The sequence below is a fragment of the Pan paniscus genome, chromosome 23 (assembly GCF_029289425.2).
Source record: "Pan paniscus chromosome 23, NHGRI_mPanPan1-v2.0_pri, whole genome shotgun sequence".
Taxonomy (NCBI): Eukaryota; Metazoa; Chordata; class Mammalia; order Primates; family Hominidae; genus Pan; species Pan paniscus.
This window is the reverse complement of record NC_085927.1, coordinates 29,298,743-29,361,780: the sequence shown is the minus strand read 5'-3', so window position 1 is coordinate 29,361,780 and position 63,038 is coordinate 29,298,743. Positions and strand designations below refer to the sequence as shown.

The 63,038-nt window shown below is 54.0% G+C and overlaps 2 protein-coding genes across 4 annotated transcripts; both read right to left on the bottom strand.

The window, feature by feature from the left end:
- Positions 1–9,434: 9,434 nt before the first annotated feature.
- GP1BB (glycoprotein Ib platelet subunit beta) lies at positions 9,435–10,760 on the bottom strand. The gene is made up of 2 exons (XM_034949269.3): positions 10,627–10,760; positions 9,435–10,352 (listed from the first exon to the last, which is right to left on the bottom strand). Exons 1-2 carry the CDS (start codon positions 10,634–10,636, stop codon positions 9,742–9,744), a joined length of 621 nt encoding a protein of 206 aa, XP_034805160.1. The 5' UTR covers positions 10,637–10,760; the 3' UTR covers positions 9,435–9,741.
- Positions 10,761–10,886: 126 nt separating this feature from the next.
- SEPTIN5 (septin 5) lies at positions 10,887–19,711 on the bottom strand. Of its 3 annotated transcripts, XM_008966658.5 has the most exons (12): positions 19,573–19,711; positions 19,413–19,423; positions 14,509–14,605; positions 14,315–14,401; positions 13,969–14,092; positions 13,753–13,887; positions 13,541–13,658; positions 13,338–13,439; positions 12,471–12,567; positions 12,250–12,385; positions 11,867–11,969; positions 10,887–11,778 (listed from the first exon to the last, which is right to left on the bottom strand). In XM_008966658.5, the coding sequence occupies exons 1-12, from the start codon at positions 19,613–19,615 to the stop codon at positions 11,722–11,724; spliced, it is 1,110 nt and encodes a 369-aa protein (XP_008964906.1). In that variant the 5' UTR covers positions 19,616–19,711; the 3' UTR covers positions 10,887–11,721. The 3 variants fall into 3 exon arrangements, with proteins under 3 accessions (XP_008964906.1, XP_008964905.1, XP_008964907.1); XM_008966657.4 differs by lacking the exons at positions 19,413–19,423; positions 19,573–19,711 and adding an exon at positions 15,389–15,527; XM_008966659.4 differs by lacking the exons at positions 10,887–11,778; positions 19,413–19,423; positions 19,573–19,711 and adding an exon at positions 15,389–15,527 and having other exon boundaries at positions 11,895–11,969; positions 12,250–12,374.
- Between the last annotated feature and the right edge of the window lie 43,327 nt (positions 19,712–63,038).

Genomic DNA, 63,038 nt, shown 5'->3' with positions numbered 1-63,038 from the left:
CACATGGTGCAGCAGGCAGGGCCAAGCTGCTACGAGGGGCACACAGCAGGGAGGCGGGGCAAGAGGTGTGAGGACACACTCATGGGGGCATGGGACACAGATGGAGGTGTGACTGCACATCTCTGGCACATCCACACACACACACAGGGTGGGACTGGCACACTTAGAAGGTGGCCCGGCATGCCTGGGGCCACTCTGCAGGCTTGCCACCCGGAAGCTGAGTGGTTAGCCTTGAGGGTGACCCACTGTGGGGCGGTGATGTCTCCCAGGGAAGGAGACCCTCCGATGCTTGCTGTGCATGTACCTGTGTGAGCAGGTTCTTGCCTGCCCCAGGAGGCCCAGGAGGACACTGACAAGGGGTGGCCTTAGGGCCACTGCATGGGGAGTCAGAGGCAGAGCTGGTACCGCATGACACAGGGGAGTGCTTCAGGAGATGGGGCACACGGGAACAAGGGCTGGGGCTGGTGATGCCTTGGCTCTGCTTGGGGTCCTACCTGTTTTTGAGACTCAACCGGCCTTGTCCCAGAGGCCTGGGGACCCAGGCGGCCTCTGAGCACATCCAGACACCAGTGCAAAGGGAACAAGGCCATGCAGCCCCGAACCCTCACAGGCCTGCCATCACACCTGTGCACAGCAGGCTTGTGGCTCCACTGGTGTCAACAAAACTCCAGCCCGAGTCACCTGCTAGGGCCAATCCAGGTACAGCAGCCCACGCCTGAGAGAACATGGGGAGGACTGCAGGAAGATTCTGGGAGCACTCAGGGAGGATGTGGAGAGGATCCAGGAAAGACTGGGAGGACTCCAGGAGACAACCTGGGGAGGGTTCAGGGAGCATTTGGGAAGATTCAGGGAGGGCTCTGGGAGGATTCAGGGAGGACCCAGGGAGACTTATAACAGCAGGATTGAGTCTAGCCAGGACTTGGGAGGTCTGTGGAGTCTTCTGGCTGGCCTTAGCAGGAAACACCCTTCTGCCTGTGATCTGGGGATGCTCTCCGTGCTCCAGCTGGTCCTCCTGTTGACCTTGCCACAAGAGACTCAAGAGTGTGACCCTCTGGGACAACTCCTGTTAGCAGTGGCTCCTTGGCCAACAGAGAAGGGGCTGACTGATATCCCAGAGACATCCATGGCAGCACACGGCACCTGGCACCCCTGGGGAGAAAAGGCCAGATCACTGACCCCTAGACTATGGACCCTGAGCAGACACCTGTCAGAGACCTGCTGACCTGAGACACCCAGAGCAGGACTCTTCAGGCTCAGAACCCCAGACCAGGGACTCATAGACTAACATTCCATAGACCAGGGATTCCCATACCAGAGAGTCCCATGCCAAGGAACCCCGCCAAGGACCCCAGGGCAGGGGGTGGCCAAGAGAGGCATTTAGTGCCAAGAGAGGCCCTGAGCTCACACAAACAGGTCCATCCCCACTTTTGCCACAAAGAAAGTCAGTGGTCTCCCACTCCCCTCAGCATAGACGCCCGGAACCTGCTTGGTCTCAGAGTGACCAGGTCCTTGGCCTCACGTACTGCTCTGCGTACTGGTGCCTCTCTGGCCCTAGCCCCCAGGCTACCCTCCTGGAGGAAGCCAGTGCAGTTGGTGCCGCGCGAGCACCTTCAGTGGGCAATAAGGGCACGGGGTGGGCATGCTGGGACAGGCGGCTGTCAGGGGCTCCTACCCTCCCCAGCCCTGCTCAGACAGCAGCCCATTCCTCGGTATTTACAAAGATTGGCTGGAACTCTTCAATAGCATCTTTAAATAAACAAAGCACAGAGAAAAGCAACTCCCCAAATACAAAGCACATCAAAATAGATTTTGAAGCAGACACCCGGGCAGAGCTCAGCCCTGGATCTGCCCGTAGGCACCTCCTTGAAGCCCCACCCCAGCTTGGGATCCCCTGACTGGCAGGTATAGCTGCCACATGGTGCAATGCAGTTGGCAGAAGCCTTGGTCTGCTCTGTGGGCTGATGCTGCCCTGGGACCCTCACCCCTGGCTCACTGGACCCCCAGCCATAGACTGAGGCTTTCCTCCCAGGAGTGGGCACCCTAATTCTGTCAACATGGTCCAGCCAAATGGGGACCTGCTGGTGCCCACCTGGGGTCTGTGCCCCCACATCCCACGGGTCCATCAGGCAAAGTTCAATGGCTTCCCTTCCAGATCCTCCCATCTTTGAGGGTTCCTGTACCCCACCAGGAGTGCAGTGACCTTGCAGGGCTGGCCCTAAGGTCCTGCGTGGCTGGGACAAAGAGAGTGGAGAGAGTCACACCTGGGCGGCCTGGGAAGGGCAGGGCAGACTGGTCCCTGTGGTTGAGTGAGCCCTCGCCTTCCCGGCCCATTTCCAGTCTGTTAGGCCTGGAGTCCCTCAATTTGTCAGACATGCTTAAATACACCTAGGTGAGCCCCAGAGGACTTCGTACTAGGGGGAATCCCAGTGCGGGGAGGAGGGAGCTGGCCCTCTCAGGAGGGATGGAAGAGGAGTGAAGTGCCTCTGCCAGGTGGGGGTCTGGGGCCAAGGGATCTGCACCCCCCCAGCCCTTGACCCTGGCAGCCGGCAGGCTCCAGACAGGTCTGCACACTGGTATGAATGATTGAACGTGAATGGATGACGGGAGATGGGCTCCCCTGCACACCCCAGCACCCTACTCCCCTTGCGCTCTTCTCCCTAGGACATTCTGGAAAAGCCAGACCCTCCTACAGGCTGAGCTGAGCACACTTCCAGCTGCTGCACACTCTGAACCCTCCCCTGAGACATCGCTAGTGCTAGACTCAAGGGTTTGCTCTGAGGATGAAGGCGACAGTCCAGGTAACCAGGCCCAGGCCAGCCCAGGGACAGTCAGTGCCTGTCTCAGGCACAGAATTCCAACATCTCTGAAGGTCTTTCTAGACAAGAAGCAGCCCCCATCCCCAACCCCACGGCTCTTTGAGACAAGCTGGGGTGATGTCACGGTGGACATCTGTGTTTCCTTGTGTACAATGCCCTTATGCCCACCACGGGAACCCTGGGAATGTCTGTAGGATAGACCCTGGACAGGGGTTGCTGAGGCTGGCCGGGCTAGAACTAGGCTGCTGAGCACACCCCACAGCTCCAGGGAGCACTCCCCCAGGCCCTCTCAAGCCTCTCCCACTGGGTACTGACTCTGCACCTGCCCTGTGTGTATGTGTGTGGGGTGTGCTCACCTGCGGGGGATCCACCTGGCCCATCTCTCACCACCTTTTGTCCAGCTGGCCCTCAGTACCCTGGGGGGTGGTGGTGACAGGAAGACAGGATAGAAGGAGGCATTTCCTATGGGCAGAGAAGACCCCCAGGAGGGCTTCACTGGGTAGGACATGCTGACCCCTAGTTCCTGAGGGGCCAGCAACAGGGGGTCTCCTGATGAGGACACAGAGTTGCTCCCTGCAGACGTTTCCTGTCTGGAGAGAGAAAGTGAGGATGTGAGTGTGTACATCCAGTGTAGACAGTGCCCAGTCAGTTCGACTGTGCTGGGTGTGGGGGCCACTGGGGTTCCCCTCAGGGCTGTTTATTTTTATTTTATTTTTTTGAGACAGAGTTTAGCTCTGTCACCCAGGTTGGCGTGCAGTGGCGTGATCTGGGGTCACTGCAACCTCTGCCTCCTGGGCTCAAGCCATCCTCTCCCTGCAGCCTCCAGAGTAGCTGGGATTACAGGTGCCCAACACCACCACGCCCGGCTAATTTTTGTATTTTTAGTAGAGGCAGGGTTTCACCATGATGGCCAGGCTGGTCTTGAACTCCTGGCCTCAAGTGATATGCCTGCCTCAGCCTGAGGGCTGTTTAAAGAGGGACAGACACAGCCAAGGACAGGCCTGGTCCCCAAGACCAGTGGCCCTGAAGCCCTCCCTTCAGCCTGTGGAGGTAGTGCTTTGAGAGCCCCTGCTGATTTATGGTCCTCCTGGGGGCGGGCAGGCGGGGGACGGAGTTATGGCTGCAAAGGTCTCCCTCCCTCCTCTACCTCCCTGTTGGGGGTCAGCCGGGGTGGGGGTACGGTGGCTCTCAGCTGGTTTCCAGATGGGCTTTGTGGAAGGGGCGCCCAGAGCGGGGAGGCCAGACACCCAAGCAAGGGTCCTGGCCCGTGTCAACGGGGCCACCACAGTGCCACTGTCTCTGGTCTCTCCTCTAGACCTGGCTCCCATCTCTGTCTCGGTCCCCATCTCTGTCACATGCAGCCCCCCTTCCCCACCAGTTGGCAGGGTGGGTGGGGGTGGGACCTGGTGATTTATCACCTTCAGCCTGTCTTCCATCGGAAACACAGGGGGTGGGCGCAGACGCTGCGCTGAGCTATGGGCCCCCAGGGCCCCGCCACCCACCCCAATGTTGTTGCTCCGTCTGGGCAGGGGGTGCAGTCCCCCCCACGTGGCCAGGACTTCAGCTCCCCAGACCTTCCCAGGACCTCCTCCACGGGGCCCCATTAATGCCTCGGCTAGTGGGGGGTCAGCCCAGCTCTGAAGCTGAGGCTAGGGCCACCCCAGGCTGGAGGGGGCCCACGAAGGACCCCACAGGCAACTCTCTCCAGGCGGGGCCAGAGGTGACAGAGCCTCTTTTCCTGCATCATTGATGGCCCATGGACCCGGCATCCCTGGCAGAGGCCGTGGAGTCCAGGCCTTCAGGTCGCCCGCCCCTCCCCCGCGGCGGTGTGCACAGCCCGGGGCCCAATAAGTGTTTACCGAGCAAACACCAGCGGGAGGGGGACAGCGCACCTGGGTTGACCCCCACCCCACGCCCAGCGGAAGAAGTCCCTTATCTTCCCGGCTGACAGGCTGTCAGTGCACCAGGGCAGGGGCGGGGGCTACGCTCATCCCGCCCCGTCTGTCAGCCGCCACGCGGCGACACCCTCCCCGCCCTCACTAGGGGCAGCCTGCCCGTCCCACTCGGTGCAGCTCGCCGCCAGCCTGGACAACCCAGCGCCCCCGCTCCAGGCCTTCATTTCTCCGCGGACTCCAGCTGTCTGCACCCACAGTGCCCACCTCTTTCCGCGCTCTCCCCTTAGCCAGCATTTTCTGCAGACCGCGAGCGCCCTCTGGTGCCTGCCTAGGGTTGCTTGCCCATGGGGAGGACACGACTAGGCCCTCGCCCTGGGAGCTTCCTGGCCGGTCTGTGAAACCGGCGGGTGCGGCCTGAGCTGTGAGCCTCGCGGCCCAGCCCTCACTGACCACCACTGGCCATCACAGACTGGGTTGGAGAGGCTGCCGCTGACACGGCGTTTGTCTTGGCCTTTGTGGGACAAGACAGATGACCATCTTGCAGGGCCTCACTCACTTGCTCGCTCACTCACTAGCTGGCTGTGTATAGGCCCAAGCTGTGTATAGGCTTGAACCCCAGATGGGTCTTGGGGACACAGGCCTGGACACTGTCCTGCACTATGTGTCAGGCCAGGGCAGGCCTAGGAAGCTCTGTGAGAATGGGCTTGAGAGGGGCCTCTAAGATTGAGGAGTAGCCACAGCGGGAAGGGCGTGCCCCGTGGAGGGACTGGCGCGGGCAAAGGCATGGAGGTCCTGGCCCATGGGGGAGGGTGCACCAGGGCTGGGCCTTGACCTAAGGCTGAGATCCCAGGAGCCCAGGGAGGTGGGGTGGGCAATGGTGGTTGAGAGGGCCCTTGGGCTGCAGGGCAAGGAGCCCTGAATCAGCTAGCCTGGGACTGGAGGTGTGGGGTCCAGGCAGGGCTTGGAGACGGGACCCCCAACCTGTTCCTGCCTAGAAGGAAGAGTCTGAGGTCACAGAGGGGCCCAGCTCATCAGTGGGGAGGGGGCCCTGGGGCAGGTGTGTTGTCTGTGAAATGAAGGACAATGCTGGGGTCAAGGTGGTGCCCAGATCTGCAGGGAGGGTGTGCCTTTCTCCCGTCCCCACAGGGCCATTCAGGTATACTGAACTGGGACTACTCACTTCCCCACACCCCTTGGAGGCTGAGGCCCCAGGGTCAGTGTGTGTGGAGGGTCAGCTCAGAGTCAGGCATGGGGACTGGGGGCTCCCAGGCAGCCAAGGAAGGTCAGCCAGCGAGGGCAGCCCTGTGCCTTCCACAGTCAGTACCTTGGCACGAACCAGTCTAAACCACGGAGAGCCGGCAAGAGGAGGGATTGTGGAGGAATCATAGGGTTCGGCTGCCCTGCCGACCAGCAGGCAGGAAGTTCTTCCTTAGGTCTAACCACACAGTGATTCCAGTCGCTTTCCTCAACAGGAGGCCCTCTGCCTCTGCAGCTCCTGCCCTTCAGGGCCCCCCTGCCCCCTGAGCGACACACTGGCCCAGGAGACCTCAAGCCTTGCAGGCAGTGGGCTGCCCACTCCCCCTATCTCCTGCTGGGGCCTTTTCCCACAGACCAGAGGAGCGTCCTTCTCTTGGCTGGGGGCCACCTAAGACCCTGGGCCACTTTCTCCTGGGCTGTACATTTGCACCCCAAAGACCTCAGTGAGGCAGAGAAGGGATCCAAGAGGCCTGCCTCAGCCCTGTTTCCAGTTCACACAAAAAATGCTCTGGGGCCCAGCAGAGAGCCCCCTTCTGGGATCTGGTTTCTTAGAGAAAGTGGGGAGCACACCCCCTCCCCTGCCCTGATTGGACTGAGTTTAGAGTGTTGCACATGCACGGTGTTATGACGATGGTTACCTCTGACCTCCACTAGGACCTCTGGAGGTGCCAGGCCACTGCTGGGGAGGGCAAGCTGGGCAGTTCATTTGTATAAAGGGGGCCACTGTCCTCGATGTGGTGATAAGGCCGGATGGACAACCACAGTCGGCTGCAGCCCACAATGGGCCGGATGCCCTGCACCTGCTCACAAAGGCAGGGGTGGTTCCTGCCTCACGTCTGACCGGCAGCCTCGAGATAGCATCAGCCCCGCAGGAGGGCCATCTGTCTTGTCCCACAAAGGCCAGGACAAAGGCCATGTCAGTGGCAGCCTCCCCGACCCGGTCAGTGGTGGTCAGTGATGGCCACTGGGGGCTGAGGGCCTTCCTGGGCCGGGCAGCCAGGACCTGAGGCTCCTCATCTGGGGCCTCTCTGGGATGCATGGAGAATAGTTTCCATTGTTCATAAGGCCAGACAGGTGGGGGCCACATGGACGGTGGCAGAGGAACCCTGTCCCTGGCACCCCAGGCCAGCCCAAATAGTGAGGAAGGCGTCAGTCACCTCCGAAGTTGGGCACCATGTGCTGACCTGTTTGCTCAGCTCCAGAATCCGGGCAGGGCAGTGGGAGGCCAGAGACTGGAGAACTCTGAGAAGCCCCTTGCTGGTCTGGGCAGTCGGAGAGGCCTTCCTGAGGGAAGTGGTGGCCCGGTGGGGGACTTGCCAGAGGCACAGGAGATGAGCAAGGAGCAGTGGCATGGAGAGTACCTTGTGCCAGTCAGAAGGAACAGTATGCAGGCCCCGTGTGGTGCAGCCTGGGAGCCTGGGGAAGGCAGCAGCTGTGGGCAGGGACAGGAACGGCTCTTGGCTGGCAGGAGCAGGCTGCCAGCCCTGAGCCCTGGCAGAAGGGGTCTGGGGCCAGGGCCGCTGCTGTGGGATGGGGAGGAATGGCAGGAGGAGGGTTTGGGGGTGTTGGTGGAGCCTGTCGGGGGGGCAAGTTCACTCCAGAACACAATGATTCCAGAGACCCTGCAACCCGAGGTCCACTCATCGCTGTGGGGCCCTCCAAGAACCCCCACCGCACGTGACTCTGTCACATAGAGGCCACCTTCTCATTCGGATGGTCCAGGGATCCCGGATGGAGCAACAGACCCGAACCAGCCCTGGTCACCTGCCCCAACGCTCCCCTAGTGAACTGAATGCTGCCAACGCCGCAGTCCCTGCATCAGGAAACCCAACCCTTGAAATGCTCTTGGTGTCCTCATGGCCGGCACTGTCCACAAGAACCAGCCCCTGAACATGCTCAGAGGACGAGGCACACTGCTGGGACTGTCCTCACTGCCTACAGTGTTCTCACCACCCCCAAAGCATCTTCACTGCCCCCACAGCGTCCTCACTGTCTACCGTGTCCTCACTGCCCCCACAGCACCCTCACTGTCCGTGCAGCGCCCTCACTGCCCCCGCAGCATCCTCACTGTCCAATGTCCTCACTGTCCCCACAGCACCCTCACTGTCCACAGCGTACTCACCGTCCCCACAGCGCCCTCACCGCCCCCACAGCATCCTCAACATCCGCAGCGTCCTCACCGCACCCACAGCTTTCTCACCGCCCCCACAGCGTCCTTACCGGGTCCACCGCGTCCTCACCGTCCCCACCGTGTCCTCACCGTCCCCACCGTGTCCTCACCGTGTCCACAGCGCCCTCACCGCCCCCACAGCGTCCTCACCGTCCACAGCGTCCTCACCGTCCACAGCGTCCTCACCGCGTCCACAGCGTCCTCACCACGTCCACAGGGTCCTCACCGCCCCCACAGCGTCCTTAGTGTCCACAGCGTTCTTACCGCCCCCACAGCGTACTCATTGTCCCCAACGTCCTCATTGTTACCTCCAGCGTCGTCAGTGTCCACAGCGCCCTCACCGCCCCCACAGCGCCCTCACCGCCCCCACAGCGCCCTCACCGCCCCCACAGCGCCCTCACCGCCTCCACAGCGTCCTCACTGTCCACAGTGTCCCCATTGTCTCCACAGCCTCCTCACTGTCCACAGCATCCTCACCACCCCCACAGCGTCCTCGCCGCGTCCAGAGTCCTCACCGCCCCCACAGAGTCCTCACGGTCCACAGCGTCCTCACTGCCCCAACAGCGTCCTCACCGTCCACAGAGTCCTCACCACCCCCACAGAGTCCTCGCCATCCCCACAGCGTCCTCACGGTCCACAGCGTCCTCACTGTCCCCACAGCGTCCTCACTGTCCCCACAGCGTTCTCACCGTCCACAGCGTCCTCACCGCCCCCAATAGCGTCCTCACCATCCCCACAGCGCCCTCACCGCCCCCACAGAGTCCTCGCCATCCCCACAGCGTCCTCACGGTCCACAGCGCCCTCACCGCCCCCACAGCGTCCTCACCGCCCCTACAGCGCCCTCACCGTCCACAGCGTCCTCACTGCCCCCACAGTGTCCTCACTCCACAGTGTCCTCACCGCCCCCACAGCGTCCTCACTGTCCACAGCGTCATTGTCCCCACAGCGTCCTCAGTGTCCACAGCGTCCTCACTGCCCCCAGTGTCCTTACTGTCCCCACAGCATCCCCACAGCGTCCTCACTGTCCCCACAGCATCCTCACTGCTCCCACAGGGTCCTCAGTGTCCCCACAACGTCCTCACTGGCCCCCACGTTATCACTTAGCATCTCTCTCATGCCTTCCCATGTGGCCTTTTGGGAGTGTGTCTGGAAGGGGAGAGGTCACCCACTGACTCCTGTCTGCCCCTGAGGTTAGGGTGGGCATGTGAGGATGTGTTTGTGTCCCCTTGAACCGCCTCCTGGGGCCTTTTCCTGAGTTTGGCGAGGGGAATTTCCAGGTCAGTCGTGCAGAGAAGACCAGATCAGAAGGGTTTATTCAGCACCAGAGTTTGGAAGGGAGACGCAGCAGGGTCTGGACCGCATTGTGCCCCATGGTCCTCCCAAGCCTGGAAGTGCGGGTTCGCCTCCCTTGGGGTAGGGTGGGCAGGAGTTCTGTCCCACGTGGTCTGGGCCTGCAGGTGGGGTGGGTCTGAGAGATTGGGCAGCGGAGGAGGCGGAGACCGGTCCAGGTTGGCGCGAGGGCCCCTCGGGCAGGGTCCTGTCGAGTTTGCAGGCCCGCGTTGCCCAGCGCCGGTTCTCTTCTCAGGACGCACCGGTTCTCTTCTCAGGACTCGTCGGTTCCGGCTCGCTCGGCCACCAGCGGGTCGGTCAGCGACAGCCGGGCTGCGGCGCGAGCGCGGGCCCGGGCCCGCAGCCTCCGCAGGCGGCACAGCAGCAGCACCAGCAGCAACGCGTGCAGCAGCCCAAGGCCCAGCAGCGCAAGCTGCGCCGCCAGCGCCCCCCAGCAGAGCGGGCCGGGAGCGCAAGCGGCGCGCAGCTCGTCCTCGGCCAGATAGGGCAGCAGGCGGCCGCGCAGCGCTGGGGGCGCCACGCAACGCAGGTCGCGGTAGGGCGCACGCTCGGGGCGGCCGGCCAGCCAGGCGCGCAGCGGCACAAGGCGGCAGTCGCAGCGCCAGGGGTTGGCGCCCAGGTGTGCGGTGCGCAGCGCGGGCAGCGCGTCCAGCAGCCCCGGCGGCAGCGCCGTCAGGTTGTTGCCGGTCAGCACCAGCTCGGTTGTGTCGACAGGGAAGGCGGTCGGCAGCGAGGCCCAAGTCAGCCCGCGGCGCCCGCAGTCCACGAGCGTCCCCGCGCAGCTACAGGGCGCCGGGCAACCTGCGGCCGGGCGGCTCGGCGGGGCCAGCAGCAGGAGCAGTAAGCTCAGCGCCCCGCGCGGCCCTGCAAGGGAAGCGCCGCAGTGAGCCGAGCGGTCGGCGGGCACCTGGGCGACGTCTCTGAGTACCCAGAGCGCCGGCCCGGCTCCATCCAGCCCCTGATGCCCGGCGTCCCGGTAGCCCGCCAGCCTCTCCACCCTGACCACCCCGCACGCCGGCTGGAAGTCCCCTCTAAGTCTGACCCAAGTCTCTCCCGGCTGCAGCCAAAGAACCAGAGCTCCTCTCAACCCGGGTCGGCCTAGGGAGCAGCTGGGGGCCCTACCGGACTCCAGACTCACCGGAGCCCATGGCGAGAAGACGGCGGCCCGGCTTACTCTGGAGCGGGAGGCGTAGGCGGGAGAGCCGAGCGATAAGGCCGCCCCGCCCCTGCCACGCCCGCACCGACCACAGTGCTGCGGCCCGGCCAGAAATAGCCCAGAGGCCGCGAGGACGCGCGCTGCAGCGGCAGATAGCACACTATCGCCGGAGGCCGCAGGCCGCTCAGGCTTCCGCTCCCACCCGCTCTCAGGGGCACACGGAGCACTCGGACACCCGCTGCGACGTTCACCAACATTGTTCTCCTGTCACCAGGACAGGACGCGGCATTCACAATCGAACAAAACGGAGCATCGTGTGGCGGGAAGGGATCATGCGGGTGGGAAGATCGGGAGGCCGAGGCTCAGGATCCCGGCACACCACAGCGGTGCTGGGGAGAAGAGGCCTCGAGTGAGGGCAGGGGACCGCACCGAGAGTTGCCAGGAGGTGGCTCACCGCCCAGTGCCCCGGGGGCCCTCCAGGTCGGGCCGGGCTGTGGAGAAGGGGTGTGAGCGGTCACGGCCCCGCTCCTTGCAGCCTCTGGCCTCCTTATGTCTGGAGGGCTCCCATTTGATTCAGCCCAACCCTGCCCGCTAGGCGTCTGAGGATAAGAGAAGACTCGGCCCGCCTCGACAGAAAATAGGGCCTCAGCACTCGCTGGGTGACCCGCGGGAGCAGGCAAAGGAGGGCTCCCAAGTCCGTTCTGCAGCACTGGGGCAAGGAACAGACCCAGGATCCTGGGAATCCTCTTCTGCCTAGCTTTGCCTGCCTGCCAGAGCAGGGCCTGCGGTTTGGGTGCTGTGACCGTCCGGGGGCGGGGGAAAGGCAAGGGAGGCGGATCTCTGAAGTCCCGCCCAACTTCGCTCCTGATCCCCCAAGGTCAGAGAGGGCCAGCTGGGCGGGGGCTACGGTCCAGGCCCCTCGGAAGCAGACACAATGACCTGGGAGGGGGTGGTGCTGAGAATAAATTAGGGTCAGCTGGGGGCTGTGGCCCCGCGTCTCCGGGTCGGGAACAGTCCGGTCTGGGGTCCAGGGGTGCGAGGGCGTCCCGGAGACGGACGGTGTGTCCGCGGCGAGCGTCACTGGTCCTGCATCTGCTGCTTCATCCTCTGCAGCATCTCCTGCATGCGCCTCAGCTGCGGGCGGAGACAACCCGGCGGGTGAGCAGCACCGCGGGGGCGCATCCCTGACGCCCGCCTCCGCCGCCCCCGCCGCCCCACATACTTCCTCATCCTTCATCCTGATAAGCTTCTCAGTCTCGGCGTCCGGGGTGGGCAGCGGCAGGATCGGGATGGGGCTCTCCATGCGGCTGTCCTGGGTCAGTTTGCTGCGCGGGGCGGGGGGGAGGATGGGCGGGGCGGCGCCACCAGGAGGCTCAGCGTGGGCTGGCGATGCCTGGCCCATCCCCGCCACTGCTGAGGCCCTGCCCTCCGGAACCCTCACAGCCCTGGACTGGTTCTAGGGAGACCAGGCTCTGGGGGAGCGGGGGGGAGCTTAGGGAATGGTGCAAAGTTCAAGTCTGGGTGGGCTGACAGGACCGACCCTTAGTTATGGAGACGTGGGCGGGGCCGGAGGGGCGAGGTCTGGCTCGCGGCTGGGGCGCGCACCTGGTCATCTGCTGGATGCAGTGCGCGCGGTAGTTCTCGTAGTGCACGTCGCACGTCACGTCCTTGAGGTCGTGCATATGCGTGCGGATGAGCATGTTGCGCAGCTTCACGAAGTCGCAGTGCGCCTGGTTCTCCACTGCGGGGTGGGGGTGGGTAGTGGGCTGGCGCCGGCCCAGGACAGCCTTCCCCCACCAGACCTGGTACCCCAAGACTCTACTCACCCTCCACGATCCCCCAGGGGTACAGTCGGCCCCGGACCCGCTGCCCCTTGGCCTCCACCACCGTGTTGCTGCCTATAACGGCGAAGGGCGCGCTCTCCTGGGGGAAGGAGGGAGAAGGGCTCACACCCGGTGAGCGTAATTGCACGGTTACTGATGGGAAACGGGCATGTAACTCCCGGGTCACCCCTCCAGCATCACCATCAACGATCTCTCCTCAAAGAGATCCTGGCGTTGCCCCTTTCTGGCCTCTCTGCCCCTGGTTGGAGCCAGAGCCCATGCGGCTCACATTCCAGGGCCTTTCCAGGCTATGCCCAACCAGGCATGCTCCCTCCTCATCTCCTCCCTCATCAAGAACCACCCCCTCCAGCTGCCCCTTCCCTCCCCAGGGCTGAGCCTATGTCTCCCCATGCTGATGCCCCTGCCCTGGTGGCCACCTGCCTCTGGCGTGGTCTCCATCATCACTCTAGCTGCTGGGGCACCCAAAGCCACCAACCCTGGAGCTCAGAAATCTGGGAGCCAGGGTGTGCCACTGGGGCAGCCCTTTCCTCTGGTGACCCATGGGAAGAGGGTTGGGGTTGGGGGCCTGGCCCACTGCTGCACCTCTGGATCTGGGCAAGTGCTCCATACCTGCCCAGCACCACACGGGGCCCACATGACCCACCCCAGCCAGGCAAAGACATGGTGACCTTTACCTTCTAGCCCTGGATGAAGGGGGTACAGGTCCTCTACTCCTAGAACAAATGACTCTTGCCCCCAACTGGGCTGACCTGGCCCTCCTCCAGCAGGCTCAATGTGAAGGAGACAAAGCCCTCTGGTTCTGCCCCTCACCAGCTCCATCCCCCCTGCCCCACCAGTCTGCATGTTCACCTTCAGTTCCCGGTCCTGCTGCTTGAAGTCCTCATCCTCGTCCGAGTCACACTCAGGGAACTGGTATACATGGATCCCAAACTTGTCAATCTCCTCCCGGATCTGTGGTGGGGCAAGGACCATCAGATTTGAGGCCAGACAAGTCCCCCTGGTACTCTCAGCCCCAGGGCCCTGGCCAGGCCCCTGTGCGACGGCAGGCTCACCCGCTCCTTCAGCTTCCGGATCTCACTGGGGACAAGACAGTCAGCTTTGGCGATGAGAGGCACGATGTTGACCTTCTCATGCAATGCCTTCATGAAACCCACATCCACTGGCCGCAGCCTGCCAAGAGCAGCCAAGGGTGGGCATAGGCACAGCCAGGGGGCCATATTGTAGGGGGTGCACTCCCGAGCCTGGCCCCAGGACAGCCACACACCCATGCCCGAAGGGGGAGATGAAGTACAGGCAGCAGTGCACTCGGTTGTCTTGGATGTTCTTTCGGTTGAGGCCGCTCTCATCACGGAAGTACTGCTCAAACTGCTGGTCCACATAGTCGGTGATGGGCTTCCAGCTGTGGGCAGGAGGGAGGTGAGGCCAGGCCTGGAGTGCTGTGGCTGCCTAGGCAAGGCCTTTCTCAGCAGGCCGCACTCACCACTCGGTGTTGTTGACAGCGTCCCCGAATCCCGGCGTGTCCACGATGGTGAGCTTCAGCTTGACTCCCTTCTCCTCAATGTCCACCGTGTGTTTTAGAATCTCTACCGTCTGGCTGATGCGCTCTACGGGGAAGGGGCCACTGGAGGGGCCTCTCCAACCCTCAGCCCCTCACCCTTGGCAGCCAGGACCCTCGTCCTCATCCATCTTGGTGCCTTGGCCCTACCCCCAGGGGACCCACACCGCGAGAACAGAACAGTGGGAGCTGGACCTGAAAGGGAGTCCTTGGAGAGGTCCCATGGAAGGGGACCGGGGATCAGTGCCAGGGCCTCCTGGGGGCCACTCACCCTCAGCACTGAGCAGCTTCCGGTCCTTATACAAGTCTGTCAGGAAGAGGCTGTGGACCAGTGTGGACTTCCCCAGGCCTGACTCACCTGCACACAGGTACAGAGAAGGAGCTGGGTTAGGTCTGGGGCTCCAACGACAGAGCTTGGCTGGCCAGGGACCCCAGCCACTCCCCCGAGGAGCCTGGCCCACTCACCAGCCACCATGAGTGTGAAGTCAAAGCCTTTCTTCACCGACTTGCGGTGCACCTGGTTGGGCAGTGTGGCGAAGCCCACGTACTGCTTGTCAATGTCCTGGGGACAGGATGGAACAGGTTAGGGACACAAAGGTTTCTCCAGAAGCCCAATACCCTGTCTCTTACCAAATGCGGTATGAGGAGACAGCAGAGGGTACGGTTCCCAGGGTGGGGCATTTCGTTGGCAAAAATAAGGGGAGGGCCCGTGGGCAAAAGCCTGGAGATAAGAAGGCAGGCGAGGTGGCGGCAGGAGAAGACACCCCTGGCCCCAATCCCAGGGAGGGCTCTGCAGGGACCGACACTGTGTTTATCCCGTGGGGAGATGTCAGGCCGCAGCAGGCACAGGCGATGTCCTCCCTCCTCGGGCAGAGGGCAGCAGGATTGGGACCCCTGGGACACACTCAAGGCCCTCCATAAGCCGGAGAAGCTGGGGGCCTCAACACTCACCCCTCCGGAGAGTGCCAGGGGGCGGGAGGCCCCACCTGGCCCGGATCCAGCCGCGGGGGCGGCGGCAGCGGCGGTGGCGGAGCAGCGCCTATTTATAGACCGCGGCGCCGAGCCTCCCCCGCCCGCGCGCCCAGGCGCCCAGCCCCCGCAGACCCTTGGGGCCCCTGGAGGGGTCCCACGGCCACATTCTCCGCCGCGTTTTGAAGTCGCGTGAGGTGAGGCCTGGACAGGGCACGTCGCCCCACCGTGGGGCCGCGGACCTGCGAGGCCGCTGCGGAGGGAAGGGCTGAGCCTAGACGCTGGCGGGCCGTGACGCGCGGGGACGGGGACCCCATGCCGAGTCCCGGAGCCCGCGGGGTCACAGACCCACGTTCCGCCCTCTCCACACACGCACCTTGAGCCGCCTCTGGGCCTGGGTCCGCGGCGACAGCAGCTGCTCCACCAGGCGGTCCTGGGGCGCTGCCAGCGAGTCCATCGCGGCGACCCCCGCAGGCCCGCGGGCACGCTCGGACCCCAGGCCCGGTCAGGCCGCCAGAGCCCGGCGACAGCGAGGGACCTTGGCGCGGCTCTGCCTTAGGCTGCGTTCTCCACCCCGTTTTGCGGACGCGGGAAGTGAGGCCTGGACAGGGCACGTCGCCTACCCGGGGGATCGTCGACCCCCGAGGCCGACCGAGCCATCCCCCTGACTGGGCGAACTGGCCCCAAGCTGTGGCGGCGTCGCAGTCCGGGCAGGCCCCGCTCCCGCACCCGAGCCAGAGGCGGGGCGTCGCAGGCGCCCGCGGAGCGCGCGGCGGGGGGCGGCAGAGACGGCCCCGCCCGCCGTCGCCGGGAAACGGTCGCCTGGAAATTGGGCCGCGGGCGGAGCCACTCGAAAGCGGCTGCGGAGGGCAGGGCTAAGCCGAGGCGCGGACGGGCCATGGCTCGGGTGGACCGGGAGCCCTGCCGCGCCCCCGGGCCTCAGTCTGGGCTCCAGGACAGCAGGAGGGGACGACCGGGTCCTGCACGCGGGCCGGGGCGGGCCGGGAGTCGGTAGCCACCGCGCGTCCCGCCCCCAAGAGGTGCTGCGCGGCTTCCGCCCGCCAGAGGGCGCCGGAGGCCGCTCCCGGGACCCACGCGCAACAGCGCGGGTACCCGCCCAGTTCAGGGCCCGCCGTCTTCTCGCAGACTTGCCCGAAAACCTCCCGGCGACGTCTCGACGCCCCAAGTGCCCACAGACACGCCGCGCCCTGCACCCCTCCCCAGCCCTGCTTGGGGCTGACCTGCCCCGTGCGCGCGTGTTTGTGTGTGCGCGTCCGTGCGGGTGTGTGTGTGTAATGCCTGCGTGTGTGCGCGTGTATACATGCGTGTATGCGTGTGTGTGTACGTGTGTGCATGCATTGGGTATGTGCGTGTGCGCGGGTGTGTGCATGTGTGTTTGGTGGACTCTTTCCCGGTGCGGCGCCCCAAGACATTCGGGGGACCAGAGGAGGGCAGAGCCCACCTTTTCTGAAGTCCAGCCTGCCTGCCCCCTAGGAGGCTTAGGGTGGACAGAAGGGAAGGGAAGGGAAGGGAAGGGAAGGGAAGGGAAGGGTGCAGGCTGCCAGAGTACTGGAGGTCCCTGCAAAACTTGGAAGCCCCCGCCAGCCTGCTGAATAAACACCAGCCACCCATGCGCTGCCCTGCAGCCCTCAGGTGGCCCTGCCCTCAGAGACAGGGGTGGGGGTGGGATGGGACCCATCTCCCACGTGCTTCTGTGGACATTCCCTTGCCCTCTGAGCATCCTCACCAGCTCTGACCCACAGGATTGCAGGGACTGGGAGCTCCTGCCAGCCGGGCCTCCCTCCCATGTGGCTACTCCAGGGACTGCGGGGGTCTCCAGAGCTCCGCTCTGTGGGCCACCCACCTCCATGACCCCAGTAGAATCCCAACAGGCAAGCCCAGCGGAGCAGGACATGGGGCCTGGAAAGGTTCCAGGGTAGGACTGGTCAGGCCAAGCCCCTGCACATTAGAACATTAGAAGCTGGAGGCCCCAACCCCACCCCACCCGCCACCAGCCCTCCCTTAGGCTCTCCTGGCTGAGAGACCTCCTCCACTCCCTGTCCAAGCCCTGGTCCTGTTGTGGGGCCTGGACCACTGGCACCTGGGGAGGAGGGGCAGGCCCACAGCTGGGAACAGGAGAGCCTTTCATCCCAGGGAAAGGGGGCAGCTCCAGGCCCCCCAGCTCTACCAGTGCATCCCTCAGTCCTTGCTGCCAGAAAGCCTCCTCACTGGCCCCAGCCTTCAATGGCCCTGACCTGCAGGAAGCCTCTAGGCTGAGTTCCACCCAGTTTCCAACTGAGGGTCCACACCTCGAAGCCCAGCACCCACCCAGACAGGCTGGCATCTCAGGCCCAGGGCATCTCCAGGAAGACAGACAGCCCTGGGCCTAGGCCTCAGGCTAGGAGGTGTCTAACAGAGTGTGTGGCTCTCAGACTGCCTGCCTCAGTTTCCCCATTGGTAAGGCACAGCCTCTGGGGAGGCCCAGGTCAGGAGGGCAAGAATCTCACTCTCAGCATTCAACCCACCTGCCCTGCCACCCACTGGGGCCCAGTCAGGGCCTGTGGATTCCCTGGGGGAGCCTCAAGGAAGGGGCCCTACCTGCCACCCCCTTTCTCTGGTCCCCAAGTGACAAAAGATACTACCAGGGCTTCCTGAGCCATATGACACAGCTGCGCCCATCTCCACCCAATGCCTGAGCCTCTCAGGCACTTCCATTCTTAGAATCACCCGAGTCAGCTCTGGGAGCAGCAGCCAGGGCTAAGAGATCACTGGTGCTGCCTGTGAGGAGGTGGGGGCACAGAGCGTAGTGACGGAACTCCCCCAATGCCTCTACAGCCCCCTTTCAAAGAGCAAAAAGAATGCTTGGACAGGCTGAGGCTCAGCAACGGTGGTAGCAGGGAAGCTGCCATGTGCTTCCAGCTCCCCCAGACCCACTGGCCACCCAGACACCTGGCCTGGCTCCTGCTCTGGGGCTCCCTTCCTTGGCCACACAGTGCCTTCTTCCTCTGGGCTTGGAGGCCTGGGAGGACTGGGATGGGGTGAGGTGGACTCCCGGTTGACCTCAGACGATGGGCAACTCAGCAGGAGGGGGTCCCCACCCTGCAGTAATGGGCAAGAGAACCTGGCTGCACCCAACAGCAGTGGCTGGAGCCCAGGGTCTCAGAGTGCCCTTGGGTCAAGCTGGGGACACCTGCAGGCACAGGAGAAGCCTCAGGGGCCTGGCCTCCTGGCTCTCCCAGCCTCAGTTCCTTCCATTTCCCTCAAACAGTAGCCTGACGCATGTGTCCCTGCATCTCAGGCTTTGTCTGACCTGCTGTGATGGGGAGGCAGCTCCCAGCCTGGCTCCCCAAGGGGCCCCTCCCAGAGAGCCTCATCCACCTCTGGGTGGGGTGTGTCCCTTCCAGGAGAATGGCACTGGTCAGCCAGAGACTCCCCCAGCTCCTGGCCCCCCTGCCCAGCCCTCCTGCCCTGCCTGCTGCACCCTGGGCCAGGACTCTGGAGTTCCACTCAGCATCCATGGCTCCTGAGAAACTCCATCCCTGATGGGGGCTGCCAGTGCCACCCTGGTGCCAGAATTGGGCTCTTCTTTTTTCCTCCAAAGATGGCTGAGCTCAAGCCAGAGAGGACACCAGCAGGCTTTCCCCAGCCCCCCCCCCAGCCCACCTGGTTGTCAGCCCCCGCCCCACTCCAGGGGCCTCACAGCATTGTTTAACCCTGAGCTCGGCTGGGTTTCACCCAGGTGCCTAGACCAGCCTGCTGCCCAGTCTTGCTTTCCTGGAGGGTGGGGCCAACCCTTTTGAGAAGCCACAAGCCTATTTGTACCCACAGGGTCCCAGGACCCATCTGGGCACCCAGAATGACTCAGACCAGACCCTGGGGGTTCCCAATCTGGGGAAGAGTCCCTGTTGCAGACCCAAACACTCGAATTTGTGTGTGGGGAGGGAAAGGGGCATGAAGGTGCAGGGGAGGTGGGGGGTGACCACAGGCCCTCTGCTGTAGGGCTGTTCAGGGACTGTGCTGGCTGATGGAGCCTGACTCCCCTCCCCCAGCCTGGCCTGCCACGACCATGGCCTCACCCAGGACCCCCAGCTCATGGCCTACAGGCCAGGTCAGCAGGAGATGCTGGCGCTGGCCCTGTGGGAGGGGGACACTCTGCCCATCCCCCCATCCTGGGGAGGGGCGCAGGGTCCCTGCTGTGCGGGTCAGGGGACCAGGGCCCCCACTCCTCTCCTCTGAAGCCCCAGGCGCGGCGGCACTGCCCGGCTGACAATCGGTGATCGCGACAGGGCTGGGTGAGGGCCGGCGGGGGCGGGGTCGCGCCTGGGCGCCCGCGGCGCTAGTGTCACAATGGGTGACAGCCGGCCGGGTCTCCCGGCGGGGGAGCGGCGCTGCGCACGTACCTGCTTGTCCTCTGCGGGGTCGGGGTCGGGGTCGAGTCCGGGTCCGGTTCCGAGCGGGTCCGGGCCGGCGGGCGGGGGAGAGACGGAGAGACACGGTGAGAGGCGCGCGGGCGGCGGGGACAAAGGCGCGCGCGGGCACGCGGGCGGGCGCCGGGCTCACCTGGGGTCGCCAGCTTGCTCTTGTACCGCAGGCCTGTGCTCATGGTGGCCGCCGGCGGGGGACGTGCGGGGCGGGCTCGCGGGCGGGGCGCGACGACAAGCGGCGGAGGCCGAGGCCGGGCTGCGGGGTGAGCGGCCCCTCCGCGCCGCCGCCGCCGCCCGCCCCGCCCGCGCGCCCGGCAGCCAATCGGCGCCCGCCGCGCCCACGCGCGACCCAGCGCGGCCCGGGGGGGCGGGGACCCAGGCCCCCCACCATGGACCCGAGCCCGCGGCCTCGGGGCGACGCCCTCGCCTCCCACAGCCCTGGCCGCGCCCGGGGTCACCCGACCAGACCCGCGCCGCCCCCGCCCTGCACGGCTGTTCCTGCCGGCCTCCTCCCCGCCACCTCCCCGCCACCTCCCCGGTGCCCCAGCCCAGGCCCAGCCTTACGCTCCCCCCGCCCTCGCTGGGACCCGGGTCCATGCCGGTCCTCGGACCATCCGTCCGGTGGCCCTTCTCTAAAGCCTGCCCTGGCTTTCCGGGCCAGACCCTGCACGCTCCGCCCCACCCCGCCGAGGTCGTGTGGACTCGGGAGGCGGTGGCCTGAGCAGGGATGGTCCTGGCGCGGCTGGCCAGTGCCCAGCATTGCCCCTGCTGACCGCTCGGTGCTGCGCAGACCTGCTCCGCGAGCAGACGCACCTGGCAGGCTGTAGGCCACAGGCTTTTGGGCAGTGGTCCGGCCTCTCTCTTCCTGGGCTGTAAAATGGGATTATTTGTGAAGAGGAGTGATCTGACGTGTCTGGCAGGACCGGCCCTGACCGTCTCACCCCAGCTCTGCGCCTGCTTCTCTGCTGACCCATAGGCTGTGGGGATGCTCCAGGCAGACCCGATCCCACCCTGCGGAGAAGGCTTGTAGGGGACCGAGGGGCACTGTGAAGGCAGGGCCAGGGCCTGCACCCCATTTACAGAGGGGGAAGTTCTGGCCCTAATCTTCAGTGAGTCAGCCAGACTCAGTGACTGAGAGCAAGTCTCTCCGGTCATTTGTGTCACTATCACATTCCCAGGTGTTCTCCGCCTGGATTTTCCCAAAGTGTCCCCAGGCGGCACCTCTGAAGGCTTTGGGGCTGTCAGGCTTGCGGTCACCACCTCCCCAGGTGAGGGCCCCCTTGTATGGAGATGTCTCCTGCACCCCGTATAGACAGTACCTCCACAGCCAGGGAATCCGCCTCTGCTCCCCACCCGTCCTGTGCCCCTTGGTCCCTCTGCTGGCCCGTGGGCTCCCTGGGTGGAGGGGGGTGTCGCTAGGGCCTTTCCATCTCTGAATCACCAGCACCCAGCACGGTAAGTGAAAAATTCATGTAAGCCGCGTCTTTGTTCCACAGTCCTTGCTCTGCTGCATTCTGTGGCCAGAGCGCCGTTGACCATAACCCTGCTCTGGGTCTAGAACTCTAACCAGTGTGGGGATCCCCCACAGTCCCAACCTCTCATCCAAGATGTGTTTGGAACTCAGGCTTTTTTGTATACATCATACATTATGTGGCACCTCTTTGGAACCTGGGGCTGCTCCTCATAATCAGACCCATTTATATTTTCGGGGCAAAACATATGTATTCAGGTGAACTGGAAGAAATAAAGACAGTAAGTGATGGCACATCAGTTCAGGTCCAGCTTTGCCACTGAGTTTTGAAAAACCTTTATGTTTCTGAGCTTTGGAGAATTTGGAATTTCGATAAAGAAATGTGTGTCGAGGTCAGGAGATCAAGACCATCCTGGCTAACACGGTGAAACCCCGTCTACTAAAAATACAAAAAATTAGCTGGGCATGGTGGCACAAGCCTGTAGTCCCAGCTAGTCAGGAGACTGAGGCAGGAGAATCACTTGAACTCAGGAGGCGGAGGTTGCAGTGAGCCGAGATCGCACCACTGCACTCCACTCCAGCCTGAGCCAAAGAGCCAGACTCCGTCTCAAAAAAAAAAAAAAAAAGAATGTGTGTGTGGGGGTAGGGGCACTCAAAGGGCCAGGCAGGACTTCTGAGCATAGACAGGACTTTTTGGAAAGAATTGGAAAATGATGGTTGGCTGTTCACCACGTGCTGACCCATGCAAGCCTGTGCTTGTGGAGACAAAGGAGGAGAGACAGGAGCCCTGCCCAGGGGGAGGCAGGCGGCCTGTGAAAGGCACCAGCTCAGCGCCCCTCCCCATGGCTCAGGTGGCAGGGCAGCTCTGGACAGCCTTGGGTTAGGGGGTTTGAACTTGGCCTTGAGACAAGTGCATAGCAGGTCAAGGGCATAGCTCAAAGGGTGGGAGGCACATGTATACAGGAGTAATAGGTTTTAAAACAAATCTGGAGATAGAAGACAAGAAAGATGAGGAATACGGCATAAACATGATCTTTTTTTAAAAAGTCTGTCCCAAAAGATTACTTACAGAAATGCAGTTAGATTGGAGACCAGTGTTTAAGGGACAGCCAGCCTGGAGGCTGATGGAATATATAGGACTGGGAGCCACTCCTTGGAAGAGTGAAGTCAAGGGTGGTCCTGGGTCAGCACCTCATGTAAAATGCCTGGGCTGGAAGGGGGAGGCGGCATCTGCTCCCTTACTCTGGGACTTTGGTCACCATGACTGTGAGTGCAGGGACAGCCCGAGTCCCTCCACAGACACATCGAGGCTGCACCCTGTCTAGCTGGGAGGCCTGCTGGATGGCATAGTGTCTGCATGGGACATTTCTGAAGTCAGGAAAATGGGTCATGAGGGCATCGGTCAGCAGACGCGTCTCCAGTTCTGCCAGGTGAGGCTTTGAGATACTGGCCACCACAATGGAGGCTGACAGCCCAGTGAAACCCTTATTATGCTCCTGTTCACCAAAAAGCCAACCAGGCAGGCCTGGTGGCTCACGCCTATCATTGTAGCACTTTCGGGGGCCAAGATGGGAGGATGACTTGAGGCCAAGAGTTTGAGACCAGTCTGGGAAAGAATGTGAGACCCCGTTTCTATAAATATTAAAAATTAAAAAAAAAAAACCTGGCTGTGGTGGCATGAGTCTGTAGTCTCAGCTACTCAGGAGGCTGAGGCCAGAGGCTCACTTGAGCCTGGGAGTTTGAGGCTGCATGCAGTGAGCCGTGATGGTGCCACTGCACTCCAGCCTGGGCAACAGAGTGAGACCTTGTCTCAAAAAAAATGAAAAAACAAACAAACAACACCCAAGCCTTGGGGCTGTGGCTGATATCAGGGGGGCTGGAGCCACGGGGCAGTGGTCTGAACACACATACTTACCTCTCCAAGATGCCATGGCTTGAAAGAAAACTGCCTGCCAAAGTGGGTGTGTGCATCCACTTTCCCCAGCAGGCAGAGGAAGCGCTGGCTGTGGTACAAAAAGAAGTAAATAAAGCACTCCTGTGTGAAAAAAAAATGCTATTTTTTAATTCATAAGGAAAAGAAGTTAATGAATAAAAAAATAAGCTACACCAAGAAAAATCTGTTCAACCAACTTGGGCTACAAATAGCTTGACTCTTTTCAGAAAAAGCCTCTTAGTGAAGAAATTCTCCAGAGGCTGCATTTGAACCATGCTGGGCCTCCCTCAGCACACAGGGGAGTGAGTGCCCCAGGGCTGGGACCCGGAGAAGGATGGAGCTGGTGGGGAGGTGGCAACGGTGATGGCGACGAAAGAATAAGGCACCTGTCATTGGCCCTTGGGAGCAGGTCTTGTGGGTGACAGGCCTCAGAGGGGGAGCAGTTTGCTCCAGGTGACACATGTCCCCACACTCCCAAGCCTGTCATCTGCAGTTAGGGCTGAGGCCACCACTGACAGGTTCCAGATGGCTCAGTCCATCTGAGGCTGAGGATGAGGGAAGAGGCCAAGATGCATGCAGGGTGTCAGGCACCTGAGAGCCCCACAGCCCTACCTGCATGATCAACTCGGGCAACCCTGACCTGTGCTGGGAATGGGGTGTTTTTTCACCCTGAGTAGACGCAGGAAGTGGAGGTCAGGGCACGGTGGAGATCTGCTTGAGACTAAACAGCCGAGACTAGAACCCAGGACCGTGGAGCCCAGGCCTGACTCCTGCAAAGTGCTGTGACCTGGTCGCGGCCCAGCCAGGGGCTGTCCCAATCAGGCAGCTGCTCGAGGCCTGAGCTCACATCCCTTCTGTCCCCTGAATTCACCAGCAACCTGATGGGTCCCGGATGACCCTCCTGACCCCTGCATTTTTCTACTGCTCTCATGCTCCTGTCCCTGCTGTTCCTGAAGCCCTCGCCCGCCAACCCTGTGAGATTTGAACCCACCCCCAGCACCTGGGGGCTCCGAGGGAGGCCGTGTGACCTGCAGCTTCATGCCCCTGCACCTTGGCACTAGTGTGCCCCCTGCCTGGGCTGCCCTTCTCTAGCTCTGCCGACCCAGCAGCACTGTCTCCAGCCCCTCCGGGCCCACCGTGCCCTATGCTGGCCTCTCTTCTGCAGGACATGGCCTGCCAGGCAGCTGACTCCCAACTGGCTCCCTGGCCCCCACACTCAGCCCCTGTCTGGCACCTGGGAAGCTCAGCAGCATCAGCTCCTGCTGGGTGGGGGCACAGGCTCCTAGGCGTGGATTCACAGGGCCGGCAAGGAGGGCCTGACTAAAGAGCCAGGCTCTGGGGAGCTTCAGACTGCATATTCTGAATCCCAAAACCTCTACTGGCTGCAGAGGGGTGCTTGTGTGCTCAGCCCAGCTCAGGGGGGTGTGCGGAGACCAGAAGGTTCTGGGGCGTCCTCCCTGCTCCCAAAGGCAGTGGCTGTCACCGAGCACAAGGGGAAGTGTGTGCACAGTGAGGATTCTACTGAAGAATGTTTTCCTTGATCTCCTTTTCAGAAAAATGTAAGGGGGTCACTACACAAATCAGTCCTCATCACCGATGGGAAGACATGCCCATTAGAAGAGCACAGAACCCACAGCAGCTGTCTCTGCCTGGAGGGTGCCGCCTGGCCCTGCTTAAAGCCGCCTATGTCTTGCAGCGGTGGACAGAATAGGGCTTCAAGGGGGCTGAGTCTCAGTCCACACCAAGTCCTTGATTCCCTGGGCAGCTGGAGTGAGTGCTACAAAGGGCGCCTGTGCTCTACGGCAGGGAGCCAGCCTGGATCCAGAGCTGAGGGTCTGAGGGAGGTGGGTCTGCAGCCACATCTGATGGGCCTTCAGAGTCTCCTGAAGGCATCTGGGACGGCGCCTGCAAGATAACACAGAGAACAGCCCAGGGTAGGGACCAGGCGTGCAGTGTGACTCAGCTGGGAAGAGCTCCCCAGGGTAGGGGGCGGAGGGGAACCCTCCACAGGGATGCTGCCTGAGGGGGCTGCACGGGACCATCCCCAGGCTGTCCTGGCAGGCAGAGGTCCTCACTGCAGTTCTGTGATTTTATGAGAAGCTGAAGGTGGAAGAATAGCAGATGAATGAAGAGATGTGAAATGGCACCAATGTTGATATTCTCCTGTGTCATGCATTGAAGCATGACAAACATCCCACGGGAGCAAGCGCTTGTGAAAGGCAGAGAGCAGGGCCAGAGCACGGTGACCTAGATCCTGCGGCTCACCCCACCCCTCCATCACAAAGAGCTCAGCGCTGGGCTCCAGGGACTGGCTCCAGCTCCCCACTGCATCTACCTCCCAGTCAGGCAAGAGAGATCTGAAAATCACTCTGGAATAAACAGGACCCTACTGTCCCGTCTTCAGGACCTCTGTTCCCTGGACCCTGGTGCTGCGTGCAAATGCACTGCCCGTTGCACACCCAGGCTCCCACGGGGAAGGTGGTTGCCAGAGCCCTCAACTAGGTGGTCCATCACCTGGTTTCGAGGCCTCAGGTGTTGGCTATACCTGGGTGAGGACGAGGACCCCAGTCTCAGCTCATTCCCTGCCATTGTGTCCTCTCCAGGCCCCGGACTGAACGCCACGGAGGCCGCCTCTCCCATGGAGGACAGCCAGAGCTCTGCCTGCCCCAGACTGCACAGCACACATTGCTGCGGGGGCGGATGGTGTGGGTCAGGAGGGTGAGGAGCTGCCATCCCCGGGTGCCATGGCCAGGGCCATTGGCAGAGCGGGGCCGGCCTGCGTGAGGGCTCCTGCTCCCACTTGCAGGGCGTGGTGGCAGCTCTGCCCTGCTCCTCATTTGCCCCAGGTTGGACCCCATTTCCCATCAAGCATGTGTTGCACCCATTGTAGGCTGGAGCCATGATCAGCCCTGAGCAGGGGATTCCCCGTTGGTGGAGACAGACACACCCTGTACCAGGATGCCGCCAAAGTCCTTCCACTTGACTGGGGAAAGCATGTCGCTGGACCTCCGTGGCCAGTGGCCAGCCGGCTGTCATGTCCTGGACTGAAGTGGATTCCTGCCCCTCCTTGTTCCAAAGGCTGCCTTTAAAGTGGTGGAGCCTTTTAGGGTCCCCTAGAGATGGGGGAGCAGCAGGAGACAGAGCCCCTAAGACAGGGGCTGCTTTTGCAGGAAAGGAGGGGCCCCTTGTCCTCGCCGGAAAAGCAGGCAGGAGGTACGAGGCTCAGCCCTCAACCCTGCATGCTTTGACCAGCATCCCCTCAGAGGTGGCCGAGCAGGTTTCAGCCAAAGAAGGAAGCATGATCAGGTGCACCTGGGAGCTGAACCCGGGGAGACCCAAGCGGGGCCTTGCAGGGCAAAGGAGTTACTCTGTCCCCTCCCCGGGGCTCTTGCCGAAGGGCTCGTTCTGCAGCCAGGGATCTTCACAGCCATTCAGCTGCAGGCCCGTCCTGAGTGAGTCCTGCCGCCTCTCGCCTGGTGAGCAGCTGTGTGTGGCCCTCTTGGCAGGACAGTGCCAGCATGCCACCCAGTCCTCCCTCTAGGACTTCCCAGCCAGCAAGGGGTGCAGGTGGAGGGCACTGGTGAGGGGAGGACTCGTACCTCTGGTCGGCACTGCAGCTGCCAGCTGCAAATCTCACAGCGGCACAGATCAGAAGGCCCCATACACCCGGAGTGGTGGCAGAGACCCTCTTTCCTTGGGGCTTCACGTTGGGGGATCAACACGCCACAAGCCTGCATAGCCAGGAAAGCGGGGCTGGGCCTCGAGTGCTGGCTCAGAGTTTGGGGGAGTACCTGGAGCCCAGCAGAGGGGCCCTGGGCAGGCGCTGGCCACGGCAGGTGGGGTGAGGGAGGCAGGGCTGATGCACATGGGCTCGGCCTGGGTGAGGGCCTCTTTAGGCAGGTCTCCTTCTTCTGGTGCAGGGCCAGCATGCAATTGGCCAGGTTTCGGCCTTGCTACCAAAACAGCCTGCAAAGCCTTGCCCGACCTCTGGCCCAGGGTCTGGGCCCGTGACTCCCAGACAGACACTGTGACAGACACTGGTCAAACCAAGGGTCCAACTACAGACCCCTGCATCCTCAGAAGCCCTTGTCCCATGCCAGGGCCCAGTCATCCTGCAGCATGGGGCAGGGGTCCATGCCCCACTTGTGCCTCAAGGGACTGTCTTGGCTGCCCTGATCCTCGAGGTTATTTTTGAGAATCACAAAGAGAGCCTACTATCATCATCAACAAGACAATCTCATTCAAAAATGGGCAAAGAACTTGATTTGGCCAGAGATGTGTGTGTGTGTGGGTGAAATTCCTGAGATCCACCTCCTTCCAGGCTCCAGGGCCCCCAGCCATCTGCAAAGACCTTTCTGAGTGCAGGCTGAACGCCCTCCATCATTACCACCCCATTTAAGCAACCCAGTTGGTGGGACCTTGTTGCAGCAACCTCAGCAAACGAATACAGGGTGTCATAGTCTGTTTGGGCTGCTATGACACAACTCCTTAGACTGCAGGGCTTAAGCAATAAACATTTATTTCTCATGGCTCTGGAGGCTGGAAGTCCAAGATCGAGGCACCAGCAGATTTGGCGTCTGGAGAGAGTGGAGCCCACTTCATAGATGATCATATTTTCTCTATAATTTCACATGGTGGAAGGGGTGAAGGGTATCTCTCGGACCCTCTTTTATTATTATTGTTATTATTTATTTTTATTTTTGTAGTGGCAGAGTCTCACTTTGTTGCCCAGGCTGGAGTGCAGTGGCCCAATCACAGCTCACTACAGCCTCAATCTCCCTGGCTCAAGGAATCTTCCCATCTCAACTTCCGGAGTAGCTGGGACTACAGACACACACCACCACATCTGGCTAATTTTTAAAATATTTTTTGTAGTGACGAGATCTCTCTTTGTAGCCCATGCTGGTCTTGAACTCCTGGGCTCAAGTGATCCTCCCACCTGGGCCTCCCAAATTGCTGGGATTATAGGCTTGAGCCACTGTGTCTGACCCCAGGCTTCTTCTTTTATTGATTGATTGATTGATTGATTGATTGATTGATTGAGACAGAGTCTTGCTTTGTCTCCCAGGCTGGAGTGCAGTGGCATGATCTCAGCTCACTGTAACCTCTGCCTCCCGGGTTCAAGTGATTCTCCTGCCTCAGCCTCCCGAGTAGCTGGGACTACAGGTGCCTGCCACCATGCCCGGCTAATTTTTGTATTTTTAGTAGAGATGGGGTTTCACCATGTTGGCCAGGCTGGTCTCGAACTCCTGACCTCAAATGATCCACCCACCTCAGCCTCCGAAAGTGTTGGGATTACAGGCATGAGCCACTGTGCCCGGCCTCCAGTCTTCTTTTATAAGGGCACCAATCCTTTTCATGCGGCTCCACCCTCGTGACCTAATCACCTCCCAAAGGCCCCACCTTCTAGTATGATCACCTGGAGTGCAGGGTTTCACCATATGAATTTCTGGAGACAAAAATTCAAACCACAATACAGGGGCACCCCAAGACTTGGACAGAGGGTACACAGGCAGGGTCCCCAGCTACACCACCATTGCCAGGCAGACAGGGTACCCAGGTTACACCACCAGTGCCAGGCAGACAGGGTCCCTGGGTTACACTGCCAGTGCCAAGCAGGCAGGGTCCCTGGCTACACCACCGGTGCCAGGCAGGCAGGGTCCCAGGCTGTACCACCAGTGCCAGGCAGGCAGGGTCTCTGGGTTACACCACCAGTCCCAGGCCTCTGCTTTGTCGTCTGACTTCAGAGAGGGAAGCCTTCCATCCAGAAGAGGAATCAAACACAATCAGGACTTGTATGGATCTGAAGTGCTTCTTGGAATTCCAGCGTCTGCATTTCAATGGGTAGGAAGTTCCCTCCTGGGAGCCCCTGGGAGCCAGGCCTGGGTGGGGTCTGCATGACCCCCTTGAGCTCGGTCTGCTGGCGATCCCAGGACTGCCCCAAACGCTGGTGCCTGGGACCACGTTGGGCGTGGGGCTTTATCCAAGGAGAGCTGGAGAGAGGGCTCGTGGGGTGAACAGGACCCCAGAAGCAGGGAAGAGGGGCTGGGCCAGTCCAGGCTGGGCCAGCACGTTGGCTGAGAGGGGAGGATATGACCTGTGCAGCGGCAAAGGTGAATGGTCTGCCCCACGCCAGTGCTAGCGGCCCGTGGGACCTGGGGTGAGTCTCTGCCCCTACAAAACAGTAGACACTCACCTGTCCACGGCGGGACTTGGCCCAGGTGATGGCTGGGGACCCTTCTAGCTCTCGAGGCTGCTATGCCTCCTACTCAACAAAGTACAGTGAGACCAAAAGCAGCTCCTGCAGGATGAAGGAGACTAGGAAACAGCTGGGAGGAGGGCAAGGCCTGGATAGAGAACCTGCATGAACTGTAAGCAGATTAGGTCCAAGCAGGCCCAGGGCCTGGAGACTCTCGTGGGGTTGGCACCTTCTCTACCCACAGGCTGGGAGTCGGGAACAGCATCTCTTTCAGAGGAGCCACCCGAGTGCTGGGGTCTGAGACTACCCAGGTGTTTTCTTACGGCAGCCCCCAGAGAGGCGATCAGAGCTCTGCGGGGTGCAGTCCGGTCACTGCAGCAGTGATGGTGCACGGCTCGTTCTTGCTGCTGGCTGACTCTGGAGGCAGAGCTGCATCCACCATGTTCCTTGGTACCACCTCACCATTATCCCTGGTTCAGGCAAGAAGAGGCTAATGAAGCCACGAGGAGGGGTGTGGTGGGCCCTCCACTGCTCCACAGAAAACAAAACAGAGGCACAACTGGGTGACTCTGCTCCAGCCCGAAATCAAGGCTGGTACCAGACCCAGTCCCACTGGCTACCCAAACTGGGAGCTGTGCTCGGCACTGCCCTGCCCGGGTGCGCAGCCCTCCGGCCGCTGGAGTTTCAGTCTGGCTCCGTGTTTCTCTCAACAACAGATGCCGTCTGTCATGGCAACTGGCCTGGACTTTATCCTGGGACTTTCATTGTTCCGTCAATGCCACGCTTTTTGAAAATTCACTCAGTTCAAATGCTCTTCAAAGAAACCAACCACTTTCTGTTGCCATTTGAGAGGCTTCCCTAGTGCACGGAGGACAGGAAGCACAAGGAAAAACAAAACACCCAAAATAGGTGCGAACAGTAATGAGGAAAGAGAGAAACAATCAATTTCATACCACCCCTCCCAAAACCCCTCTTTAAAAACAGTCAGCAACATAGAAAGGCAGCAGTCTGTGCTGTATGGCAATCAAGCTTCCACGCGGCTAGCAGCAGAGCAGGCATGGGTTGTGCCAAATGCTCAACAACTCCTTCCTCCCTCCTGCCCCACCCCGGTCCCTGAGGGAGAGCCACCCGGTCTGAGGACACCTGGCCACCCCACCTGCAGGGAAGCACCTGTGAAGGGAAGGGCTCCTCAGCTCCTTGTCACTTGCTCACACCTGGACCAGAGCTTGGGCTCCTCATCCGTACAGTGGGACAGCAGTGGAAGGTGGCTCCCCAGTGCAGCAAGGTCCAGATGGGACCATGGGGCCTCAGAGAAGGGGCTCCACAAATACTAGCTACCCACTGTGATTTTTAAAAATTAATCAGTCGGGCGCGGTGGCTCACACCTATAATCCTAACACTTTTGGAGGCCGAGGCAGGTGGATCACTTGAGGTCAGGAGTTTGAGATCAGCCTGGCCAACATGGTGAAACCCCATCTCTACTAAAAATACAAAAATTAGCTAGGCGTCATGGCGCACACCTGTAATCCCAGCCACTGGGGAGGCTGAGGCAGGAGAATCCCTTGAACCCAGGAGGTGGAGGTTGCAGTGAGCCGAGATTGCGCCATTGCACTCCAGCCTGGGGGACAGAGCAAGACTCTGTCTCAAAAAATAATAATAATAATAATAAATCATAAAATATCATGTTTTATCTATGATATTATCAGTCTATCCATATCTTTATATAGAGAGACATTGGTGTCTAGATATTTATTACACGGCCAACATCATGCTGAAGACTATTAAAATACAGAGGGAAGCCGGGCGCTGGTGGCTCACGCCTGTAATCCCAGCACTTCGGGAGGCCGAGGCAGGCAGATCACTTGAGCTCAGGAGTTTGAAACAGCCTAGGCAACATGGCGATACCCTGTCTCTATAAAAAATACAAAAAATTAGCCCAGCACTGTGGTGTGTGCCTGTAATCCCAGCTGCTTGGGAGGCTGAGGTCAGGGGACTGCTTAGCCCAGGAGGAGATAGGGGCTGCAGTGAACCAGGATCACGCTGAACTCCAGTCTGGGTGGCAAAGAGAGACCCTGTCTCAAAACAAAACAAAACAAAACAGAGGTGTGTGAACACTTTCACAGTGGGAGACATTTCCATGGCAAATATTTTTAGCACTGTGTGTTGACTTACCATTCCAGAGGATGAGGATTTAACTCTTCAACTCCTCGTCTCGACCACATACAATTCAAGTCCTAGTCTTACCTGCCTCCCTGTCTGCAATCTGGTCACTGCTGAAGTGACAGCACAAACACCTCCTCCTTGCTCCTCGCTGACTTTGGAGTAAGAGCTGCACCCACCACGTTCCTTGGCACCACCTCACCATCATCCCTGGTCTAAGTGAGAAGAGGCTAATGGAGCCACAAGGAGGGGTGTGGTAGGCTCCCCACGGCTCCCCAGAAAGTATCTCTAGTAGGATATGTCGATTAAATTAGTCACCAGGGTTTGTATATTTTTAAAATGAAACCTGTTATTTTGAGATACAGTGTAAGAAACAATGCAAAGAGAGTCCAGGTGCCCTTCACCCAGTTTTCCCCAATGATGCCATCTTGAAACACTGTATTATAATATCATAATACTACAAGCTAGATGTTGTCGTTGATCAAGGTGAGGCACAGAACATTCCCATCACCCTTTGACAGCCATGCCCGGTTTCCACTCTCCTCCCCTCCTGAGTCTCTCAATCACCGCTTCCATGATTTTGGCATTTTTTGAATGTCACGTTGATGGAATCATGCAGTGTGGGAAGTTTTAGAATTGGCTTTTTTCACTTGGCATAATTCTCTGGAGATTAATCCAGGTTACTGTGTGTTGATAGCTTTCTCTTTTATGGCTAAGTAGTTCTGTACTAAAAATACAAAAATTAGCCAGGTGTGCTGGCATGCACCTGTAGTCCCAGCTACTTGGGAGGCTGAGGCAGGAGAATTGCTTGAACCCGGGAGGCAGAGGTTGCAGTGAGCCGAGATGGCGCCATTGTACTCCAGCCTGGGTGACAGAGCGAGACTCTGACTCAAAAAAAAAGAAACTGCCAAACTGTTTTTTAGAGTAGCTGTACCATTTTACATTCCCACTAGCAGTATATGAGTGATCTAGTTTCCCCAAATTCTTACCAGCATTTAACAGTATCACCTTTTTTGGCCATTTTTTTTAAATTAAAAAAATTATATATATATTTTAGACAGGGTCTCACTCTGTCACCCAGGCTAGAGTGCAGTGGTGAAATCGCAGCTCACCAAAGCTCCACTTCCTGGACTCAAGCAATCCTTCTGCCTCGGCCTCCCGAATTGTTGGGATTACAGGCATGAGCCACTGTGTCCGGCCTTTTTTTGCCACTCTAATAGATGTATAGTGATATCACTGTGGTTTTAATTTGCATTTCCTTAATGATTAATGATGTATTTTTCATGTGCTTATTTATTATCTGTGTATCCTCTTTGGTGAAATGTCTATTCATGTCTCATGTCCATGTTCTAATTGGATTTTTATTATTGTTGAGTTTGAGAGGGTTTTTTTGTTGTTGTTTTTGTTGAGACGGAGTCTTGCTCTGACGCCCAGGCTGGAGTGCAGTGGCATGATCTCGACTCACTGCAACTTCCACCTCTTGGGTTCAAGTGATTCTTGTGCTTCAGCCACCTGAGTAGCTGGAACTACAGATGGGTGCCACCACGCCTGGCTAATTTTTTTTTTCTTTTGTATTTTTAGTAGGGATGGGTTTTGCCATGTTGGCCATGCTGGTCTCGAACTCCTGGCCTCAAGTAATCTGCCTGCCTTGGCCTCCCAAATTGGTGGGATTACAGGCATGCGCCACTGCGCCCAGCCTGAGTTCTTTATATATTCTAGTACTAGCCCTTTCTTGGATATATCTTTTGCAACTGTTTTCTCCTAGTCTGTAGCTTGATTTTTCATTCTTGTAACAGAACCACTTTTAACAGAGAAATTTTCACAGTTTTAATTTTAATGGAGTCCAATTTATCAATTTTTCTTTTTATGGCTCCTGCTTTTGGAGTCAAGTCTAATAACTCATTCCCTAGCTCTAGATCCTAGAGATTATTCTCCTGTATTTTTTTCCCTAAAAGTTTGATAGTTTTACATTCTAAACTTCAGTTTATTATTCCTTTTTTATTTTTTGAGATGGCATCTCTTTTCTTTTCTTTTCTCCTTCCTTCTTTCCTTCTTTTTCCTTCCTTCCTTCCTTCCTTCCTTCTTTCATTCCTTCCTTCCTTCCTCTCTCTCTCTCTTTCTTTCTTTCTTTCTTTCTTTCTTGAGTCTCGCTCTGTCTCCCAGCCTGGAGTGCGGTGGCACGACCTCGGCTCACTGCAACTTCTGCCTCCTGGGTTCCAGAGATTCTCCTGCCTCAGCCAGGCACCCACCACCACTCTCAGCTACTTTTTGTATTTTTAGTAGAGACGGGGTTTCGCCATGTTGCCCAGGCTGGTCTCGAACTCCTGACCTCAGGTGATTGGCCCACCTCAGCCTTCCGAAGTGCTGGGATTACAGGCATGAGCCACTGTGCCCGGCCTGTCATTCTATTTTGAGTCGATTTTTTAATAAGATGTGAGATTGAGGTTTCTGGTTTTGTTTTTGTTTGCCTATTGATATGGTTTGGCTCTGTGTCCCCACAAAATCTCATGTTGAAATGTAATCCCCAGTGTTTGAGGTGATGGTTGGATCATGGGGGTGGATTTCTCATGATTGGTTTAGCACCATCCCCTTGGTGGTGTTCTTGTGATTGCGAGTGAGTTCCCATGAGATCTACTCATTTAGAAGTGTTGGCACCTCCCCTAGCTCTTGCTCCTGCTCTGCCACGTGAAATGCCTGCTCCCCCTTCACCGTCAGCCATGGTTGAAAGCTTCCTGAGGCCTCCCAAGAAGCCGAACAGATGCCACCACCATCTTTCTGTGAAGCCTGCAGAACTGTGAGCCAATTAAACCTCATTCCTTTATATATTGCCCAGTCTCAGATATTCCTTTATAGCAATACAAGAATGGCCTAACACATCTATATATGTCCAGTTGCTTCAGCACCATTTGTTGTATCCTTTCTTCATTGAGTTGCTTTTGAACTTCTGTCAAAAATCACTAGGGACACGCCCGTTCTCCCAGCACTTTAGGAGGCTGAGGTGGGAGAATTGCTTGAGCCCAGAAGTTCAAGACCAGCCTGGGTGACATGGTGAAATCCCATCTCTACAAAAAAAAAAAAAAAACCATATATATATATATATATATATATATATATATATATATATATATGAAAAATTAGCTGGGCGTGGTGATGCACACCTGTAGCCCCAACTATCTGGGAGGCTGAGGGAGAGGATCACTTGAGCCTGGAAGGTCGAGGCTACAGTGAGCTGTGATTGCACCACTGCACTCCAGCCTGGACAACAGAGTGAGACCCTGTTTCAAAAAAAAAACCCCAAAAACCCCAAACCAAAAAAACCTATCATGTTGTAAACCTCAAATATACACAATAAAATTTATTTTTAAAACATCACTAGGGCATGTTTATGTGGATCTATTTCTGAGTTCTCTACTGTTTCACTGATCTATGTGTCCACCCTTCTGCTAATCCCATATAGTTTTAAATACCATAATTATGGAATAGGCCTTGAGATCAGGCAGATTGTTTCTTCTCACTTGAGCAAGTTGAAGAATATAAGATTGACATACAAAAACCAACTGTGGCTGGATGCCTCATGCCTGTAATCCCAGACCTTTGGGAGGCTCAGGCAGGAGGGTCATTTGAGGCCGGGACATTGAGACCAGCTTGGTCAACATAACGAGATCTTTTCTCTACAAAAAATAAAAATAAAAAAATTTTAAAAATCAATTCTATTTCTTTAAAAATGTAGTATCATTGGGCTGGGTGCAGTGGCTCATGCCTGTAATCCCAGCACTTTGGGAGGCCAAGGTGGGCGGATCACGAGGTCAGGAGATCAAGACCATCCTGGCTAACATGGTGAAACACCGTCTCTACTAAAAATATTTAAAAAATTAGCCAGGCATGGTGGTGGGCACCTGTAGTCCCAGATACTTGGGAGGCTGAGGCAGGAGAATGGCATGAACCCAGGAGATGGAGCTTGCAGTAAGCCGACATCACACCACTGCACTCCAGCCTGGGTGACAGATAGAGACTCCATCTCAAAAAAAAAAAAAAAAGAAAAGAAAAAAAGAAAAAAGCAGTATCATTTATAATCTCTCAAAAATAAAGTGCTCAGGTGTTAAGTCTAACAAAACATGGGTAGGATTTTTATGCTGAAAGCAACAAAATGTGGATGAAATAAACCAAAGAATATCTAAATAAAGAAAGAGATACACCATATTCATGGATTAGAAGACTCAGTATTGTAAAGATGTCAGTTATGCCCAAATACATTCCTATACATCAAAATATAAAAATATAAGCCAGGTTTTTTAGTGGATATTCAAATAGTCATAAGACTATTCTAAAATTTATATGGAAAGGCAAAGGAACTGAAATAGCTATCATTGTTATTTTAACCTACTTGCTGCAGATTGGATACCCATTTCCCTTTTTGTTTATTTTAAATTATTTTATTGAGGTGAAATTTACATGCAGAGAAATACACACATCTTAAGTTCTCAATTCAAGGAATTTTGACAAATATATAAACCCATGTAACCAAAACCCCAATCAAGATCCTATTTTCATTACCCTTGGAAAGTGTTCTGTGTCCCTTCCCAGTCAATTCCCACCCTCCCACCCCCACCCCAGTCCAGGCCACTACTGACCTGTGTTCTATAATCACAGATTAATTCTGCCTATTTTATAACTTTGAATATATAAAGAACTTCTGCAAATCAATAATAAAAAATATGGGTACCAGTTCAGTGTCAGATATGCCCCCTGCAAATATTTTCTTGAGACAATGGCTTTTGGTCGTTGTTTTTCTTTTCTTTTCTTTTCTTTCTTTCTTTTTTTTTTTTTTTCTTTTTTGAGACAGGATCTTACTCGGTCACCCAGGCTGGAGTGCAGTGGCTCAATCATCACTCACTGTAGCCTCAAACTCCCAGGCTCAGGCAATCCTCCCACCTCAGCCTCCCCAGTAGCTAGGACCACAAGTGTCCACCACCATGCTCAGCTAATTTTTAAATTTTTTGTAGAGACAGGGTCTTGCTATGTTGCCCAGGCTGCTCTCAAACTCCTGGGCTCAAGCAATCTGCCCACCTTGGCTTCCCAAAATGCTGTGATTACAGGAGTGAGTCACCACACCAGAATTATTTTCATTTTAATGTTATCTTTTGAGAAACAGATGTTTATAATTTTGATAATCCAATTTATCAATTTAAAAATTTTATATTTCATGCTTTTTGTGTCCTTTCCAAGAAATCTTTGCCTACTGACTCCAAGCTTATACATATATTCTCCTCTGTTTCTTCTAGAAGCTTTGCAGTTTTATTGTTATGTTTAGGACTATAATTTTATCTTGAATTAGTTTTTGTTTTGTTTTGTTTTTTCGAGATAGGATCTCACTTTGTCGCCCAGGCTGGAGTGCAGTGGTGCGATCTCTGCTCACTGCCACCTCTGCCTTCCAGGTTCAAGTGATTCTCATGCCTCAGCCTCCTGAGTAGCTGGGATCACAGGCATGTGCCACCACCCCCGGCTAATTTTTTGTATTTTAGTAGAGATGGGGTTTCGCCCTGTTGGCCAGGCCGGTCTCGAACTCCTGGCCTCAAGTGATCCACCTGCCTTGGCCTTCCAAAGTGCTGGGATTACAGGCGTGAGCCACTGCGCCCCACCTTGAATTAGTTTTTGCGTACGGTGTTAGGTAGAAGTCAAAGTTCATCCTCCCAATTTATCCAATACTTTGAGTGCTATTTGTTTAAAATATTTGACTTTCCCCATTGAATTGCCAATTTCATCTTTGATGAAAATCAATTGGCTACATGTTGTGGGTCTCTCTGTGCACTTTATTCTGTTATGAAATGCTGCATAACATTATCTATTGCTGCATAACAACTCAAAACTTAGTGACTTAAAATAGCAATTTAGTCTTACTATCTATCATGGTTTCTGGGGGTCAGGAATTCAGGATATCTTAGCTGGGTAGTTCATGCCATTCCAGGCAGACAGTGGCTGGAGCTGGAGCAACTGGCTGGACATGTTTCTTTCCATGAAGTCTTATATCATCTCTGCAGGTAGACTAGCCTGGCAACCATCTCTGCAGGTGGACTAGCCTGGCAACCACCTCTGTGCAGGTGGGTTAGCCTGGCAACCACCTCTGTGCAGGTGGGCTAGCCTGGCAACGTTGAAAGCATGGTGGCCCCAAGTCTCTGTGCATAGTGCTCTAGCACCCAAGGCAGATGCTGCATTATCTCTTGCGCCCCAGCCTCAGGAGCTCTGTAGCATCAGTTCTGTGGCATTCTATGGTTTATAAGGGAATGAGATCACTGAGATTCACAGATAGTATCAGGGTTCTGGAAGAGCATGTGGGATAGAAGGAAGTGTTGTGGCCATCTTTGAAAAATACAATCTGCAGAATCTCATCCTTTTAAACAATTTTAGTGAATCTTTTATCTCTCTGTCACAGACTGGATAATGTATATTTGTCTGTCTCTGGACAGCAGAGTGGGCAGTGGGAGGACTCCCCAAAGGCACAGCAGAGGCCTGGGGCCAGGGCACTGACAGTGGAGAGGGGATGGGGGCCATCCTTGTGTACAGTCACACCTGGTCACAGCTGTGTGGCATCAGATGTGGTGCGGGAGGTGGGGGAGGCATCGGGGTGACCAGCTGGATGGGCAGGGCCATCGGTTGTCTCTGTGACAGCCTCTGAGACACGGGCGCAGGGGTCTGGTGGGGGCTGTGTAGGTGAGGCTAGAGCCCACTGGGGAAGTGTTCCTGGGAGGCTGGGGGCTGCATGGAGTGTGGGGGAGGAGATTCCCGAACAGAGCAGGGAAGCCAGGCCGGTGGTGTGTGCTGCTGGGGAGCTGCTGAGGCCCCTTCCCGCCCTGCTGCCCTGTATCCTGACTGGGAAACAGAGCCCCGCACAAACAAGGCTGTTTGGGTTGGCTGGGGTTCCCTGGGAGGATTGCAGTGCTGAATGGAGCCATCTCAGACTCCAGGAGAGGCGCTGAGTGAGAGAGCACATTCCGTGGTGACTGTAGGCCTGGCGCTGTCCCGCCCAGTTTGGGGAGCAGGCTCTGTGTTGTGCTTGGCCAGCTCACTCCAAAGGAGCAGTGCCTCGTGGGGGCAGCAGCGAGTCTCCAACGGCCGGGGCGTGTTTCCTGTGCAGACGACCCCTCCTCGCTGAAACTCATGATCCAAGGAGATACCTAAGAAAGACAACTCCTGGCCGGGCGCGGTGGCTCACGCCTGTAATCCCAGCACTTTGGGAGGCCGAGGCGGGTGGATCACGAGGTCAGGCGATCGAGACCATCCTGGCTAACACGGTGAAACCCCGTCTCTACTAAAAACACAAAAAATCAGCCGGGCGTGGTGGCGGGCACCTGTAGTCCCAGCTACTCGGGAGGCTGACGCAGGAGAATTGCGTGAACCCGGGAGGCGGAGCTTGCAGTGAGCCGAGATGGAGCCACTGCACTACAGCCTGGGTGACAGAGCGAGACTCCGTCTCAAAAAAAAAAAAAAAAAAAAAAGAAAGCAACTCCTGACAGAGGGCAAGCGGCTGGGACCCTGGCCCAAGGTGGCTGCACTGCCCTCGGCAAACTACCCAGTGCCTTGGGTCCAATCGGGGGTGGGGAGACGCTCTGGGGACCTCCCTCGCCTCTCCTTGCCTGGCCACCTCCTGGCAATATTTCCCGCCTCTTCTGCACTGCTCACTGACCTTTGCTGGTGTCAGGCCTTTGTTCAGGCTTGTCCCCACTTTTTAGCACGGTTTAAGCAAAGTTTAGAGGAAATTTTTCTAAATTTCGGTAAAAATTTGAAAAACATTAAAAAATTTCTCAAAGTTATTTCAGCAAATGTGCTTTTGTCTGGAGGCCGGCTCCTCCTGGCTGTGCTCTGAGCCTCCTGGCCTCCCCGACAGGGCCTGCTGCCCCAGCACTGCTGCTTGACCAGTGGCTATCCTGCACATTTCATTTTTCACTTACACATTAGGCTCTCCCTCAAGGGAATCTGCCCAAGAGCAGGGCCCTGCGGGCCTTGTCCACACCGCTTCCCCGAGGCGCATGGAAATGACTTCTCTCGACCCTGCGCAGTGACTCGTAATCCCAGATCGCTTGTGCTCGGGAGTTTGAGACCAGCCTGGGCAACATGGCGAAACCCCGTCTCTACCAAAACAAACAAACAGCTAGGTGTGGTGGCGCATGCCTGCAGTTCCAGCTTCAGGAGGCTGAGGTGGGAGCATCACTTGAGCCTGGGAGGCAGAAGTTGCAGTGAGCTGAGATCGCGCCACGGCACTCCAGCCTGGGTGACAGAGTGAGACCCCATCTTGAAAAAAAAAAAAAGAAAAGAAAGAAATGACTTCTCCCGTGCAAAACTGATCCAAGGGTGTCTCATGATTTTTGTTGTTCATTTGCTTTAGTGTAGGCAGTGTGAAGACCTCACCTGGGTGTGCCACCAACGGAGGCTGCAGGCCCCGGCTCCAGTGAAGGCTGGTGCTGCTGCTGCCCTGCCCAGGACGGCTCTGCATCCTCCTCCCAGAAGCCCAGACTCCCCTGTGTGCTGCCCACCTGGCTGCAGCTCCTGAATGTCTGGTAGGCATCACACCCTTCATGGATGCACCTGCAAAGAAACTGCACTGTGCTTGCCCGGGGGTCCCCCGTCTGACTGGTGACTGCACCATTTGCTCAAATAAAATCCTCAGGGTCACCTACTTGTCCTGCATTGGATCCATCAGCAAGTCCTGCCGATTCTATCCCTAGATGCATTCAAAATGTTCTCGCCTGGCTTCATCACCACCTGTGTCTGTGCCCTGAGGCACTGCAGACCGGTGGCTTAACCACAGGCATTTATTGTCTTGTCTTAGAGGCTGGAAGTCCAAGATCCAAGGTGTGGGCAGGGCTGGTTCCGACTGAGGCCTCTCTCCTTGCCTTGCGGGTGGCCACCTTCTCCCTGAGTCCTCCCGGAGTTGTCCCTCTGTACATGTCTGTGTCCCAATTTCTTCTTAGAAGGACACCAGTCATATGGGATCAGGACCTACCCCCTCATGAATTTATTTTAACTTAACTACCTCCTTAAGGACCCTACCTCCAAATACACATTCGGAGGTCCTGGGGGTGAGGGCTTTGGTGTGGAGTTTTGGAAGGGAGAACATAAATCAGTGCATAACAACACCCATGCCACCCTCATCCCTGCTGCCTCCGCTCAGGCCTTCCATCTGGGGCCACACTCGTCCTCACGTAGCAGTGCCAACCGTTCAGGTCGCCACTCCGCCTGAGCCATGCGCACAAGACCCACGTGAGGAGACCTAAGGCCTGGAACTTAGATTCTTGGGACGCCTGCCTGGGACGAGGTCAGCAGGCCCCTCACTCTCCCAGACACAGGGGCCTGCGCACTGCCCGGAGTCTCCCAGTCCTTCTCTGTGCCAGCACGGATTGGTATTTTATTTTAAATGACAGCTTTATTGACACAATTCAAAGACCATACAATCACCCACTCAAAGTGTACCAGTCAGAAGTTGTTGGCATATTCAGAGTTGTGTATCCATCACCACTGGGTAACTCTAGAACATTTTAAACTGAGATGTCATTCACACACCATAAAATCCCGACACATGCCCCAACACCGATGAATCTTGAGGACATTATGCTAAGAGAAAGACGCCAGCGACGAAAGGGCAGATACCATGTGGTTCCACGTATGTGAGGTGCATAGAGTAGTGAGGTTCATAGGCATGGACAGTAGAATAGGGGTTGTCAGGGGTTGGGGGCAGGGGATGAGGGGGGCTGCTGTTTAATGGGGGCAGGTTTTAGTGTTGCAAGATGCATAAAGTTCTGAAGATGGAGGGTGGTGACAATTATACAACACTGTGAATGTATGTAATACCACTGAACTGTGCACTTAAAAATGGTCTGCGTGCTGTGGCTCACACCTGTAATCCCAGCACTTTGGGAGGGCAAGGAGGGCAGATCACCTGAGGTCAAGAGTTTGAGACCAGCCTAGCCAACATGGTGAAATCCTGTCTCTACAAAAATACAAAAAATTAGGCCGGGCACAGTGGCTCACGCCTTTAATCCCAGCACTTTGGGAGGCCGAGGCAGGCTGATCACGAGGTCAGGAGATCGAGACCATCCTGGCTAACATGGTGAAACCCTGTCTCTAGTAAAAATACAAAAAATTAGCCGGTGTGGTGGCGGGCACCTGTAGTCGCAGCTATTCGGGAGGCTGAGGCAGGAGAATGGCGTGAACCTGGGAGGCAGAGCTTGCAGTGAGCTGAGATTGCACCACTGCACTCCAGCCTGGGTGACAGAGCAAGACTCCGTCTCAAAAGAAAAAAAAATTATCCAGGCATGGTGGCAGGCGCCTGTAATCCCAACTACTCGGGAGGCTGAGGCAGGAGAATCCCTTGAACCCAGGATCAGGCCGTGGAAGTTGCGGTGAGCCGAGATCACACCACTGCACTCTAGCCTGGGAGATAGAGCAAGACTCCATCTCAAAAAAAAAAAAAAAGAAAAAAAAAAAAGACTCAAATGGTAAATATATGTCATGTATATTTAACTACAATTTTTTTAAAAAGTAAATAATTAAAAATCAATCAAATGAAAAGTTGCAGGCCAATGGGCCTAGAGTGCTGCCGGGTATATTAATATGTCGGCAAAAGAAAAAAATGCTCATGCATCCATGCATCCATGTGCCTGTACTTGTACACACCACCCTGGAAGGATACCAAAGAGCTGCCCCGTGAGCCGGTGACAAGGATGGCATTCCTTAGGTGGGTGGGAGCCCCAGGCAGGAATCTCCACAAGTGAGTCCTTTCATGCTCCTGGAACTTGGAATCTTGGGACTCTGTTACCTATTAGAAAAAGTTAAAAAATTAGTTACCAAAGGAGGCCAAGCTGAGGGAAAAGAGCTAAAGCTTCCAGCAGCGATGGTGGCCCCACCCCACCAGGCCCCACCTTGGGCGGGGGCTCCCGGGAAGAAGCCAGCCTGTCCGGTGAAAGCTTGAAGCTCCTGTTCTGTAAGGAGCTGAGTAATGGTGACATACCAAGGCAGGTCAGCAGGGAAGAAGGCGACTTTGTTTATTCCTTCCCTCCTAACCTCACACATCTTCCGCTCAGAGGTCCAGCCGTGTGCGGTCGGCCCCGTCCCAGTGGCTAGACTGAACGATCTGCTGAGACCACGGAATTCTGAGCAGAAGGCGTTCCCAACAGCCACGCTCACACCCAGAGCACAAGCTCCCGGCCAAAAGCCGCCTCCCTCGGCTGCACAGGAATCTTAACATGCGGGATTATCCACTGAGGAAAGAGTGGAATGGAACAAACAGAAAAAGTGAAGGTTCCTGTAAAGGCGATTAAAATCGACTTAGTTGGCAGCCGAATGTTAACACTGCTGCAAAGCCTTAAAAAGAAAGCCAGCCGTTTTATGCAGAATTTACATCCCAGCAGCCCAAGAAATCAGGCTCTTACCTAATTAAGGAGCAGTAACAAGGCATATTACTTGCTTCTGTTTTTATTTTTACCTTTCGGATAATTTCCAAATAAATTATTACCAAGCTGTTTTGAGGTTTGAGAATAAGAAGAAAATCTGATATTCAAAATAAGGAGTCGTTTCATGGTCTCTGACTGATAAACAGACATCCATTAGCAAAATGAGAGAGACATATTTTCCTAGATCAAATTTCCAAAGAAATGAAGTTTGTTGTTGTGTTTTCTTGCCAAAATGCTGGCTGCCTCTGGTGTTTTGATGAAACATTTTCCTCTGGAGAATAAGAAGATTCTGGAAGCGTCTTGTGTGTTTGGAGGGCTAAATAGATGATAGACATAGTGATGCTGTTAGAAGTTAGGGCTCTCTTGTAGAAGGAGGTACAGATACGGAATGACGGACACAAGGAGGAGCCTGCAGGGCCGGGCAGGACTAGGAGTGACTGTGAATTCATGGTATGAGTTATTATGGATGCATTATAACTAATTACACGATAATTAAAATTAATAGTACAATCCCATATTAATAATACAACTATATTAATAATATAATCACAATTCAATGATGTTTAATAGTATTATTAATTGTATATTTATTTATACATATTATCATAATCTCACAAATAATTTTTTTCTAGGATCTAAATGATACCATGGTAAAGTGAGCACAACTCATGCCTGGACCCCAGTGTGGAAGAAATATTCTGTTCTAAGAAAGCTGGGCTTGGTCGGGCGTGGTGGCTCACGCCTATAATCCCAGCACTTTGGGAGGCCAGGGCAGGAGGATCACTTAAGCCCAGGAGTTTGAGACCAGCCTGGGCAACATAATGAGACCCCATCTCTATAAACAATTTTAAAAATGTAATCGAGTATGATGTTGGGCACCTGTAGTCCCAACTACTTGGGAGGCTGAAACAGGAGGATCCCTTGAGCCAAAGAGCCATGATCCTGCCAGGGCGCTCCAGCCTGGGCAACAGAATGAGGCTCCGTCTCAAAGCAAACAAACAAAAACAAACAAACAAAAGGAAGCAGGGCTCCCCAGGGAAGTGGCTGCCTCCAGCGCTGCAGCAGTTAAAGTGCAGGCTGAGCCCGGTGCAGCGGTGGTGCCAGGAAGCAAGGGCGTGCTCCACCATGACAGGGACACGGGGCCGGTCAGCCAGCATCCAAACAAGCCCCACAGCCACTGAATATAACTCACCGAATCAAAGAAAACCCCACAAGCCTTCACTGGTAACCGGAGGGGAGACTGGGCAGTTTTCCTTACGGTGGAAAGCCAGCTACTAAATGGAGAAGAAATGAAGGAGTTAGAAAATCACTATGTTGAGTGGGCATAGTGGCTCACGCCTATAATCCCAGCACTTTGGGAGGCCGAGACAGGAGGATCGCTTGAGCCCAGGAGTTTGAGACCAGCCTGGCCAACATGGTTAGACCTCGTCTCTACCAAAAAATTTTCAAAAAATTAGCTGGATGCCGTGGGATATACCTGTAGTCCCAGCTACTTGGGAGGCTGAGGCTGGAGGATCCTCTGAGCCCAGGAGTTTGAGGCTACAGTGAGCCGTGATCGCAGCACTGCACTCTAGCCTGGGTGGCAGAGTGACACCTTGTCTAAAAAAAAAAAAAAAAAATGGTAGCACAATGTAGATTTTTACAGAAGGAGCAAGAAAGGCCATGAAGCAAAATGTTTAAAAGCAACAACTTGAAGTGAAAGGTTTAAGGAGCTCATTGTGCTTTCCTTTTCTCCGGAAGACCCCAGAGAGAGCCCTGAGTGGGTCTGTGGCCATTGGGAGTCTCTGGCCACCACAACAGGAGCTTGTGGTCCTGTAGGAGCTGATGGATGGGTCAGCATCGCCTGGGCCGAGTGCCCATGTCTGCCATGTGACTTGTGGTCTTCCACAGCAGACACTCAGCTCTCTACATACAGGCGTGGCTGGTACAAAAGCCACAGGGGCTCCCCCAGGGCCCCAGCTCAGGGTCGGACGTGGGATGTGGCCGGCCCCAGACTCTCTGCTCGAGCTCGTCTGTGCAGCCTCACAGGGGCTGGCCCTGCCACGGGTGCCCCTCCCGGGCCATGCACCAGGAGGTTTCCACCCTGACCTGTGAAGATGCAGCGCTCCTCGGATCTGAGCAACACACTTCATTCAGGATGGGCCTTTCCCAGGACAGCACTGATGGGAGCTTCCTGTGCACACCTGTTGGGCTGTGCTTCTCCTCGGAACATCCGGTTAAGCAGGAATGGGGCCTGTGTTGGGGCAAGGGGCTGCTCCACTCCCTCCATGCCCCACCTGCAACTGTGCAACCACCTCCTGCATCCAGCCAAGCTGAGGGGTCCACATGGATGGTCAGCAGGGTTTCACCTGGCAGTGAGATCTGCCCCCTGCACTGGGGGGACGAGGGCTGGTCTGTCCTCATGTCCTGCCCCAGTGGCCACCCCAAGCCCCAAGGGAAAAGCAGCACAAATGTCTGCTCCCCACTGTGTAAGGGCACCTGCTCCTCTTTCCGCCGGCCAGCTCCTGGATGCCCCACACCCGCAGCCTGGGAGCAGAGGGTGGCAGGAGGGAGAGGAGGTGACAGAGAGCCCAGAGATAAAAGCCAATGTGTGGGCCACTCCTGAAGGCTGCAGGCGTAGAGACAGGGGGCGCCTATCGGGGCTTGGGGCTGAGAGGACGCCCAGAGCTGCAGGCGGAGAGCAGGGGTCACTGCCAAGGGCTCTGGCCAGAAAACCAGGCATGGGGCTCAGGGGAGCCTTCAAGGAAGCAGGCCCGGGGCTGTGGGCTGAGGCGGGGCTCTGGTGAGACAGCTCCTAAACCCCAAGCCAGCATGGCCATGCTGGGTCCCTGACCTCCAAGGCCATTGCTCTGGGGGATAAGACACGCCCAGTAAGCAGGATCCCAACATCTACTCATCCCGGCAGCCTCTGGGCCTCTGCAAACCCTGCTCAGGGGGAAGAGGAGGCTGAGGGGGAGGCTGCACCAGGCAGAGCTGTTGGGGAAGGGCCCCTGGATGCCACATGTGAACCTCAGAGAGGGCAGGTGTGTAGGCAGGCACGGCAGGGCCACGGGAGCACGTGTCCGGGCAGGGAGAGGGCAGCGGGCCTGGGCTGAGCAGGTTGGGGGCCCTGCGAGAGAGACTAGGGAGGTCTCCAGAGGGGTGGCATGACCAGGGTGTTAGGGAGATTGATGTGGCGGCAGCAGACCGCCGAGGAGGCAGGGGTGAAGGTGTCACCCAGGAGGCTGCAGACAGCTGGCCAGCCGGGGTCCGAGGGGCCAGTTAATGAGGAGAGAGCCAAGGACCAATGTACCCAGGAGGAAGGAAGGAAGCCAGGCCAGGCAGGGATGGGTGGCGAAACACAGCGTGAGACCACAGTCATGAAGTAACTCCCGCAGCCGCTCCACTCAAGCCGGTCCTGAGGCGGTTTCCACACTTGCTGGCTGTGACTACAAATTAAAAAGCCAACTGCAGACATCGAGGCTGCCCTGCAGCTGTGACACCCCTCCCCGCCCCACCCACCACGCCTCTGACTCCCAGCCGAGGGCCGAGAGCCCCTCCTGAGCACACCCCATCCACCCAGCTCCACAGTGTGCACAGGGTGTGGCAGCCTCGGATGCAGAGAAGCGCCTCGCAGCCTCCCCAACAGGTTCCCGCTGGCCCAGTGCCAGCCCTTGCCCCAGTTGTGCAGGGACCTGCGGAGCTGTGCTGCAATTCATTTCTTTGGCAACAATGACATGAGAGAGCCTGGCCTTAAGAGCGAAGATAAACGGGCTCTTCGACTAGGATGTCCTTGTCACAGCGGGAGGGAGATCTGCAGCTGGCCCTGCTCCCTTACCCCTTTGCACAACGTGAGGAGCCCCTGAGAGGACCCCATGGACCACGCCGAAATGCAGGGTGCTGTGGGGTTCTCCAAGGAGGAGGCCAGGCCCTTGTCCTCAGCTCAGCCCCGGGAGAGGAACCCAGGGAAGGGGAGACAAATTTTGCAGGGATGTGGAGTCCCAGAGAGCAGGGCCCCTGTTCAGAGCCGAGAGGGGCCGCAGGGCGTGGGGGCAGAAAGAAGTGCAAGGGCTGTGCACCAAGGACACAGATCAATAGCCGGCTCCTCAGAGTGCAGCTGAAAAGCTTAAAAGCTTTGAAAATGCAATGTCTGGGTTCTGCCGGTGAGCACCTAATAGTGCTCTCTGAGAGTGGCCCCTGACTGTGCCTTTTTTTTTTTTTTTAAATGCAGATACCGGTTTAAAACTAGACACGCTCTCAGTTAAGTGTACACCAGCCTCACAGACTTCATGATCCAGACTTGTTCTACGTGACCCAAATTACACATGACTGCCTGTTATGTGCTTTAAAATATTTTTTAATTGAATTTTTTCTGTGGAGATCATTGTAGATTCACAGGCAGCTGTAAGAAATAACACAGAGAGGTCCCTTGTACCCAATGGTACCATCTTGCAAACGGTAGGACATCATAGCCTGGATGCTGACACTGGTACGGTCAAGATACGGGATATTTCTGTCACCAGAGACTCCCTCCTGCTGCCCTTTTATGGTCACACGCACCTCCCTCCCACCGAAGCCCTTTCCTAACCTCCAGCAACGGCTGATGTGTCTTCCATTTCTAGAATGTTGATTTCAACAGTGTTATGTAAGTGGACATGGTATCATATAGTAAGTATATCATCCTTCAGGCCTGGCTTTTTCCACTTAGCATAATTCTTTGAAGATTTATGCCAGTTGTTGCAGGGATCAATAAAAATTTCATTTCTTTTTTTCCCTATCAGTATTGAATAGTTTTCAGTGTTCAAATTCTGCATTTTTAAACTTAATTTAATTTTTTAAATCTTTTTAGAGATGAGGTCTCACTTTGTCACCCAGGCTGGAGTCCAGTGGCATAGATCATAGCTCACTGCAGCCTTGAACACCTGTGTTCAAGTGATCCTCCCCTCTCAGCCTCCTGAGTAGCTGAGGCTACCAGTGCACACCACATACCTATGTTCTATGTATGTTAGATTTATACCTAAGTGTTTCATTTTTTGAGGGATTTTAAATGGTATTGTATTTTTAATGTCAGTGCCCATGTGTTTGTTGCTAGCATGTAGAAATACAATTGACTTTTGATCGATGTCTTGCGACCTTGTTAAACTCACTTATTAGTTCTAGGAGGGCTTTTTTGAGGGTAGATTCCTTGGAATTTTCTATGCAGAGACAATCATGTTATCTGTAAATGAGGGCAGTTTTGTTTCTTCCTTTCCTGTCTGTGTGCCTTTTATTTCCTTTTCTTGCCTTATTGTACTGGCTAGAATCCCCAGCTCTGTGCTGAGTAAGAGTGGTGAGAGCAGGCATCTTCTCTTTGGATCTTGGAAGGAAAGAACTTAGTTTTCACCATCAAGTATCACATTAGCTGGCCAGGCATGGTGGCTCAAGCCTGTAATCCCAGCACTTTGGGAGGCCGAGGCGGATGGATCACAAGGTCAGGAGATCCAGACCATCCTGGCTAACATGGTGAAACCATGTCTCTACTAAAAATACAAAATATTAGCCAGGTGTGTTGGTGGGCACCTGTAGTCCCAGCTACTTGGGAGGCTGAGGCAAGAGAATGGCGTGAACCCAGGAGGTGGAGCTTGCAGTGAGCTGAGATCATGCCACTGCACTCCATCCAGCCTGGGTGACAGAGTGAGACTCCATCTCAAAAAAAAGAGTATCACATTAGCTATAGGTATTTGATAGATGCCCTTTACAAAGCTGACAAAGTTCCCCCTTTATTCCTAGTTTTAGAATTTCTGTTATGAATGAGTGTTGAATTTTGTCAAATGCTTTTCTTTTTTTTGAGACGGAGTCTTGCTCTGTCGCCCAGGCTGGAGTGCAGTGGCATGATCTTGGCTCACTGCAAGCTCCGCCTCTCGGGTTCACACCATTCTTCTGCCTCAGCCTCCCGAGTAGCTGGGACTGCAGGCACCCACCACCACGCCTGGCTAATTTTTTGTATTTTTAGTAGAGATGGGGTTTCACCATGTTAGCCAGGATGGTCTCGATCTCCTGACCTCGTGATCCGCCCTCCTCAGCCTCCCAAAGTGCGGGAATTACAGGCGTGAGCCACCATGCCCAGCCGATTTTTGTCAAATGCTTTTTGTGCATCAATTGATATGATTTTTCTTTGTTAACCTGTGAATTCAGTGGATTATATTGTTTGCTTTTTGAATGTTTAACCAGTCATCCATTCCAGGAGTAAACTCCACTTGGTAATGGTGTACAATTATTTGTATGTAGTGCTGAATTCTATTTGCTAATATTTTATTAAATATTTTCTTGGTCTATATTCATGAGGGATATTTTTCTGAGATTTTCTTTTTTTATACTATCTTTGTCTGGTTTTGGTATCACTGTAATTCCAGCTGCATAAAACAAATTGGAAAGTCTTCTTTCCTCACCTATTTTCTGGAACAGTAGTGATAAATTTTTCTTTAAAGATTTGATAGAATTATCTATTTAAACGATAGGAGTCCGGAGATTTCTTTTTTTAGGAGTTCTAAAATTATTAATTAAATTCCCTATTCAAATTATCTTTTTCATATTGGGTAAGTTGTGGTAGTTTGTATTTTTTAGGAAATTGGTTCATTTCATCCAAGTTGTCAAATTTATATGTATAGAGTAGAGTTATCATTCCTTTGGTAATCTATGTCTTTTTTTTTCTTTGGTCAGTATTGATAGAGTTTTGTCAGTTTTATTGACCTTTCAAAGAATCAGCTTTTGGCCGGGTGTAGTGGCTCGTACCTGTAATCCCAGCACTTTGGGAGGCTGAGGCAGGAGGATCACGAGGTCAGGAGTTCGAGACCAGCCTGGCCGATATGGTGAAACCTCGTCTCTACTGAAACACAAAAGTTAGCCGGGCGTGGTGGTGCGTGCCTGTAGTCCCAGCTACTCGGGAGGCTGAGGCAGGAGACTCGCTTGAACCTGGGAGGTGGAGTTTGCGGTGAGCCGAGATTGCGCCACTGCACTCCAGCCTGGGCAACAGAGCAAGACTCCATCCCCCTCCCCCCACAAAAAAAGACAATCAGCTCTTTCTTTCATTGATTTTCTCTATTATTTTTATAAGGATTTTATTAATTTTTGCTCTTATCTTTTATTATTTTCATCCTTCTGCTTGCCTTGGGTTTATTTTGCTCTTCTTTTCCTAGTTTCTTGAGGTTTTTGAGCTTATCGATTTGACACTTTTCCTCTTTTCTAATATATGTGTTTAATGCTATAAATTTTCCCCATCCACAATGCTTTTTCTGTGTTTTGACATTTGTACTCCATTTTCATTCAGCTCGATGTATTTTTTTAAATATCTCTTGAAACTCCTTTTTCCCATGGATTACTTATAAATGAGTTGTTTAGTTTTCAAGTATTTGGAGGTTTTTCTATTATCTTTCTGTTGATTTGTAGTTTGAATTCATTGTGTCTGGAGAACCCACACCATGTGATTTCAATTTCTAGAAAATTGTTAAGGTTTGTTTTGTGCCCCAGAATATGGTCTACATTGGTATATGTTTCGTGGGCACTTGGAAAGAAAGGATAATCTGCTGTTGGAATAAAGTGTTCAATAAATGTCAATTAGATCCTGTTGGTTGATGATATCATTGCGTGCTTCTATTTTCTTGCTGATTTTCTGTCTAGTTGATCTATCAATTGTTGAGAGAGGAGTGTTGACGTATCCAACCACAATAGTGGATTTGTCTATTTCTCCTTTCAGTTCTATCCCTTTTTGTTGTATATATTTTGCAGTTCTGTTGTTTGTTAGATAAATGTTTAGGATTACTATGCATTCTTGTTGCATTGACCCTTTTATTATTGCATGTCAGTCTTATCCCTGATAAGTTTCTTTGCCCTGAAATCTGCCTCATTTGATACTAATATAGCCATTCCTGCTTTCCTTTGATTAATATCTGTGTGAAACATCTTGAAGTGAATTTCTTGTAGATAGTATATAGTTGATACATGTTTTAAAATCCATCTTACCAATCTCTTTTAATTGGTGAGTTAAGACATTTACATTTAATGTAATTATTGATATGTTAGGATATAATTGTGCCATTTTATTTATTTATTTATATTTATTTATTTATTTATTTTTGAGACGGAGTCTTGCTCTGTCGCCCAGGCTGGAGTGCAGTGGTGCGATCTCGGCTTACTGCAAGCTCCACCTCCCGAGTTCACGCCATTTTCCTGCCTCAGCCTCCCGTGTAGCTGGGACTGCAGGTGCCCGCCACCACGCCCGGCTAATTTTTTGTATTTTTAGTAGAGACGGGATTTCACCGTGTTAGCCAGGATGGTCTTGATCTTCTGACCTCATGATCCACCCACCTCAGCCTCCCAAGGTGCTGGGATTACAGGCTTGAGCCACTGCACCCAGCAATTGTACCATTTTATTCTGATCTGTTTTCTGTTTGCTCCCTGTTTTTTGTTTGTTTCCTTTGTCCTGACTTCTTATCAATTAAACATTTTTTAGAATTCCATTTTGATTGATCAATAGTGTGGGTTGTTTTTGTTTTTTGTTTGCTTTTTTTTTTTTTTTTTTTTTTTGGAGACAGAGTCTTACTTTGTTCCCCAGGCTGGAGTGACATGGCTCACTGTAACCTTAAACTCCTGGGCTTAAATAATCCTCCCACCTCAGCCTTCTGGGTAGCTAGGGCCACAGCCATGTGCCTCCATGCCCAGCTAATTTTTTAATGTTTTGTGGAGTAAGGGTCTCGCTATGTTGCCCAGGCTGGTCTCGAACCCCTGTCCTCAAGCAATCCTTCTGCCTCAGCCTCCCAAAGTGCTGAGATTATAGGTGTGAGCCACTGTGCCTGGCCCTCCATCGTGTTTTTGAGTGTAGCTCCTTGTACAGCCTTTTAGTGGATGTTCCACGTTATATACAACTTATCACAATCTACTGATGGTGTCATTTTTTCAGTCTGAGTGAAGGGTAGGAAACTTACCTCCCTTTGTATCCCATTATCCTGCCCCATTTATAATGTAATTGTCTTAAATCTTTCCTATACATACACTTAGAATCACATTAGGCAGTGCAATAAATTTTGCTTCAGCCATCAAACATAACTTACAAAATTCAAGAGGAGAAGAAAAGCCTATTGTATTTACTCACATTTTTACTTATTAGGTTTTTTTCCTTCCTTCCTTATTTAATTATTTCCTTCCCATTTAAATAACTTCCTTCAGATGGTGTTTTTGGGTAAGTCTTTGGCAACAAATTCTCTTAGTTTTCCTTCATTTGAGAATGTCTTGATTTCCCTTTCATTCCTGAAGGATATTTTCACTGCATATAAGATTCTGGGCTGATGGTTCCTTTCCTTCAGCACTTGAAAAATATCGTGCCACTTCATTCCGGCCTCCATCACTCCAGAAGGGAAATCTGCAGTAATGCAAATGGTTTTTCCCTATAGAGTATTGGTACTGGTATTGGTATTGCTTTCTCTGGCTATTTTCAAGATTTTTGCTTTGTCCTTAGTTTTTAGAAATTTCATTGTGATGCGCCTTGGCATGGATTGCTTTGGGTTTTCCTTATTTGGGATTCATTGTGAATCTGTAGGTTTGTGTCTCTTGCCAAATATGGGGAGTTTTAGCCATTGTTGAGGACTTTATCAGCCTTGCACGCTTTCTCCTCTCTTTCTTAACCACCAATGACACAAATATTAGGTCTTTTGTTGCAGTCCCACATATACCTGAGACTGTTCTTTTTTTTCTTTTTCAGTCTATTTTCTCTGTTGTTCAGACTGGGTACTTTCTATTGTTCTGTCTTCCAGTTCGCTGGTTCTTTCCTCTGTCCCCTTCATCCTGTTCTCGAGCCCATCCACTGAGTTTATACTTCAGTTATTGTATTTTTCACTTCTAAAATTTCCATTCCAATTTCTTTATATCTTCAATTTCTTTCCTAAGATATTCTCTCTCTTTCTTTGCTGAGGCTATTTTTTCATTTGTTTCAAGCATGTTCTTAGTTGTTTGCTGAAGCATCTTTATGATGGCTGCTTTACAATCTTTGTGAGCTAATTCTAACGTCTTTGCCACCTACTGTTGGCATCTACTGATTGTCCCTTTTCACTTAGTTGCATTCAACAGTTTCAGTCCATTGCATCATACTGAGAACCATCTTCCTGGTAATGAGCGGTTTTCTATTGAAACCTGGACATTTTTTGTGTTATGAGACTCTGGATCTGATTTAAATTTTCTGTTTTTCAAACAGCTTTATCGAGGTATAATTGATACCCAAGAAACTACATATTTAAAATAGGCAGTTTGATGAGTTTTGACATATGTCTATACAGACCCATCAAACCATCACCACAATCAAGGTAATAAACACACCCATCAGTCTTCTCTATTTTTTTTTTTTTCTTGAGACAGAGTCTGGCTCTGTCACCCAGGCTGGAGTGCAGTGGCACAACCTCGGCTCACTGCAACCTCCGCCTCCCAGGTTCAAGCGATTCTCCTGCCTCAGCCTCCCGAGTAGCTGGGATTACAGGCGTGCGCCACCATGCCCAGCTAATTTTTAGAGTTTTAGTAGAGACAGGGTTTCACCATATTGGCCAGGCTGGCCTCAAACTCCTGGCCTCAAGTAATCCAGCCGCCTTGGCCTCCCAAAGTGCTAGGATTACAGACATGAGCCACCATGCCTGGCCCCAAAGTCTTCTATTGCTGCTTTTGTAAACATTGTGGTGTTGTGCTGTTGTTGTTTTTTTGACGCTGCTCTGGCCCCTTGTTACTGCAGGGTGGAATAAAGTCCAGGTTCCCCACTCAATCTCCGTTTATACCCAAGGGAGCTCTTTTTCTCTTTACTCTGGGCAGGGTCTGGCTCCCCATGTGGTTTCTGCTGACAGCCCATTGGGGTGGCCTCATTACCACTGGGCAGTAGTGAAGAGCCAGGCTCCTCGCTTTGCCTCCTCTGACACCAACCCCCACCCCCAGCAGGGAGGGGGAGAGGGCGGCATTACTGGCAGATGGGGTGGAAGCTCAGGCTGTTCCACAATGGGGTATGGGTCAGGGGTGGGTGCGGTGGTCTCGGCTCCCTCCTTGGCCTCTCTGACACCACAGGGGGAGATGTTGGGGTTCCTTGCCACGGCTTCCCAAAGTGGGGAGTCTAGGCTCCCGCTCACCCTTTGCTGGAGTGGCCGAGGGTGTTTCGGTGGTGATGGCTGGAGTAGACAGGTTATCGCCTAAACGTTTTGACCTTGCGAGGCTGCTCCCTCCTGGTCCTTTGGCTAGACACAGCAGCTTTCATTGAAGTAACTTTTGTCTGTGTCTGTTGGCGTTTCCAGGTTGCTGGCTTCTTCAGCTCCAGGAGTGAGATATATGAGGCCAAAAGAAACCACAGGGAGCTGCCCGCCCCGTCATCCTTGGGTCCTGAGGTCCCTGACGGATCTCTGCTCTTCTCTTCACCTTTCAGAATCCGCTTATGTTTGCTTTCCGTGTGGTGTCTAGGCTTTTAGCCGTACATAGTGGGAGGAACAGGGAAAAGTACTTCTACTCAATTTTCCTGGAAGTGGAAGTCCCTGTATTTTTAGAAACCATTTCCCCTGGGTGACTCTTGCGCAGTCAGTTCTGCAAGGCTGAGCGGTGGGCTTGGGAATTGCCTTGGCTGGCTCTGGCTGCCTTTCCATCAGCAGACACCTGAGAGGTCCCCAGCATTTTAGGCGACTGGGACAATAGAGAACCACTTCTATTAACAGGTCCGAGCTTACAGAATCCACCAGGGCCTTGGAGACGCCCACCCAGTGGGGTGGGGTCCTGGTCTGGAACTGGGAGGCTCCAGGGACAGCAGCCTCCTGCAGCCCACACCGCCCCCTGGTGGCCGAGCCTGACCAGAACCGGGCCAGGGCCTGGTCCGGGGTTCTTGACCCTGGACGGTGGGACCAAGCGTCCTCTGGAGCAGGTGCTTGGGGCAGAGATGGGAGCACCCTGGATCAGGGTGGAGATGCGTACAGAGCACTTTCTAGAAAACCTCCCCCAGAGGTCACAACACACGGGGGAGCCCCCATCACCCTGTCCTGCAGATAAGTGGCCCAGGTGTGGGACACCAGCTGGCCCCAACACGCTCTCTGAGCTTGGGGAGTTAAACCCTAGAGTGCCCTGACAGGCTTTCTGTCTAGCTGGGGCCCAGCCAGGGGTGGTGGCTTTGTTAGATTGGACTGCTATGAAAAAATACTGTAAACTGAGTGGCTTAAACACAGAAATGTATTCTTCACAGCTCTGCAGGCTGGAAATCTGAGACCAAGATGCAGCTTTGTTGGGTTCTGGTGGGAGCCGCTTCCAGCTGCAGATTTTTTACTTCATGTTTAATCCTCACGTGGCAGAGGGCAGAGAGCTCTCCGGGCCCCTCTGATGAGGGGACTAATCCCATTCATGAGGACTCCACCCTCACGACCTCTTCACCTCCCAAGGGCCCCACTTTCTAGTACCACCCCCCTAGGGGTTAGAATTTCAACAACGAATGCTGGAGGGATGCAAACATTCCACGCATAACAGGCAGGGCTGATCCTCGGAGGCTGGCTGGGCTCAGGACCCCAAATGTCACCAGGCACTGGGTGTTCGGCAAATGCCTTCCAGGGTCAGGGCCTCGAGGAGATGGCCTCTTCTTTAGCACCTGCCTCAGCCTGGGGTTCATACTGCCAGGCCTATGGAACTGCCTCCCCTGGGCTGTCCCCTCCCCTATGCCACCAGGAGCCTCTTCAAGTCTCATGTCACCCTCAGGCCGAGTCCTCCTCTTCCCTCCTCCACTGGCCTCCTGGGACTCAGAGCTCGGACATAAGTGGGCTCAGAAAATGAAGAAAAAACTCACACACACAAAAATAGGATTGGCTAATCAACATTGGAAGAAATGGTCCTCTCACAGATTTTTTTATTGTGATAAAATATACATGACAGGCCGAGTACAGTGGCTCATGCCTATAATCTCTGCACTTTGGAAGGCCAAGGCAGGAGGACCACTTGAGCCCAGGAGTCCAAGACCAGCCTGAGCAACATAGGGAGATCTCATCTCAAAAAATAATAATAATAATTAAAAATTAGCCAGTCATAGTGGCCCACAGCTGTAGTCCCAGTTGCTCGGGAGGCTGAGGTGAGAGGATTGCTCCAGCAGGTCGAGGCTGCACTGAGCTGTGATCAGGGTGAGTCTTTTTTTTTTTTGAGACAGAGTCTCACTCTGTCTCCCAGGCTGGAGTTCAGTGGCACAATTTCTGCTCACTGCAACCTCCACCTCCCAGGTTCAAGTGATTATCGTGTCTCAGCTTTCCGAGTAGCTGGGATTATAGGCACATACCACCACACCTGGCTAATTTTTTGTACTTTTAGTAGAGTTGGGGTTTCTCCATATTGGCCAGGCTGGTTTCAAACTCCTGAGCTCAGGCAGTCCACCTGCCTCGGCCTCCTAAAGTGCTAGGAATACAGGCATGAGCCACCGTGCCCGGCCTATACACACACACACACACACACACACACACACACACACACACACGAAGACTGTCCATCTTAACAATTTTTTTTTTTTTGAGACGGAGTCTCGCTCTGTCACCCAGGCTGGAGTGCAGTGGCGCATCTCGGATCACTGCAACTCCGCCTCCCGGATTCAAGTCATTCTCCTGCCTCAGCCTCCCAAGTAGCTGGGACTACAGGTGCCCGTCACCATGCCCAGCTAACTTTTTGTATTTTTTATTTTTTAGTAGAGACAGGGTTTCACCATGTTAGCCAGGGTGGTCTCAATCTCCTGACGTTGTGATCTGCCTGCCTCAGCCTCCCAAAGTGCTGGGATTACAGGTGTGAGCCACTGTGCCCGGCCTGTCTTAACCATTTTTAAGTGTGAGATTTGATGGGCTTAAGCACATTCGTGTTGTTGTGCAACCATCACCACCATTCGTCTCTAGGACTTTTCATCTTCCCAAACTGAATTCTGTCCCCATAAAACAACTGCTCCCCACCGTCCCCTTTTCCCAGCTCCTGGCAGCCACTATTTGACTTTCTATCTCTATGATTTTGACTACTGTAGGAACCTCACGTAAGTGGAACCATGCAGAAACTGTCCTTCCGCGACTGGCTTATTTCACTGACCATCATGTCCTGGAGGTCCATTCATGTTGTGGCATCTATCAGGATTTCCTTCCTTTTTAAAGGCTGAATAGTATTCCACTGTAAGTTTATATTACATTTTGTTTAACCATTCATCTGTCAATGGACATTTGGGGTATGAATAACATCGCTTCCATCTCATGGCTGTTGTAATAAAATAGGTGCACGAGTATCTGTTCGAGTCCTAGCTTTCAGTTCTTTTGTGTCTATACCCAGAAGTGGGTTGCTGGATCAAATGCGAATTCTATAGTTAATTTTTTGAGGAACCCATAGTGGCTCCATTATTTGCATTTCTACTAGCAATGCACAAGGGTTCCAATTTCTCCACATCCTCACCAACACTTATGTTTTCTGTTTTTTTGTTTTGTTTTGTTTTGTTTTTTTGAGACAGTTTCGCTCTGCTGCCCAGGCTGGAACGCAGTGGTGTGATCTCGGCTCACAGCAATCTCCACCTCCTGGGTTCAAGCGATTCTCCTGCCTCAGCCTCCCGAGTAGCTGGGATTACAGGTGCCTGCCACCACGCCTGACTAATTTTTGTATTTTTAGTAAAGATAGGCTTTCACCATGTTGGCTAGGCTGGTCTCGAACTCCTGACCTCAGGTGGTCTGCCCACCTCAGCCTCCCAAAGTGCTGGGATTACAGGCGTAAGCCACCATGCCCTGCTTGTTTTCTGTTTTTATTTTAAAATATAGTAGCACCCCCAATAGGTATGAAGTGGCCTCTCACTAATTTTTAAAGATGTGTACATTGGGCTGGGCATGGTGGCTTATGCCTGTATTCCCAGCACTTTGGGGGGCCGAGGTGGGTGGATCACTTGAGGTCAGGAGTTTGAGACCAGCCTAGCCAACATGGTGAAACCCCGTCTCTACTAAAAACTACAAAAATTAGCTGGGTGTGGTGGTGGGCACCTGTAATCCCAGCTACTCAGGAGGCTGAGGCAGGAGAATCACTTGAGCCTGGGATGTGGAGGTTGCAGCGAGCCAAGATAGTGCCACTGCACTCCAGCCTGGGTGACAGAGCAAGACTTCATCTCAAAAATAAAAAATAAAAATAAAAAAAGATGTGTAAATTGAAGCAATGTTAAGCTACTTTGCTTATCCACACTAGAAAAGCATATCTTTTAAAATTAGAATATCCAAGGATGGACGCTTCTGCCTGTGGGTGCAACCTTTATGGAAAACAATTGGTAACATGCACCAGGAACCTCAAAAGGCTCATACCTTTGACCCAGTAATTCCAGTTCAGGAAATTTAACTCCAGAAAATGAGCCTAAGTGAACAGAAAGATACACATGCTTGATATTCTCTAAAGTGTTCTTATGAACAGAAAAATGGTCACACCAGTCTAAAATTGCAACAGCTGGCTATCCATTTGGAAGAAACAAAGGTTTGGGTCATATATCCCACAGAAAAATACATTGCAGTCTGATTAAGGAGCTCTACTTACACAGCACAAGATTAAAACTAAGACGTCGTGGCATGTGCCTACTCAGCTAGTCAGGAGGCCGAGGCAGGAGGATTGCTTAAGCCCAAGAGTTCAAGGCTGCAGTGAGCTATATCATGCCACTGCACTCCAGCCTGGGTGATAGAGTGAGACCTCATTTCTAAAAGTAAAAACATTGTGTTAAAGCTATTAGAAGAAAGGATTGGAATTTCAGGGTTTAATACAGCTGGGTTTATTCTGGCTCCTTAACTTATCCTAAAATCACTGCAAAGAAAATGAAGTCTTCATACCTGTAATTCCAGCGCTTTTGGAGGCCGAGGCAGGCAGATCACTTGAGTCCAGGGGTTCGAGACCAGCCTGGGCAAATTGGTGAAACCCCGCCTCTACTACAAATACAAAAAATTAGCTGGGCACGATGGCACGCGCCTGTAGTCCCAGCTACTTGGGAGGCCGAGGTGGGAGGATTACTTGAGCTCAGCAAGTTGAGGCTGCAGTGAGCTGAGACTGCACCACTGCACTCCAGCCTGGGCAATGGGAGTGAGACCCTGTCTTGGAAAATATATGTATACATATATAAAAATTTTTTGTTATATATATTTATATATTTTTCTCTATATATATTTATCTGTATGTATAATTTGTAACCATTTCTAGCCTTATTCATATATTAAGTTCTCTGACAACTCTTTGACTTTGTCTTTCCTAAATCCAGAAAAAAAACACTTATTCTTACTACCTATTAGAGTTTTGTAGGGGACTTCAACATACCACTCTTATTAATGGACAGATCATCCAGACAGAAAACGAGCAAAGCAGCATCAAAGTTAGACTACACCCTAGACCTGACGGGCCGAACTGACATTTACAGAACATTTACTTACATTCTCCCCAAGGCTCCTGCTATCCACAAAGCTCGGGAACTGAGCCGTGTGGATGAAACATCTAAAGAACCTCAGTCAAGGACTGTCCCAGGCTCTGGTGGCTACTGGTACTACAGGGAATTCAATTAGGGGCAGTGCCAATGCCACCACCATGGACCTCGTGCGGGTCAGGGTTCCCAGGACCGAGGGGTCCACGAGCAGAGATCAGCGGACTAGAATGCTTCTGCCCACTGCTGGGGCTTCTCTGCATGAGGCATGTCCCTGGTTTTTATTTTCCTGGCTGTTTTCCCTCTCTGTGGATTCAGGGACTCCATTGCCAGTGGACACCCCCATTGTTGGTGCTTCCAAGACCCTAACTCTTGACAATCACCAGATATAGAACTAATTCTTCAAACTCTGGCAAAGTTGAACAAATCTCATCCAGATCAAAGGGAAGAAACCACTTGGTCATCTGAGAAAGCTCCCAATAGAACACAGAACATAGGAGATATGTTTCACTTGTGAATAAAAACTCTTGTCTTAGTATTTATCTGTGTTGCAGTAGCCAAGTGCATATCCACGTTTTGGAATGCTGCCACAAAGCTGATGTCCTGCCAGATGATCCAACAGAAAGAACAAGGGGGCTGGATGTTGCAGGCGTCAGAAAGGCTACCATTTGACTTGGCACAAAAATCGATGATGGCACGCTCAGAAGAGAACAGCTGGTCCTTCAGCCAAGGCTGGCCAGGAAAATGACTGGGAAAGCCACAGCTCAGGTGTAAACGGGTCCTGCTGCATCCAGTCTGTTTGGGGAAACTGAGGATTAAAACAGAAACCACAGCTTGCGAAATATACCCTGACTCATAAAACACGTCAACTGTGCCAGATCAAGCCACAGTGGGCATCATTATTTAACACCAGTTCATTCACATCCATGTGTCCTAAAATAAGCCATGGACAAATTGGCCCATGAACGCACATGACCAGGCTGGGCACGGTGGCTCATGCCTGTAATCCCAGAACTTTGAGAGGCCGAAGTGAGAGGACCCCTTGAGGCCAGGAGTTTGAGGCCAGCCTGGTCAACACAGTGAGACCCCGCCTCTACAGAAGCTGAAGTCCCAGCTACTAGGGATGATGAAGAGGGAGGATTGCTTGAGCCCAGGATTTCGAGGCTGCAGTGAGCTATGATCACATCACTACACTCCAGCCTGGGCAACAGAGTGAGACCCTGTCTCTAAAACAAAACAAAACGAACTCATAAAGACAAGACCACTCATCGTTGTTCCAGTAAGACCCTCAGTTAACAAACTCTGTCCAAACGCTGACAGGACATCCCATGACTAACTCTGTCCCCAGACCCACTCCTTTAGATGTGCAGGCTCACTTGCAACAAAGCAATAAACTTAACTTTGTTGACTACAGATGGTCTTTGGCTGGTGGACATCAATACTGATGAGATACAAAAGAAGAAAATAGGCCAGGCGTGGTGGCTGATGCCTGTAATCCCAGTACTTTGGGAGGCTGATATGGGCAGATCACTTGAGGTCAGGAGTTCGAGACCAGCCTGGCCAATACGGTGAAACCTCGTCTCTACTAAAAATACAAAAATTAGCTAGGTGTGGTGGCTCATACCTGTAATCCCAGCTACTCGGGAGGCTGAGGCAGAAGAATCTCTTGAACTCGGGAGGTGGAGGTTGCAGTGAGCCGAGATTGTGCCACTGCATTACAGTCTGGGTGACAGAGTGAGACTCCATCCAAAAAAAATAAAAGAAAAGAAAAAAATAGGAAACTTTGTTGGTGAAGTAGAGAATACAATACATAAGTTTCTGAACCCAGAGAGAAAATACTGATATATCAGGCAATACATAAAACTCACCAAAAACAGAGCTACAAGAGAAATGATGGACTGGGAGAAAATGTTTGCAACATGTATAACAAAGGCAAAGAATTGGTAATAGAACACATAAAGAATCTTTATGGCTGGGCATGGTGGCTTATGCCTGTAATCCCAGCACTTTGGGAGGCTGAGGCAGACGGATTACTTGAGGTCAGGAGTTTGAGACCAGCCTGACCAACATGGTGAAACCCTATCTCTACTAAAAATACAAAAATTAGTCGGGTGTGGTGGCAGACAACTGTAATCCCAGCTACTCAGGAGGCTGAGGCAGGAGAATCGCTGGAACCCGGGAGGCAGAGGCTGCAGTGAGCTGAGATCCTGCCCCTGCACTCCAGCCTGGGAGACAGAGCAAGACTCTGTCCCAAAAAAAAAAAAAAAAAAGAAAAGAAAGAAAAAAAAGAATCTTTACATAGCAACAAGAAGACCACCTACGTAATAAAAACAGACAATTCACAGGTAACAATGAAACACAAGTGGTCAATAAACATATTGTAAAAGAGTTCAAACTCAAGTGAAACAAAAATTACAATGAGATATTCTTGTCATCCGTCAGATTATCAAAGATTGGCCGGCCACAGTGGCTCATGCCTGTAATCCCAGAAGTTTGGGAGGCCAAGGTGGGCAGATCACTTGAGGCCAGGAATTCAAGACCAGCCTGACCAACATGACAAAACCCTATCTCAATTAAAAATACAAAAAGTACCCGGGCCTGGTGGCACGTGACTGTAATCCCAGCTACTCAGGAGGCTGAGGCAGGAGAATTGCTTGAACCTGGAGGCGGAGGTTGCAGTGAGCCAAGATCGCACCATTGCATCCCAGCCTGTCAACACAGTGAGATTCTGTCTCCAAAAAAAAAAAAAAAAAAGATTACCAAAGTTTGATAATATTGTGTCATAGCAAGGATGACGAGCAAATGGTACTCAGATACACTGCTGGAAGACTGCAACTGATACAGATGCATTAGAGGGCAATATGGCTCTATTGATTAAATTTCACATATTACTTCTTGGGATCCAGCAATTCTGCTCCTGATTTTTTCCCTTCAGGAACACTCCTAAATGTGCACAAGGAAAAAAAAAGCAAGGCTGATAGTGGTGGCGTTGTTGATAAGAGCAAAATCTCCGGATGCAATCTGAGTGTCTACAAATAGGTGGAGGCAAATGAAAAATGAAATGTTGATAACTTGGAAGCAACAAACCAGGGAAACTGGGAAGCAAGGAACCACTAAACCTTGATACCATGAACTCTGAAACCATGGCACCTTGGAAACTTGGAGCCTTGGAACCTTGGACCATGGGACCATGAAACCTTGCAACCGTGGAGTCTTGAAACCACAGAACCACTGAACCTCGAAACCGGGAAACATGAAACCTTGGTACCATGGAACCTTGGAGCAACTGAAATATGGAAGTATGGAAACATGGAACCTTGGAGCCATGGAATCAAGAAACCTTGGAACCTTGGAACCATGTAATCTTGGAACAAGGAAACCATGTAACTTTGTAACCACAGAGCCACAGAACCTTAGAACCCTGTAAACTTGAAACCCTGTAACCTTGGAACCTTGGAACCATTCACGACTGAATCTTACAACCTTGTAACGTTGGAACCACAGATCCACTGAATTTTAGAACTCTGTAATATTGAAACCATTGAATCTTGGACCCATTAAACCATGGAACTTTGGAACAATGGTAACACTGAACCTTGATAATGGAATCTTGGAACCTTGGAAAGATGGAACCATTGAACCTTGGAACCTTGGAAAGATGGAACCATTGAACCTTGGAACCTTGGAACCATTGCACCGTGGAAGCATGAAACCACGGTACTTTGGAACCTTTGAACTATGTAATTTTGGGCCTTGGGACCAGTGAACCCTGGAACCTTGGAACTATGAAGCCACGGTACTTTGGATCCTTGGAACCATTGTACCTTGGAGCCAGGAAACCATGTAGCTTTGGAACGGTGAAATCACTGATCTTTGGAACCATGGAATCATAGAACCTTGGAACCACTGAATCTTGGAAACATGGAACCTTGGAACAATGGTAACATTGAACCTTTGAGCCAAGGAACTTTGGAAACATGGAACTATTAATCCTTGGAACCTTGGAAC

Bases quoted from the DNA above. Each gene is read 5' to 3' on its own strand.
- SEPTIN5 (XM_008966657.4), bottom strand. From the start codon at position 15,469: ATGGACTCGCTGGCAGCGCCCCAGGACCGCCTGGTGGAGCAGCTGCTG. The intron at 14,606-15,388 runs GTGCGTGTGTGG...TCCTGTCCCCAG, and splicing joins AGGCCCAGAGGCGGCTCAAG to GACATTGACAAGCAGTACGT. The intron at 13,659-13,752 runs GTGTGTGGCTGT...TGCTCTTGGCAG, and splicing joins ATCTCCCCCTTCGGGCATGG to GCTGCGGCCAGTGGATGTGG.